Raw genomic sequence first — 67,826 nt, 5'->3', positions numbered from 1 at the left:
CTACAATGACATGCTGCCAAATAAGGGCAGGGTCCTCTCTCTCCCACTAAACACACACACACACACACACACACACACACACACACACACACACACACACACACACACACACACACACAGGGAGAGAGGACTAAGTTTCTAGGTCAGCCTGGGAGCTGCTGAATTTGAATCCACCAATCAGAGAGGCTGTTTACGTTTTCCCGCCAAAACAGGTGCATCTTTTTACACACGCAGCACAGAGACATAGACCTGCTTCTTTCAGTTTATTTCACATAGTGAGGATTCCCCTCAAACAAATGACCATAATTTCCTAACCATAGGGGCTAGAGCGGTCATTCTTACACCGTTTTGTTCAGAAGAGATGGGGGAATCTTCAAGTGTTGACAATTTATCATTAAAATATGAATTTTTAGAGATATATGACATGGATGACTTGTTGACTTAGAAGCCACGAATTCCCCAATATGCAAATTTGAATACCTGGAGCCCACATACATGATTGGCTGGCTGGGAAGCTGTGCAGGCCCTGATTTGTGGATTTGAATTCCTCAGCCCTCAGATATGATTGGCTGGCTTAGAAGCCATGAAGGCCCCAATATGCAAATTTGAATGCCTCAGGACACATATATGATTGGCTGGGAAGCCGTGCAGGCCCTGATTTGAAAATTTGAATTTCTCAGTCCTCACAGAGGATTGGCTGCCTGGGGACCTGGCAGAAATATATAGAAATACTATGATTAAGCATAAATACTACATTTAGTAGAAATACTATGTTTTAGCACAAATACTATAAAAAGCAGAAATACTATAATTTAGCAGAAATACTATATTAAGCACAAATCCTATAAAAAGCAGAAATAGGATGATTAAGCATAAACACTACATTTAGTAGAAATACTATGTTTGAGCAAAAATCCTATAAAAAGCAGAAATACTATATTAGGCACAAATCCCATAAAAAGCATAAATAGTATGATTAAGCATAAATACTACATTTAGTAGAAATACTATGTTTTAGCACAAATAGTATAAAAAGCAGAAATATTGTAATTTAGCAGAAATTCTATATTAGGCACAAATCCTATAAAATAGCAGAAATAGTATTATTTAGCACAATAGTAATAAGTTAAACAGAAAAATTGGAAAAGCAAAATGGACAGCTGAAAAAATGCTGAACATGCTGAGGGTCCCTCAAATATACTTGTTAAATGAAAAAATCAGCAAAAAAATGCACAGGGAGAGAGAAGTAAGTTTCTAGGTCAGCCTGGGAGCTGCTGAATTTGAATCCACCAATCAGAGAGCCTGTGTACTTTTTCCCGCCAAAACATGTGCCTCTTTTTACACACGCAGCACAGAGAGGCACAGGATTATTGCAGCCTATTTCTCATAGTGAGGACTCCCCTCAAACAAATGACCATAATTTCCAAACCGTAGGGGCTAGAGCGGTCATTCTTACACCGTTTTGTTCAGAAGAGATGGGGGAATCTTCCAGTGTTTACAATTTATCATTAAAATATGAATTATTAAAGATATTTGACTTCTAATGCACCATAACTGAGTAGAGCGAAGCAAAAACTGCCTTGACTTGCCCTCAAACAACGCTTTGTGACTTGAAATCTATTTGGAGTATCGATATCATTCTTTCACCGTAAGAGACAGCAGGCTTTGGTGAACAGTCATGGAAATTTTCAGGTCTCTGTGGAAATCCAACAAAAAGTTATGACGAGAGAAAAAAGTGGTTCATTTCCACAGTTTGAAATCTGAAGAAATCTTAGCGAAGGACGAATTTCCTACCCTCAAACAAGTCCAACTCATTTCAGAACGGTAATAGGTGAGAAAGAAATTCTTGAATTGTGAGCGTCAGGGGTGTCTGAAGATATTCGGGGACAAGCCTCATGTCTTAACTTTGCTTCGTTAAGGAGATATGACGATTCGAATATGCCTCTCATTACAGAAATCCAGCGGTGATTTTGAACAAGCTCTCCATTCACTTTATATGGAGAGTTTTCTGACCTTGTGTTAGTCTGAGGAGATTTGCAAAAATTCTATAAATCCCACAACAATGATGGTGACATTTTCTGAAAGCCAGCAAAAATACCTACGTTTTGATGTATAATTTGTGGAAGTTGAGTGAAAATTGAGCAAGTAGCAGGAAGTTGTTCGGACATGAAGTGAAAATTGCAAAACCTTCAGTGGCACACTGGAAGCCAAGAGCATAGCAACCATAACAACACATGTATTTTGTGAAAAATCACAATTTTGCAACTCAAAACTTTAAGAGGCATAAAAGTAAAACAGTAAAAGATTTGAAAAAGCTGAATCATACCTGAATAGCCCAATAATTTGTGAACATTTTAAAGTTTGAATGGTTGTTCTAGGTGAAAATATGAGGAAGTAGTTAAGTTTCAAAAACAAGCAAATTTTAGCAGAATTGCAGAAGTTTCCCATTCATTTCAATGGGACAAATTAAAGGAAAAAAGTGGAATATTTTAAAAAGTATAATAGTTAAAAATAGCAAAAATCGTAGCGTAAATTAGCAGAAATAGCAGAATAGTTTAAAATTTGAACGGTGAAAATCGGCTGAAAATTGTGGAAGTAGTTAAGTGCCAAAAAGTGTACGGAAGCAACTAGAATAATAATAATAATAACTAGAAAAATTTGCATTTCCTGCGAAAATGCAGTGTGGATGCTTAAAGCTGAAGCTGCATGCAAAAAGTAGCTGAAAAAGCTGAAAAGTTGCAGAAATTGTAAAAACTTTGCAGAAGCAAAAGAAGTTTGCTAAAATGGAATAACTTAGCAGAACTGCAATATCTTAGAGGAAACATAATACTTGGCAGAAATACAATAGCATAGCAGAATTTAGCAGAAATATTGTAACTTACCAGAAACATGATAACTTCTCAAAAATACAAGAATTTAGGAGAAATAGTATAAGATAACAGAAAGAATATATTTAGCCAAAAATACTTAAACATTACAGAAACACTATGATTTAGAAAAATAGTACAACAGAGCAGAAATATTGTGATTTACCAGAGACACTGTGATGAACTATGAATATTGTAATTTTAAATTAAGACTATGTTTTAGCACAAATATTATAATTTGGCAGAAATACTATAATTTAGCAGAAATACTATATTAAGCACAAATCCTATAAAAAGCAGAAATGGTATGATTAAGCATAAATACTACATTTAGTAGAAATACTTTGTTTTAGCACAAATCCCATAAAAAGCAGAAATACTGTACTATGATTTAGTAGAAAGACTATAATTAATCAGAAATACTAAATTTAGCAGAAATACTATATTAAGCACAAATCCTATGAAAAGCAGAAATAGTATGATTAAACATAAATACTACATTTAGCAGAAATACTATATTAAGCACAAATCTTATAAAAAGCAGAAATACTATATTAAGCACAAATCCTATAAAAGCAGAAATAGTATATTAAGCACAAATCTTATAAAATAGCAGAAATAGTGTGATTTAGCACAATAGTAATAAGTTAAACAGAAAAATTGGAAAAGCAAAATGGACAGCTGAAAAAATGCTGAACATGCTGAGGTTCCCTCAAATATACTTGTTAAATGACAAAAATCAGCAAAAAAATTTATGACAGCCACACAATTACAAATATGTACACATGAGGAAACACACATGCACAGAGAGACACACACACAAGATCCAATTCAGTCAACCAGTCTAAATATATTGAATTTGAATCTTACAATGGGATCATCCCATTAAAAGGCTTTCTCTCTCTCTCTCTCTCTCTCTGTCACACACACACACACACACACACACACACACACACACACACACACACACACATACACACACACAGGGAGAGAGAAGTAAGTTTCTAGGTCAGCCTGGGAGCTGGTGAATTTGAATCCACCAATCAGAGAGGCTGTGCACTTTTCCCTACCAAAACAGGTGCATCTGTTTACACACGCAGCAGCACAGAGAGACACAGGATTTTTGCAGTCTATTTCTCATAGTGACGACTCCCCTCAAACAAATGACCGTAATTTCCTAACCGTAGGGGCTAGAACGGTCATTCTTACACCGTTTTGTTCAGAAGAGATGGGGGAATCTTCAAGTGTTGACAATTTAATATTAAAATATGAATTTTTAGAGATATATGACATGGATGACTTGTTGACTTAGAAGCCACGAATTCCCCAATATGCAAATTTGAATGCCTGAGACCACATATGTGATTGGCTGGCTGGGAAGCCGTGCAGGCCCTGATTTGTGGATTTGAATTCCTCAGCCCTCAGATATGATTGGCTGGCTTAGAAGCCACGAAGGCCCCAATATGCAAATTTGAATGCCTCAGGACACTTATTTGATTGGCTGGGAAACTGTGCAGGCCCTGATTTGAAAATTTGAATGTCTCAGTCCTCACAGAGGATTGGCTGCCTGGGGACCTGGCAGAAGTATATAGAAATACTATTATTAAGCATAAATACTACATTTAGTAGAAATACTATGTTTTAGCACAAATACTATAAAAAGAAGAAAAACTATAATTTAGCAGAAATACTATATTAAGCACAAATCCTATAAAAAGCAGAAATACTATAATTTAGAACAAATAGTATAAAAAGCAGAAATACTATAATTTAGCAGAAATACTATGTTAGGCACAAATCCTATAAAAAGCAGAAATACTATAATTTAGCAGAAATACTATATTAGGCATAAATCCTATGAAAAGCAGAAATAGTATGATTTAGCAGAAATACTGTATTTAGCACAAGTACCGAAAAGTACCAGAAATACTATGATTTAGCAGAATAGTAATAACTTATTGAAACACAAATGCACAGAGGGACACACAAACACAGGCTCTAATCCAGTCAACCAGTCTAACTATGTTCAATTTAAATCCTACAATGACATGCTGCCAAATAAGGGCAGGGTCCTCTCTCTCCCACTAAACACACACACACACACACACACACACACACACACACACACACACACACACACAGGGAGAGAGGACTAAGTTTCTAGGTCAGCCTGGGAGCTGCTGAATTTGAATCCACCAATCAGAGAGGCTGTTTACGTTTTCCCGCCAAAACAGGTGCATCTTTTTACACACGCAGCACAGAGACATAGACCTGCTTCTTTCAGTTTATTTCACATAGTGAGGATTCCCCTCAAACAAATGACCATAATTTTCTAACCATAGGGGCTAGAGCGGTCATTCTTACACCGTTTTGTTCAGAAGAGATGGGGGAATCTTCAAGTGTTGACAATTTATCATTAAAATATGAATTTTTAGAGATATATGACATGGATGACTTGTTGACTTAGAAGCCACGAATTCCCCAATATGCAAATTTGAATACCTGGAGCCCACATACATGATTGGCTGGCTGGGAAGCTGTGCAGGCCCTGATTTGTGGATTTGAATTCCTCAGCCCTCAGATATGATTGGCTGGCTTAGAAGCCATGAAGGCCCCAATATGCAAATTTGAATGCCTCAGGACACATATATGATTGGCTGGGAAACCGTGCAGGCCCTGATTTGAAAATTTGAATGTCTAAGTCCTCACAGAGGATTGGCTGCCTGGGGACCTGGCAGAAATATATAGAAATATATAGAAATACTATGATTAAGCATAAATACTACATTTAGTAGAAATACTATGTTTTAGCACAAATACTATAAAAAGCAGAAATACTATAATTTAGCAGAAATACTATATTAAGCACAAATCCTATAAAAAGCAGAAATAGGATGATTAAGCATAAACACTACATTTAGTAGAAATATTATGTTTGAGCAAAAATCCTATAAAAAGCAGAAATACTATATTAGGCACAAATCCCATAAAAAGCAGAAATAGTATGATTAAGCATAAATACTACATTTAGTAGAAATACTATGTTTTAGCACAAATAGTATAAAAAGCAGAAATACTGTAATTTAGCAGAAATACTATATTAGGCACAAATCTTATAAAATAGCAGAAATAGTATGATTTAGCACAATAGTAATCAGTTAAACAGAAAAATTGGAAAAGCAAAATGGACAGCTGAAAAAATGCTGAACATGCTGAGGGTCCCTCAAATATACTTGTTAAATGAAAAAATCAGCAAAAAAAATGCACAGGGAGAGAGAAGTAAGTTTCTAGGTCAGCCTGGGAGCTGCTGAATTTGAATCCACCAATCAGAGAGCCTGTGTACTTTTTCCCGCCAAAACATGTGTCTCTTTTTACACACGCAGCACAGAGAGGCACAGGATTATTGCAGCCTATTTCTCATAGTGAGGACTCCCCTCAAACAAATGACCATAATTCCCAAACCGTAGGGGCTAGAGCGGTCATTCTTACACCGTTTTGTTCAGAAGAGATGGGGGAATCTTCCAGTGTTTACAATTTATCATTAAAATATGAATTATTAAAGATATTTGACTTCTAATGCACCATAACTGAGTAGAGCGAAGCAAAAACTGCCTTGACTTGCCCTCAAACAACGCTTTGTAACTCGAAATCTATTTGGAGTATCGATATCATTCTTTCACCGTAAGAGACAGCAGGCTTTGGTGAACAGTCATGGAAATTTTCAGGTCTCTGTGGAAATCCAAAAAAAAATTATGACGAGAGAAAAAAGTGGTTCATTTCCAGAGTTTTAAATCTGAAGAAATCTGAGCGAAGGACGAATTTCCTACCCTCAAACAAGTCCAACTCATTTCAGAACGGTAATAGGTGAGAAAGAAATTCTTGAATTGTGAGCGTCAGGGGTGTCTGAAGATATTCGGGGACAAGCCTCATGTCTTAAAGTCGCTTCGTTAAGGAGATATGACGATTCGAATATGCCTCTCATTACAAAAATCCAGCGATGATTTTGAACAAGCTCTCCATTGACTTTATATGGAGAGTTTTGAGACCTTGTGTTGGTCTGAGGAGATTTGCAAAAATTCTATAAATCCCACAACAATGATAGTGACATTTTCTGAAAGCCAGCAAAAATACCTACGTTTTGATGTATAATTTGTGGAAGTTGAGTGAAAATTGAGCAAGTAGCAAGAAGTTGTTCGGACATGAAGTGAAAATTGCAAAACCTTCAGTGGCACACTGGAAGCCAAGAGCATAGCAACCATAACAACGCATGTATTTTGTGAAAAATCACAATTTTGCAACTCAAAACTTTAAGAGGCATAAAAGTAAAACAGTAAAACATTTGAAAAAGCTGAATCATACCTGAATAGCCCAATAATTTGTGAACATTTTAAAGTTTGAATGGTTGTTCTAGGTGAAAATATGAGGAAGTAGTTAAGTTTCAAAAACAAGCAAATTTTAGCAGAATTGCAGAAGTTTCCCATTCATTTCAATGGGACAAATTAAAGGAAAAAAGCTTAATATTTTAAAAAGTATAATAGTTAAAAATAGCAAAAATCGTAGCGTAAATTAGCAGAAATAGCAGAATAGTTTAAAATTTGAACGGTGAAAATCGGCTGAAAATTGTGGAAGTAGTTAAGTGCCAAAAAGTGTACGGAAGCAACTAGAATAATAATAATAATAAAGAATAAAGAGAAACAGGAACTCAATAGTGTGGATGCTTAAAGCATCCACACAATAATAATAATAAAGAATAAAGAGAAACAGGAACTCAATAGTGTGGATGCTTAAAGCATCCACACAATAAAGAATAAAGAGAAACAGGAACTCAATAGTGTGGATGCTTAAAGCATCCACACAATAATAAAGAATAAAGAGAAACAGGAACTCAATAGTGTGGATGCTTAAAGCATCCACACAATAATAAAGAATAAAGAGAAACAGTAACTCAATAGTGTGGATGCTTAAAGCATCCACACAATAATAAAGAATAAAGAGAAACAGGAACTCAATAGTGTGGATGCTTAAAGCATCCACACAACTAGAAAAATTTGCATTTCCTGCGAAAATGCAGTGTGGATGCTTAAAGCTGAAGCTGTATGCAAAAAGTAGCTGAAAAAGCTGAAAAGTTGCAGAAATTGTAAAAACTTTGCAGAAGCAAAATAAGTTTGCTAAAATGGAATAACTTAGCAGAACTGCAATATCTTAGAGGAAACATAATACTTGGCAGAAATACAATAGCATAGCAGAATTTAGCAGAAATATTGTAACTTACCAGAAACATGATAACTTCTCAAAAATACAAGAATTTAGGAGAAATAGTATAAGATAACAGAAAGAATATATTTAGCCAAAAATACTTAAACATTACAGAAACACTATGATTTAGAAAAATAGTACAACAGAGCAGAAATATTGTGATTTACCAGAGACACTGTGATGAACTATGAATATTGTAATTTTAAATTAAGACTATGTTTTAGCAAAAATATTATAATTAATCAGAAATACTAAATTTAGCAGAAATACTATATTAAGCACAAATCCTATGAAAAGCAGAAATAGTATGATTAAGCATAAATACTACATTTAGCAGAAATACTATATTAAGCACAATTCTTATAAAAAGCAGAAATACTATATTAAGCACAAATCCTATAAAAAGCAGAAATACCATGATTAAGCATAAATACTACATTTAGTAGAAATACTATATTAAGCACAAATCTTATAAAAAGCAGAAATACTATATTAAGCACAAATCCTATAAAAGCAGAAATACTATATTAAGCACAAATCCTATAAAAAGCAGAAATAGTATATTAAGCACAAATCCTATAAAAAGCAGAAATAGTATGATTTAGCACAATAGTAATGAGTTAAACAGAAAAATAGCTCATCTGATAGAGTGGGCACAATAATGGTGTCAAATATTTTGTTCTCCTTGTTCTCCAGTATTCTGACATATGTCTCAAAATAGAGCATTCTCTGTACAATTTCACCCCTCACATAACAAGATGAAGATGTGATCCTTGCATTGTTGAGCTGATGCCATTCCTGGTCAGCTGTCTGTTCTCCTTTTGCTGTCTCAATCTTATGTACCATGTCCTCTGTGACCAGTAAGCTTTCAAGGTTGAAGAGTTCCTCCTCACTGTAGACATGCACACTCTGTGTGGGATCCAGCCTGTACTGAGTGGCAGTGGCAGGTAAAGAGGAGGATCTTGGTAAATGTTTACAGATTTTGTGGGTAATCTGGGCTCCTGGTTAGAGAACACGCTCACCAATGCTGTCTTAAGACTGGTCTTCTTGTCACTGAAGGCCATGGTTGCGGTAAGAGGTCAATTTGTTACATCAATGTCTTTGCATGATTTTCCAGTGTTTAGCAAGGAGATGTAAAGTGGGTCACCAGCCAAGTTCTTGTACAGCGTACTCCTTTAAAGGACCATAATAATGTGAGGATAAAACAAGGCACTGTGAAAGTCATCTATGCAATAACAATAACAATAATAATAATAACAACAACAACTTGACATTGTACCTGCATCATTATTCAAAAATGTCTTTGAGTTCATTGATCCATGGAACTGGCCCTGGTTCCAAACCCTGAAAAAAAAAATAGCAATAACAAATATAAAAGAAAAAAATACTTATACATATTACTTATAACAGGTTATAAAAGAACATTAAAGGGTCAGTCCTGAATATGAATCTCAGCACTTACTGCTGTTTGGATTTGTCCCACTGTTGGTCTGTCTCGGTGCTGGTGTGAAGATACAACCTGCAGCTTCAGTTCTGAAAAATGTACTGTTTGAAAGGGCAAAACAGTGTGCTTACACACTGCATTGCCAGCTACACACCAGCACCGATCAGAAAAAAAGGACAACAGGGTCCCGAAGCTCAGTCTGCACTAAACCATATAGAAAGCCAGTCTTACACATACTGACAAAGGCTAGAGACTTTTTCAGGGTTAGATGATGGCGCTCAAGATGGAGCAGGAGTTACAGTCAAAGTCATTTATAATTCTGTGAACAACCATTATTTACCAGGGCTCACAGAATATGATCACTCTCCTTTCTTAGTGTCCTACAGAGTACAGTACCTAAAAGGATACCTTTATCACAGTAACATTCTAATACAAGTATAAATAATTTTAATAAATAGCATTTGAGTACAAATAACTGATATTAAATTTACCTGAGTATTAAAAGTTATTTCTGGGAATAAATTTAAGTGTCAAAATTAAACCTTTTTCTTATGTGCCATTTTGTTAAGAAAAAAAGCACATTGCTGCAGGTTTAATTAAAACAATATGGTAAGCTTTAGGCTTCAGGAAAAAAATGGTATTGGTTGTGAGACAAACAGTGGTAATAAGGGGACTTGTCATAATCGCTGAGTTCTCTACTGTTCTTTCTTACCCTAAGAGGCTTGATGTCTCTCCCTAAACAGGAACAGGTGAGAACTGAACACCCAGCCGATGCCTAACTTACAGTGTGATGCAAAAGTTTGGGCAAAATTGTTAATAGTCATTATTTTCCTGTATAAATGATTGATTGTTATGATAAAAAATGTCAGTTAAATATATCATATAGGAGACACACACAGTGATATTTGAAAAGTGAAATGACCAGAAAGTGTGTGATAATTGTTTAAACAAAATCAGGCAGGTGCATAAAATTGGGCACTGTTGTCATTTTATTGATTCCAAAACCTTTAGAACTAATTGTTGGAACTCAAATTGGCTCGGTAATCTCAGTGACCCCTGACCTACATACACAGGTGAATCCAATAATGAGAAAGAGTATTTAAGGGGGTCTACTGTAAGTTTCCCTCCTATTTTCATTTTCTCTGGAGAGTAGCAACATAGCGGCTCAAAACAACTCTCAAATGACCTGAAGACAAAGATTGTTCACCATCATGAATTAGGGGGAGGACACACAAAGCTATCTCAGAGATTTAAGCTGTCGGTTTCCACAGTTAGGAACATATTGAGAAAATGGAAGACCACAGGCTCAGTTCAAGTTAAGGCTGGAAGTGGCAGACCAAGAAAAATCTCGGATAGACAGAAGCGACGAATGGTCAGAACATTCAGAGTTGATCCACAGACCAGCACCAAAGACCTACAACATCATCTTGCAGCAGATGGAGTCACTGTGCATCGTTCAACCATTCGGCGCACTTTACACGAGCAGATGCTGTATGCGAGAGTGATGCAGAGGAAGCCTTTCTCCACCCACAGCACAAACAGAGCCGCTTGAGGTTTGCTAAAGCACATTTGGACAAACCAGCTTCATTCTGGAATAAGGTGCTGTGGACTGATGAAACTAAAACTGAGTTATTTGGGCATAACAAGGGGCGTAGTGCATCGAGGAAAAAGAATACAGTATTCCAAGAAAAACACCTGCTACCTGCAGTAAAATATGGTGGTGGCTCCATCATGCTGTGGGGCTGTGTGGCCAGTGCAGGGACACATGGATTCCACTCAGTATCACCAGATTCTGGAGACCAATGTCCAGGAATCAGTGACAAAGCTGAAGCTGCGCTGAGGCTGGATCTTTCAACAAGACAACGACCCGAAACACTGCTCAAAATCCACTAAGGCTTTCATGCAGAGGAACAAGTACAACGTTCTGGAATGGCCATCTCAGTCCCCAGACCTGAATATTATTGAAAATCTGTGGTGTGACTGTCCATGCTTGGAAGCCATCAAACCTGAATGAACTAGAGATGTTTTGTAAAGAGGAGTGGTCCAAAATACCTTCAACCACAATCCAGACTCTCATTGGAACCTACAGGAAGTGTTTAGAGGCTGTAATTTCTGCAAAGGGTGAATCTACTAAATATTGATTTCATGTCTTCTTTTGTGGTGCCCAAATTTATGCACCGGCCTGATTTTGTCTAAAAAAAAAATATTGCACACTTTCTGTAAATCCAATACACTGCATTTCACTTCTCAAATATCACTGTGTGTGTCTCCTATATGATATATTTAACTGACATTTTTCATTGTAACAACCAACAATTTATACAGGAAAATAATGACTATTAACAAGGTTGCCCAAACTTTTGCATCACACTGTAACTCTCAGCCTGGCCATTTCACTTTTCCTGCTGTGCTGGCCTGCCCTGATGATGACAACACTGGTCACCCAGTCATTGTTTGACACTGGTTAAAAAGGGAAGTTATCAATGCACAACTTACAAACATTCCAAAAAGCAAAGCAAAAAACCTTTAGTATTTTGTCAAATGCCATACTTATTTTTGTCGTTTTTAACCAAATCTAGCTCTACTCAGAGTAGAGGAAAAATTCTCCATGTTTCACCATTGGATTCAGCAAAGATGATTCTACTAAGCATTACTTACGGTATTAATATAGATAAATGAAACATTTGCTTCATTTATGAAAGCTGATTCATCAGTGTTAAAACTACAATAAAAGGTGTTACAATCAAGAATTGCTGACATTTCAAATACTCATCAGTCTAAGCTAAGAAACCCTGTGTGACTTGGCCTCAAAAGCACACAGTCCAGTACTTAACCACATAATAATGATTAAAAGTAAGTAATAGTTTTTGTCCTCTAAATATGAAAGCTTGCCTGTTTAATATGCATCTTTGAAACTATTTTTCCCCAAATGTTGGATACTTGTCACAAATATTCCTCTCTGTAGCTCTGACATATCACAGGTCACCTGATGCCTTCGGTTTCTCTCTTGCCTTTCAGTAATCACCTACTTAGAATTCACAAAAGACCAACAATTACACCATTGACAGAAATGTCACAAAAGTCACAAAAAGGTTCTGGTGCAGAGTTCTACTTCTACTTCAGCTTCTTGGAGGCAGGAAGTGTGACAAAAGTGAAGCTTTACAGACAGAGTAGAGCAAAGTAACTGGGACAAATTTAATCTCTAAATGACTATTTACCTGTTCTTGAGAGGGCTCGAACATCATAGTTACTCGATGTTTACACTCTTACAGTCAGTCTTGATCAATTCAGCAAAAACATCTGAAAAACAAAATGTTGCACAATTTTTAAAAATAAAACAAGTAGAATTTTAAGCAAATTCTAACATGTCTGATTCTATACTGTTCAATATTATTTCATTTTCATTGTGACATCACTAGTTACATCTGATATTTCCGAGAAAACACTAAAACAATCAGCTGTTTGTGAGCTGCACACTATGATTGTGATAAAACATTTAAACTTTGTAGCTCATACAGTTATACCTCTGCTTTACGGTCTTCTGGCTTTAAGTTTATTAGGCTCTTCTTGCATAACCATCAGAGAAATAATTGGATAGTAGTCATCTGAATGTTACAGTTACTGAGGCAAAGTGTGTGGCATTAGGAGAAAGAGACAAAAAAGAAAAAACAAAACCTAAGCTGGGAAAGCTATACCTGAAACATCATTAGAAAACCTGAGACGTGGAAACTCAGAGGGGATGTCCAGCAGAGAAAACACAGGGGCTGATAGATAGCAGAGAACGTAGAAGTAACGCAGACAATCTAACGAAAACAGAGGTGAACACACACACTATGGCTGTGTCCCAATTAAGAGACCGCACACTTTGAGTGTGATTACGTCACCGCCACGGGACAACGGCTGTCCCAATTCCAAGTGTACTTCAAATGCATACTCCAAATGCGCCGTCGATTTCCCCAAATATCAAGCGTGGTCCGGTGCACGCTTTGTGGTCCCATATATCCCACAATTCATAGCGCGGCAGTGGGTGTAGATAATTTTGCCGCAAAATATGGCAAAAGGCAGCGGCCGAAGAGTGAACTGTCAATGAATATAACGTCACTGATTTTTGTGCGAATGTTTAACGAAGAACATTAAAACATTACTGTTGGCCACATGTCGGCAAAGTTATGTGACATTAGTGATGTTTGTACTTTCAGCGATTACTTGGTTTTAAAGCCTTTACTTCTAAATTATATATATATATATATATATATATATATATATATATATATATATATATATATATATACACACATACATATATATATATATATATATATATATATATATATATATACACACACATACATATATATATATATATACACATACATACATACATACATATATATAAAAAACACCCAGCACGCCCCTGCGGGCAGTTTATCCTTCAAGCTCGGGTCCTCTACCAGAGGCCTGGGAGCTTGAGGGTCCTGCGCAGTATCTTAGCTGTTCCCAGGACTGCGCTCTTCTGGACAGAGATCTCCGATGTTGTTCCCGGGATCTGCTGGAGCCACTCGCCTAGCTTGGGAGTCACCGCACCTAGTGCTCCGATTACCACGGGGACCACCGTTACCTTCACCCTCCACATCCTCTCGAGCTCTTCTCTGAGCCCTTGGTATTTCTCCAGCTTCTCGTGTTCCTTCTTCCTGATATTGCTGTCATTCGGAACCGCTACATCGATCACTACGGCCGTCTTCTTCTGTTTGTCTACCACCACTATGTCCGGTTGGTTAGCCACCACCATTTTGTCCGTCTGTATCTGGAAGTCCCACAGGATCTTAGCTCGGTCATTCTCCACCACCCTTGGGGGCATCTCCCATTTTGACCTCGGGACTTCTAGGTTATACTCGGCACAGATGTTCCTGTACACTATGCCGGCCACTTGGTTATGGCGTTCCATGTATGCCTTGCCTGCTAGCATCTTGCACCCTGCTGTTATGTGCTGGATAGTCTCTGGGGCATCTTTACACAGCCTGCACCTGGGGTCTTGCCTGGTGTGATAGACCCCAGCCTCTATGGATCTTGTACTCAGAGCTTGTTCTTGTGCTGCCATGATTAGTGCCTCTGTGCTGTCTTTCAGTCCAGCTTTGTCCAGCCACTGGTAGGATTTCTGGATATCAGCCACCTCCTCTATCTGCCGGTGGTACATACCGTGCAGGGGCCTGTCCTTCCATGATGGTTCCTCGTCTCCCTCCTCTTTCTTGGGTTTCTGCTGCCTGAGGTATTCACTGAGCACTCGGTCAGTTGGGGCCATCTTCCCAATGTATTCTTGGATGTTCCTTGTCTCATCCTGGACTGTGGTGCTGACACTCACCAGTCCCCGGCCCCCTTCCTTCCGCTTAGCGTACAGCCTCAGGGTGCTGGACTTGGGGTGAAACCCTCCATGCATGGTCAGGAGCTTTCTTGTCTTTATGTCAGTGGCTTCTATCTCCTCCTTTGGCCAGCTTATTACCCCAGCAGGGTACCTGATCACGGGCAGGGCGTATGTGTTGATGGCCCGGATCTTGTTCTTACCATTCAGCTGACTCCTCAGGACTTGCCTGACCCTCTGCAGGTACTTGGTGGTTGCAGCCTTTCTAGCGGCCTCTTCATGGTTCCCATTTGCCTGCGGGATCCCCAGGTACTTGTAACTGTCCTCTATGTCTGCAATGTTGCCTTCTGGTAGTTCAATCCCCTCAGTTCTGACTACCTTCCCTCTCTTTGTTACCATCCGACTACACTTCTCCAGTCCGAACGACATTCCAATGTCATTGCTGTATAGCCTGGTAGTGTGGATCAGTGAATCGATGTCTCGTTCACTCTTGGCATACAGCTTGATGTCATCCATGTACAGGAGGTGGCTGACAACTGCTCCGTTCCGTAGTCGGTATCCGTAGCCAGTCTTGTTAATGATCTCACTGAGGGGGTTCAGGCCTATGCAGAACAGCAGTGGGGACAGAGCATCTCCTTGGTAGATCCCGCACTTGATGGTAACTTGTGCTATGGGCTTGGAGTTGGCCTCTAGTGTTGTACGCCACATCCCCATTGAGTTCCTGATGAAGGCTTTTAGGGTCCCATTGATCTTGTACAATTCTAGGCATTCCAGTATCCAGCTGTGGGGCATTGAGTCATAGGCCTTCTTGTAATCAATCCAGGCAGTGCACAGGTTGGTCAGTCTGGTCTTGCAGTCTCGGCTGATTGTTCTGTCTACCAGTAGCTGGTGTTTTGCACCTCTGGTATTCTTGCCAATTCCTTTCTGTGTCCCGCTCATGTATTGACCCATGTGCCTGTTCATCTTAGCCGATATGATGCCTGACAGGAGCTTCCATGTAGTACTGAGGCAGGTTATTGGTCGGTAGTTGGAGGGGACCGGTCCCTTCTTGGGGTCCTTGGGGATCAGGACCGTCCGGCCTTCAGTTAGCCATTCCGGGTGTCTTTCGTTAACTAGCAGCTGGTTCATTTGTGCTGCCAGACGCTCGTGGAGTGCAGTCAGCTTCTTCAGCCAGTAGGCGTGAACCATGTCGGGCCCTGGTGCTGTCCAACTCTTCATACTGGAGACCCTTTCTTGGATATCTGCCACTGTGATGGTTACTGGACCCTGTTCAGGGAGGTCGCTGTGGTCTGCCCTCAGATCCTCTAGCCACTGAGCATTGCCGTTATGGGTTGCATCCTTCTCCCATATGCTCTTCCAGTATTGCTCCGTCTCCAGCCTTGGTGGTGCTGTTCTCTTATTGTTCCCTTGCCACTGAGAGTACACCTTTGCTGGTTCTGTGGAGAACAGCTGGTTTATTCTCCTGCCTTCTATCTCTCTGGTGTACCTCCTCAAGCGGCTGGCCAAGGCTGTGAGTCTTTGCTTGGCAGTTTCCAAGGCCTCAGGTATGGACAACTTGCTGTATTTCTTAGGCACCTTATTTGTCGCACCTTTCTGCAACTCCGTTAGTTGGCTAACCTCCCTCCGTGCTACTTTGATCTTGCCCTCTATGTATATATATATATACATACATATATATATATATATATATATATATATATATATACACACACACATATACATACACACACACACACATGTATATACGCCTGTCCCCACACCTCGCGTGGGAGCCGGTGGGGCTCGGCAGGGACCGGTGCCTGTTCCTGCGCCCCGGAAGAAGGCGGCGGAGCCGGCAGCGGTGGAGGCGGCGCCCGAGGAGCCGCTCCAGCCGGGAGAGACTGAGGCGGCACCCGAGGAGTCGCTCCAACCGGGAGAGATAGCAGCGGAGGCGGCACCCGAGGAGTCGCTCCAGCCGGGAGAGACAGCAGCGGAGGCGGCACCCGAGGAGTCGCTCCAGCCGGGAGAGACAGCGGCGGAGGCGGCGCCCGAGGAGCCGCTCCAGCCGAGAGAGACAGCGGCGGAGGCGGTGCCCGAGTACCCGCTCCAGCCGGGAGAGGCAGCGGCGGAGGTGCAGCGTGGGGAGCTGCTCCCACCGGGAGGGGCGGAGAAGCCGCGGGATAAGTCGGTGGTGCCCGTGCTAGGGGAGTCCGCGGCACCGAAGCCCGAGGTTGGCGGGGTGAGCAGAGCGGCCTCACCTCCACCAGAGGCCGGTGCCTGCCGGACATCTGCCCAGCCGCCTGCGAGCCGGGGCGCACGACCGTGCCGACCGCGCCGCGTTCACCTGCCACGCGGCCGACCTTCCGCCTGCGGTGGGGGGAGTACGTTCGGCCGGATGGTTCCCCGGCCTCAGTCAGGCGATGGGGGTATGTGGCGAGGCGTAGCCTGCGGTGCCGTGCAGAGGAGGCGGACACACCTGTACGGCATCCGCAATCACGCCCCGCCGAATTAAATATTGTACTGGGTCCTGTGGTTGGGTTGTTGGTGTTATGTTGAGCTGGCAGCAGGAGAGCTGCAGCTCTGAGTGCGAATGTACAGCAACCATGTAGGGATTAATAAAAAAAATATCAAAATGCCACTGGGTCTGCCGTGGTCGTTTACAATGATACATTTAAAGTCATACTAACTTTGACATATTTCTTCATATATTTGTTGAATTAAATGGTTATATGAATTAAACAGTCTGTCTGTACATAATTCTGACAGATTTTAAGGAGGCTGTAAGCTCACCAAGCCAAAACCCCAACCATACTATAGCTTTTACATCATTACATTTCTGAGTTTCATAACTGTGGTGGTGCAACTACATAATACATTATTTTAAACATACCCTAAACAACAGCTTTACAATGAACACAACTGTAAAGATTTCTGACCTTAAGTGTTTTACCCTACAGCAAGCTATCACGATTAGGCACTTATATTTAACATAGCTAATACATTTACCTTTTCCTGTCATGTGTTGACCAAGTTTAGCTTACCTTTTTGAAGTAAAACCTTGAAGCTTGACCCTTTGAATTTTGAAATGTTAGGATGCTCAGTCACCGTGTGCAGCCTTGAAACCTGCGCCTTCGGACGAAATCTGGAGGGAATTAGCACTCCTGCGTCTATGAACGTATTCGAACCGCATTGATTTCCCGCACTCTGTCCCGGGGACTAGCAGTAACGTGGATCTGTTAGGCGTGCTTCCATGACACCAGGAAAAGAGATCGCCACTTTCAAAATAAAAGCTCATCTAAAAAAATACATGCAGGGCTTTAGCAGTCGAACTTTAAAAAAACTACATAATACATTAACTACATAAAAAATAAAAAAGACCAGTAATTTTATACGTTTTAAATTGTAAGTTTGAGACTTATAAAATAGTACTGATAATTTCATAATTCAAATTAGACAAGAATCGGGTCTGATCACCAACAAAAACCGCCCTAAAGTAAAGGGACAAAATCAACACAAGGCAGTACAATTGGGAAAAACAACAATCATAGTTAGCCAATCAGGCCGATGGCAACAGATTGCATCACAATTTGTAACATCAAAGACCAGCGGTCCCTTTCCCGGTCTTTCTGAAGAAACTTACAGACACAGTCACAGCTCTTCTACTTTGTGCTCTTGTGATATTAAGAACTTCATAAAACGTAAGTATTGATATTGAAGCCGTTTTTTAGTGCCTTTATACTATGTATAACACATTATAATGTAGTGAAAGATAAAAAATCTAGCCATTTAAGTTCCTGTGAATATAAAGACCGTCAAAGTACCCCTAAAATTTGGTCTGACTTTTCTATCGGCCTATGAATGTTTTATATATGTGTATCTCCATTTTTCTCTCGAAGAAAAAAAATTACTTTTGATAAATTCACATTTAGTATTGATAGCAATGTATTTGTAGGTGTCATAGTTTGATGAACTTATTGTTTCAGGGATATTTAATTGAAAAAACTATCTGAATGTATTCATGAAAATGGCATCTATTTTTTTATGAAATATTAAGATCTTACAGAATCAGACAAATCTTCCAGATCTATAACAGTTTTATAAACTTTAAGACGTTACGTTTGGGCTGTTAGTAGGAAAGAATTGCTTAAGGCTGGCACTCTGCCCTGGCAACCGTCTCCCAACTTTGCTGTTTCTGGTCATAAAATTGCCATTTTCTGCCCAGTTAAGGAGGGCGGGACTGACCAAAAAGCAGGGACAGTAATTCTATAATTTTATTGGCTCAAATGATTAAAAAGGGGAGCCAATATGAACTAAAGCCACAGAGACCAAGCAGGCGCACTATGTTTTTGTTTGTGTGTGTGCACCTGGCCTGTGTGTGTTGGGGGAGGGGGAAGGGCAGGCAGGCAATCTTTAAGATGTCTGTAATGTTGCTGTTTTTCACTTCAGGAGCATGAATCCTTTTTCAGATAATCTTCCTATGATGATTCATTGTTTTCTATTGTCCACTGTAACCTATTTTCAAGTATTATTTTAATTAATAATTATTTTAATTATTATCTGAAAACAATTAACCTGAAAGGCCCTGGGGACCTTTTGTGGCTTTTGCATTTTTCGATTCCAAGCCATTTGCACTGTGTTTAATTGAATATAGCCAAATTCTCCAAAAAAAAGTTTGGTATAATTTTATTTCAAAATTCAAGTCTGACTTCCTTAAATTAGCTTCAGTGGCTAAGCTAACAATACACATCCTCTTAGAGCCCTAGTGGACGTTTTCGTCCCATTGACTTCCATTATAAACGCTATTTTTCACTGCAGAATTATTACCGTTAATGTCCTGGTGATTACTCATGTCTCCGTCTCGTTTTGGTCTATTGGCCTTAGAGTTGTAATTTTTTTATTTGTCCACCGGGTGGCGCCCTTGCTCCACATTTGACCCCGGGCTGGAAAACAGCGGGCTGCTTGGACAGACCTGCCGGAAATGAAGCCTCATTTCCGGCGTGCAGCACCGGCTTCGCCCGCTGATCGTGCGGGACCATTTTTTGGTCCCTAGGACCATGAGAGGGTGCTTTTTTTTTTTTAGTCAACAGGAAATGACGTATTTGTTGTCACGTGGTATCGGACGTGTGGGCTGGAAAAAGCAGTCCCCGGTGATCGTGCCCCGGTGATCGTCGCGACTTACCCCGGCAACATGCACTTATTTCGGCCTAGAGGAGGAGCATTTGCCGCCTGGAGACCATTTTCTGGTCCTGAAAAAAAAAAAAAAAGGCGATCGAAATGACTGTTTGTGCCAATCTTTAGTCCATCTAAAGGCCTAATTATGATAACAATCAAATATTACTTCAAATGTTTTTTTGGGAAAATATTTAGTTTTTTAGTTTTTTTTTTTGTTTTTTTGTAATTTAAAGTGTTAAAACAACGAAAATATAATTAAAACTTTATATGAATATTTCAGGGAGAAGTAGTTTTAAAAGACTGACCAATTTAAAGTGAAAAAAAAATTAATATTTAATATTTTTATTGCACTTTTTGGGCGTGGTCGATAGTGTGCATTTTATGAAATGCGCTCCTGGAAAAAAAATAAAAGGCGATCGAAATGACTCTTGGTGCCAATCTTTAGTCCATCCAAAGGCCTAATTATAATAACAAACGAATATTACTTCAAATGTTTTTTTTTGAAAATATTAAGTTTTTTTGTTTTTTGGGCCTAAAAAAACAGGGCGCTCATGTAATAAACCTGGGATTTAAAGGGTTAAAACAACGAAAATGTAATTAAAACTTTATATGAATATTTCAGGGAGAAGTAGTTTTAAAAGACTGACCAATTTAAAGTGGAAAAAAAATATGAATATATAATCTTTTTATTGCACTTTTTGGGGGGTGGACGTTTAGGTCCATTAGGGCCTTTAGAGGGTGCATTTTTTAAGGGCCTACCAAGGGTTTTAAGTGGGGAAAAGAAAATTGTGATTTTTTTTCTGCGTTCCATCCAGAGTGAATTGGATAGACTTACATGTGCTGTAATATTTGTATGTATTTTATGAAGGCTCATAAGCGTTTAATTAATTTTCAGACCAACATTTTGTAAAGATAATTTGTGTTTTTACAAAAATATTGAAATGTTTTCAGGTATGTAAATATCAAGCAGGAACCTCAGAAACACACGTAGGGTTGAGGAAGTTCATGATGTGTTTGTTTTATATCAAAATGTGAACAGATGACATGAAAGCAACAGGTGTTACTGTATTCTGTCAGAACTGGATCCAGCAGAAATGTATGAACCTGTTAATGTGTTTATTTTGCTTTTTTTTTTTTCAGAATGGCCTTAAGGAAACTGACTGACAACCGGCCTGAGACGCCGTATTTCCGGCCCCCACCCATTCATATCCGGGTGTTGAAATGTTGTGACCAGCTAAAGGTGATTCAATTCAATTTTATTTATATAGCATCAAATCACAACAGTCGCTTTAAGGCGCTTTATATTGTACAGTAGATCGTACAATAATAAATACAGAGAAAAACCCAACAATCATATGATGTAGACTTTCACATGTATGAACGTGACTATGGAGTAAGATCATAGAAATACATTTCTTTATTTATGTATTTATCAGGTGATCAGCTGGGTTACTGAGGATGGAGAGGTCAAAGCACTGTCAACAAAAAAAAATAAAGTGGCAGCAATCACAGACGGTGAAACAGTGCTAAAGATCACCTTGTTTGAAGAGTTCTCCTCCAAAGTAAAACAGGACATGTCCTACATGATGAGGGGACATGAGCTGAGGGGCCAAGCTCCCCCTTATCTCATCAATATCACTGCGAGGACACAGTTCTTTAAAGCTCCTGCCCTGGCAGTCTCGGAGGCCCTCATCATAAAGGCGGAGGAGCTGCTTAATCCACCTTCCCCAGCAACACCACTAAAGATGAGCCCAACATCTGGAGGGCTCATGACAGTGGAAGGGGAGGTTGTGGAGGTAAATATTTGTGGTTCCATCAGAATTGATATTGCTTCAGGTTTTCAAAGAAACCATTACTTTTTTGTCTTTAAAAGTAAAAATAATAATTTTATTGTTCTTGTCAAACAAACACAAAATTGTGAGAACAAGATCAACCACTATTATTTTGTAAATGGTTGTAGATTTATCATTAACAACAATAATAAAATAATAGATGTAGTAAGTCAAGAAAGTAGCACCTAGATGTACACACACAGATTTATGCAATCACTATAACTGACATTATATTTTAATTGAATTTTCAGTGTTCGGCAGTGAGGACAGTTTGCTCAGGCAAACAACTGGTGCCAATACGCACTCTCCAGCTAAAACAGGTAATGGTGCAACTAAAGTGTAATATTGAAAATGGTGAAAATAGGCATATTTGAGATTTCCATTAGTTAATGAATAAATGTTTCATTCTGTCATTTTTGTGATTTCAGGATGGACATACCATGACTGTCTCCTTGTGGAGGGAGGCGTCAATTGTTGACGTTCGTGTGGGAGATCAGGTAAAGATCTCCCATGTGAAAGTGCACCGCTCCGCCTATGGAGTACAGCTCCAGTCAACTTCCCATACAAAGACTGAGGTATGAAGAAGCCATATGTTTGTACCAACATGTAATAGCAATGTCATTTGCCAAAATGTTTAGAATTATAGGTGGTCCAAAAGATTGACTCTGTTCATCTGGACGTAGCATTTTCAAGTGGGAGAAATGTTTCATCACTCATCCAAGTGACTTCTTCAGTCTCAGCGGACTGCAGGTTTCTGTGGTCTTTGATCAGTGCCCGTGACAATTTGTATATTACTGACCAATTAACTGACCTCCCAGCCTATTGCTTCTTCAGTGGGCTAGTTTCAGTCATTATGCAATGTACTGTTTAAAAGATTGGGTAAAACAGACTGAAGAAGTCACCTGGATGAGTGACAAAACATTTCTCCCACTTGAAAATGCTACGTCCAGATGAACAGAATCATCCTTTTGGGATTTACTTACATGGATCATTGAGCATGCATCAAGACGTGATTACCATATTAAATATATGCTTTTTGTGTATTGACAGACAAAGGAAGATGAAAGTACTCAAGTAACTGTAGTTGGTGTGGACACTGCAGAGCAGTGCAGTGCACTGCAGTCCACCCAGCTGCAAGTTCTCCTTCTAACTGGAGAAACCCTCTTCATTGAAGAGGAAATGTGGAAGCCCTACGAGGAGGAGTTTGAGAAGCACAGGATCACTTTTACTGTAAAAATCAAAGGAAAACAAATAGTACACATAAAAAAACCAGAATAAATATATATAGATATAGATATATATAGATATATATATAGATATAGATATAGATATAGATATGTATATATATATATATATAGATCTATATATATAAATATAGTTCATTTGTTTTGTTTGTATTTTTTAAAATGTTCAAGTTGCTATGTTCATTCATTTAAACAATATTTAAAAGTTATAGTTTCAACTGCATTCTTATGCTAAGTGTTTTTTAATCTGATAAAATCTAATAAATAGCTGAAAATGCATAAAGCAGTCTCATGTTTATTAAATGAAACAGAAGACATGGTTTATAAAACACTCTCTAATGTACAGTTACATTGCATGCTCTGTACAGAGCTTAACAGACTTTTTAAGCACTTAAAACCTTCGATAAAGAACACTCCTGTAGGCCAACAACTGCCTATCTGTATGTTCAACATCATATAATACTGTTTTTATGTGTGTTTTTTAGAAGGCTGAAAGATTATATATGTTTTTCTTAAACAGTTTGAAAACATTAATAACAGTCAGTTTCAGTTTCCCTAAGTGTTGTGGTGTATTAGCTTCTGTGCTGGCTGAAGCCTATCAGGGCAAGTCCATTTAGCTCAGAATTCATATGATTACTACCAGTGTTTATTAGAGTAAAAGAAATAAATGTGAGAAGAACATGTGAGTAGTTTCTTTTAAAAAGCCTCATGGCAATGGGGATAAAGACCCTCCTGAACCTCTGAGTCCTGCAGTGCAGTAAGATGACCCTCTCACTGCAGTTCATCTTGTCCTGTGAGGATGCTTAGGTGGCTGTATTTATTGTTCTCCATTTTAGATTACAACTTCTTCCTCATCTGCTCTGCACGATGTCTGACTGACTCAACATCTTTGCAGACTGTCCTGCATTGTTTTGTTTTGTTTTTAGGTCTGGTGAACTCTTTACCACCTCCTTGGTGTTGGTGTTCAGGAGAAGACTGTTGTCATTGCTTCAGTCAGTTAAACAAATCTATACTAGAAAAATTTGCATTTCCTGCGAAAATGCAGTGTGCATGCTGTAAAGCTGAAGCTGTCTGCTGAAAATAGTTGAAAATAGCTGAAGAAGCTGAAGCAATCAAAGTCAGTGTTTAAAAAGTTGTTGAAATTTTAATAACTTTGCAGAACAACATCAAGTTAGCAAAAATGTAATAACTTATCAGAAATGCAATAACTTAGAAGAAACATAACAATTCAGCAGAAATGTTGTAGTTTACCAGAAGCTACAACTTAGCAGAAATGTAATAATTTAGTCAAAAATTAATAACTTGGCAGAAATATTACAACTTACCAGAACTGCTATAATTTTGCAGAAATGTAATTATTAGGAAAAAAATTTATACAGATAACAGTTGAAAACGATGAAGTAACCTCAAAGTTACTTGTTTAACTGTGAAAAATGACCAGAAACATTAGAAAAGAAAGAAAACCAATTCAATTCAATTTATATAGCGCCAAATCACAACAAAAGTCACCTTAAGGCGCTTCATAGATACAGAGAAAAACCCAACAATCATATGACATATGACCCCTATGAGCAAGCACTTTGGCGACAGTGGGAAGGAAAAACTCCCTTTTAACAGGAAGAAACCTCCAGCAGAACCAGGCTCAGGGAGGGGCGGCCATCTGCTGCGACCGGTTGGGGTGAGAGAAGGAAGACAGGAATACCAGCCAACAGATAAACTGATGTGAAACAAAACCAAGGTAAAATTGCAGAATTTACACAGTTGGTGAAATGTAAAAATGGCAACATAAAAACCCCAAACAAACAAACAAAAAAAAACCAAACAACATTTAGTTAATAAATGCACAAGATGATTCGATGATAAATATGGTACCAATCTACAAAATACTGTCGAAATGAAGTCCACATTGTGATATATTTCAGGTGTGGAGAGTCACACAGCTAAACAATCAATGTGCATATTTAAAGAATCAAATAAAGAACATTGTTGTGGAATAAATTACAGTGAATAATAATCACTGCCCTGCGTTAGAGAGTGACTTATGATGAGGTATTAATTGGCTTAACTTTACCTCTAACAGCTTTTCAGATAGTGCTGTGACCAGGGTGAAATCCATCATAAAGTAACTGTAAACAGTAGAACCATTAGCATGAATGTTATGGTTCTACCCTGATCAAAACTCAAGTCAGCTGTGTGACCTTATATAAAATGATAAAGAGGAACACATATAAATGACCTTTATGAACTTTTCAAAATGACTTTATATGTCTGACCCATTATCTATATATATTAGAGCAGATGTGGAAAACCACTGTTAGACCTACTCTATACTAACACAAACACAGTCAAAAATTCATTGCTAGTGTGACATGTGGTCCTTTTTGCCTTTGACCAATGATATGCTGGTTACTTGGACCAGTTTAGTATTTGCTGTCACAGAGGAATGTTAACCATAAATCCAAAAGACAAAACTGAAAAAATATGTTAATTGCAAACATGTTTTTGCTTAGTAAAAGGATTGAAATTACATGGAAACTGTCACCTTAAAGCCTCATTGTAAATATCATCACAAACAGATGTTTTCCACACGGTTAACAAAGCTCCACCACATCCAATCACTGCATATAAATCTAAAAGAAAACAACAACAAATAAAATGTAATTAACACAAGTGAAGTCTAAGGAGCTTGGAAAGAAAAGCGTCTGGACTTCTTTGAGTTCCTTGAAGACGTTTCACCTCTCATCCGAGAAGCTTCTTCAGTTCTAAGGGTCAATGGTGGAGAGTCCCAGATTTAAACCCAGTGGGAGTTTCCCCCCAAAGAGGGACAAAGAACCCCCTGATGATCCTCTACCTAATCACATGAGCCAAGGTGTGAAAGTGGGTGTGGGTCCCAATCAGCCAGGGTTTCGGGTGAGCTCATTGTGAAACCTGGCCCCACCCTATCATGTGATTTCCCGAGGTCAGGAAATCACCCACGCCCACTCCCAGGGTGTGAGTGGACGTTACGGTGTCTGGGGAGGGAACTCAAAACTGGATTATAGATGGCAGACAGTTGGTGTCATAAACCACCGCCTCTGTTTAAAGATGGTCGCTCACAGTGGACGTAAATGGCTTCTTTCACTCCTCCATCTGTCCAAAATGTGAACATTGGCATCCTCAAAGACTGACCTTTGTCCTTTAGATGCAGATGAACTGCTGAGTCTTGTCCCGTGGAGGTGGCTCTTCTATGTTGTGCCATGTGCTTGTGAAGTGGCTGTTTGGTCTCTCCGATGTAGAAGTCTGGGCATTCCTCGCTGCACTGTACAGCGTACACCACATTGTTAAGTTTGTGTTTAGGAGTTTTGTCTTTCGGGTGAACCAGTTTCTGTCTGAGTGTGTTACTGGGTCTGAAGTACACTGGGATGTCGTATTTGGAGAAAACTCTCCTGAGTTTTTCTGATACACCGGCTACATAGGGGATGACAATGTTGTTGTGTCTGTCTTTCTTATCCTCCCTCGCTGGTGTCTGATGTTCTTTTCTGTGAAGCTGGAATGCAGGCACACTGGACGAGCTTATTCTAAAAAATACAGAAAAAGGAACATTTTATTTGTGTTAAGGCCTAAAAACTACAAATAAGTTATACAATGAACAATATTGAAATACCTTATAGGTGCTGCAGGCCATATAACCAGAATCCAGAGCAATCTCACACTCACATGATGGTGAGGAAAGACATGAGCTCTGCAATGAGGTTTGAAGGCCTCAGTTGGGACACGGAAGAACTCAGAAGACAGCAATACCTGCACAGAGAGACAGAGTAGAAAAAGCATAGATTTGTAATCCATAATGTGAATTAAAACTCAAAAAGTGTCAACAAGTATAATCATTTGAGTGTGGAATTATTTATGCAATAAACAGGATTTAAATTAATTAATTGAATTAAAAAACACTGACATTTTTTTTTTAAATCAAAGATAAAGAATCATACCGCTCTCTGCTCTGAGGATCACTGAGCATCTCTGACAGGAAATACAGTTTCCTCAGTATGAGTCATCATTGATGGTCTCAGAGGTGTGTAGTGTGGCAGCATGATGATGGTCTCCAGATCAGGCAGGAGGTCAGGTGATGGGTGTGTCATCTTCTCCATTGAAGACACACTGGTATGGCAGTTCATAACACAGCAGTCTCCTTGTGGCATGTAGTTATCTGTGCAGTCCAGCACTGATGGATCAAGTTTGGCTCAGCAGTTCATGAAGATGGTGTTAAGATGTTGTTGTTTCAGCTGAGGATGGTGAAGTTTGAAGGTTTTGCCACAAAGGAGACTGTGCCGTGTCTGAAAAAATATATCTACAAAACAAGTGCTTTTAACACCACCCACCCAGCTCAGCCCCCAAGTGTCTATGTAATGCTGGTATGGGGTGTCGGTTACTAAGTCTAATTAGTACATAGGGGATGACAATGTTGTTGCATCTGTCTTTCTTATCCTCCCTCGCTGGTATCTGATGTTCTTTTCTGTGCATCTTTGCTGACTTTATAAACGCCCAATTAGGATATCCACACGTTTTGAGTGCTTCCTTTACATGTGTGTGTTCCTTCTTTTTCCCTTCAGGCTTAGAGGGAACATGTTCTGCCGGGGGGGGGGGATGTGTCCTAATTACTCCAAGTTTGTGTTCCAGAGGGTGATGGAAGTCAAAGAGGAGGTACTGGTCCGTGTGTGTGGGCTTCCGGTAAACTTCGATGTTGAGTTTGCCGTTCTCTTCAATGTGCACAGCGCAGTCCAGGAAAAGCAAACAGTCGTCCTTTGTGTCTTCCCTGGTGAACTTGATGTTTTTATCCACGGCGTTAATGTGCGCAGTGAAGGATTCCACTTCTTGCCTTTTGATTTTGACCCAGGTGTCGTCTACATATCTCTACCAGTGGCTGGGTACTCTTCCTTTGAAAGAGCCAAGAGCCTTCCTTTCCACTTCCTCCATGTAAAGGTTGGCTACAATAGGTGACACAGGGGAACCCATGGCACAGCCATGTTTTTGTCTGTAGAAACCCTCGTTGTATTTGAAATATGTAGTGGTGAGGCAGAGGTCTAACAGTGTGCACATCTGATCGGGTGTGAAGTTGGTCCTGTCTTCCAAGGAGCGGTCTTCTTGCAGTCGTTTTCTGACCGTCTCCACTGCCTCTGTAGTGGGTATGCAAGTGAAGAGAGAGACTACATCAAAGGACATCATGAGAACCTTCACAGACATGACACAAGGGAAGACTTTTGATTTAATAACTAAGCTTAAAACAAGTGTTACCTTTGAATATTTGTGGGAAAAATCTGATGCTACCCCAAGAATACAAAGCCACACTGGAAATGATGACAGGCTTGCAGCCCTCTGTCTTCCTGGAGTGAGGTGCCCGATCAGTAGAAGTGAATTGACAGAAGTCAGTGTCTGTAAGAGTGGCCAAACACTGATACTCTGTCCACTTGCGTAGAGTCTAAGAAGCTGGAATGCAGGCACACTGGACGAGCTTGTTCTAAAAAATACAGAAAAAGGAACATTTTTTTTGTCTGTAGAAACCCTAAAAACTACAAATAAGTTATACAATGAACAATGTTGAAATACCTTATAGGTGCTGTGGGCCACATAACCAGAATCCAGAGCAATCTCACACTCACATGATGGTGAGGAAAGACATGAGCTCTGCAATGAGGTTTGAAGGCCTCAGTTGGGACACGGAAGAACTCAGAAGACAGCAATACCTGCACAGAGAGACAGAGTAGAAAAAGCATAGATTTGTAATCCATAATGTGAATTAAAACTCAAAAAGTGTCAACAAGTATAATCATTTGAGTGTGGAATTATTTATGCAATAAACAGGATTTTAATTAATTAATTGAATTAAAAACACTGACATTTTTTTTTATCAAAGATAAAGAATGATACCTCTCTCTGCTCTGAGGATCACTGAGCATCTCTGACAGGAAATACAGTTTCCTCAGTATGAGTCATCATTGATGGTCTCAGAGGTGTGTAGTGTGGTAGCATGATGATGGTCTCCAGATCAGGCAGGAGGTCAGGTGATGGGTGTGTCATCTTCTCCATTGAAGACACACTGGTATGGCAATTCATAACACAGCAGTCTCCTTGTGGCATGTAGTTATCTGTGCAGTCCAGCACTGATGGATCAGGTTTGGCTCAGCAGTTCATGAAGATGGTGTCTGAAAAAATATATCTAACAAAACACGTGCTTATAACACCACCCACCCAGCTCAGCCCCCAAGTGTCTATGTAATGCTGGTATGGGGTGTCGGTTACTAAGTCTAATTAGTGCATCAGAAAGCGGGGGCTACACCTAAAGCCCACACTTTTTGATGTCTTTGTTTATTAGCAGCTTTTTCCAGCTGCTCAGAGAATTCTGACTTGGCCTTTATCCACCCAAACCCAAACCCACCCGGATAAAGGCCAAGTCAAACTCACACACCATACCAGCATTACATAGACACTTGGGGGCTGATCTGGGTGGGTGGTGTTAAACTGTAGTCGGGAACTTTCAGAAAACTATCCATTTACTTCTAAATCAGTTTTTATACATATTCTGTAAGCTGTACTAATGTTTTTCTCTACATAATGTATCATTATAGACATCTCTGGTAGCCTAAAGATAGTTTATAACTTTTGACATTTTTTACCTGTAAAACATGATAAGCAAAAACTCATTCATCACAAAAACTTTTGATTCTACAAAAGCTACTATAATCAAGAAAATATAATTGTCTGTATTTATTCATGTGACCCATAATAAATACCTGCATTTATGTGGGATTTATTTATTTACTATTTCATATTTTCAAGCCCTTGGAGGGGAAGATCTCGTTTGTTGAGCTACATACGTCACAGTAAAAAGATTTAGTCATTTAAAACATGAGAATAAAAGAAATGATGTTGGTTTAATAAATGTTGCAGCACATTTCAGATCAGAGGTGCATGATAGCAGATGTTCTCTGCTCTGCATGAAGTTCAGCAATGATTTGGTGACATGATTAATAACATTGCAATAAGAAAGGGTCTTCTTACAGACAGAGTAGGGAAGACAATTTTTTCAATGAAAAATATTTTTCATGCTCTACAATCAGTAAACTCTGTAACAAACATGATCTGTAATTGTTTCAAAACTCACCAGACGACTTCATGATTGGCTCGAGGACAGGACACAAAACACAGGGTTGTGGTAACTGTAATATGATCTCAGAACACCTGAATATAGACATTTCGGTGGCTGAGAAATAAAAATGAGGTCAAGCAGGGTGTTCTTGTCTGTAGTGCCAGAAGTGATCAGCTGTGAATACCCTCTCGACTGAAACTGCTCCAGAATCTGTTTTCTTCCACTCTGCAACTGGTTCTCATTAAAATCTCCACACACAATTATTGGGTGACAGTCCATTATTTCAAGTGAATCTAAAAGACTTACCAGGTTTTGCATGAATGGTGTCAAACTGTAGTCAGGGGGTCTGTACACAACAGCAATGAGTGCAGGGAATGGAGCCTGAACCTTCAACACTAAAAACTCAAGATCAGTGACATTATGCAGATACTGTTTTACCTGAACCTGAAAATGATTCCTCAAATACACAACAACTCCCCCACCACTTCTGCTGGCCATGTGAGGAAAGTTTGTGTAGGACACATGTCTGTTGCGTTTGAACATGGTGTAGCCGTCCAAATGAAGACTGTCTGCAACAAAGGAGCCTTGAAGGTGAGACTCAGTGAGACACAAAACATCTGCTAAACACATTTCATGATGACTCTTGATGTCACTGATGTGAGATGGCAAACCCTCTGTATTGTGATGGATCAGTGTAAGAGTGTCAAGTCTGCTGGCTGTTTCTCTGACCTGAAGAAGAGGCATCATTTCCTCAACACTGGCTTGTCTCATGGTTTGGAGCGCTGCAGTTACCTCGGGATTGGCGTAAATCTTTTTCTCATCCAAGTCCTGCAAATAGAGTCCACTGAGAGACGTCACCCTGCTGAGAGCAACGTAAGCCATACCTGGTTCAAAAATGTTCTTCATTGAAACTACAGCTGTCTGTGTTGTAAGACCCTGAGTTTTGTGAATTGTGCAAGCGAATGCTAGCTTTACAGGAAACTGTCTGCGTACTGCTCCTTTAAACTTCAGACTCTCCTCTGCTCTCTCAATGTAAACCAGATCATCAGATGCTGCATTAGCACTGCGGTTGTGTCTCATAGGCTGCCGGTTGTCCATCCTGAGCCCCAGTTTAATTATGTGTCCATCATTTTCAGATCTCACCACCTTTACCAGTATACCAAAAGCACCGTTGACCAAACTGTTTAGTGTGTCCAAGTTTCTGGTCAGCATGACTCGAGCTCCTTCAGCAACATTCAGAGTGTCAGGTAAATCATTTCTCCCACCTGTAAATGGTTTGTCTCTTCGTTCCATTCTGCCTGTACATTTATCCTTCTGGAAATCGTCTGCATTGATGATTATGATGTTTGAATGAAGCTTCTTCAGGGTATCTGTGTTGTGGGATTCCACATTCTTGTTGGTGGCATAAATGTGTAAGACCTCAGTTGGACATTCTTCTGGTGCAGTCACAGCCTGTGACAACAAATCTCTGTCACACTGAGAAAGCTCATCTGTCTTTTCTTTGACTCTAATCCTGTTCAGCATCTCTGCAAAGGCCACATCATCTTTCTGACGCATGATCTCGGTTAGAGTGATCATCTGAAAATGCTCCTGCCATAGGTCAATCTGTTCTGGATCGTAAACACAGAGAGGTTTAGACTGTCGCACTGGTGGCAGCTGGTAAAAATCTCCAACAGCTAAAACTGACATTCCACCAAAAGGTCTCTGAGTGCCTTTGATTTGTTTCAGTCTTGCATCCACATAAGCAAAAAGGGGTTTTGAAACCATTGAAATCTCATCAATAACAATAATTTCAGCATTCATCAGCTCAGATCTGACTTCATCCAGTTGGTTACCAAGTCCTTGAATGGGTGGTTTCAGACTCCTGGGTAGTTTCAGTAGAGAATGTAATGTAGAGCCATTGATAGAAAAAGCTGCTGTACCGGTAAATGAAGTCAGTAAAACAGTTGGATTTGATATGTCAGCTTCTTCTGCATTAGCAGGCAGTCTGCTCAGGATCTTTGATGCTTCAGAATGAATACACTTAATCAGATGTGACTTTCCAGTTCCTGCACCACCATTGATATAGAAGAAAAATGGATCTGGGTTCAAACCACAAACTCGCTGAATACACCAGTCTCTTATGGCATAGAACACGCAGGCCTGCTTCTGGTTCAGATTCTGATACATTACACGTACCACGGCTGGATCTACTGCAGGTTGTTCTCTGATGGCTCTGATCTCTGTTACAGCATCAGACTGACGACTGTAGTCGGGGACATTCTCCTGTTCGTTCTCATCATCAGAATGTCTCTCAGGAAGATTCTCATCACATTGCAGCCTCACAACTTCAGATTCAGGAGCCAGGTTACACCATTCATCAATCACAACATCCCTATTTTTTCAAACTCTTCCAGTGCACTCTCAATATCCTCAGAGTTCTTCTCATACTTGTCTTTATTTCTTTTCACAACCCTTTTCACAGACTCACTGTGGTCTGAACATGGAAGTCGTACAAAACCTGAGTTGTAGAAGGACTGATAGGTTTGGAACCCTTGTGGTTTCAGTTCCTGCTCTGATCTGTGTGGAAGGTAAAGTCTCAACAGTCGACCATAATATTGCTCAGGATCTTTTTCCTGTGAACAGTGGTAATATCTGATTATAGCTGGTTTATCATTCTTTCGCCTTTGTACAAATCCAAGCTGGTTTAGAAGAGGAAGCACATCTTTTCCTTCATTTGGACCACTCACCAACCTGCACAAGGCAGCAAAATCAGCCAGTGACATTTCCTCATATTCTGGGGTCTCAGGTCTGCATTTGTATTTATCACTCAAACTTGTCATCCAAATATTACAACTGTCGTGTGTTGTGCTTTCCAGGAAGCTCATGGGCCGACTCATTTTTACTGGGTTATCATCTGTTGGTACAAATACAACACTGCGGGAACATTTTTTCATTTTTAGGCCACAGACTCGAGTCACACACTCCTGTGCGCTGATTTCTCTCTTTTTTGAGTAAGCCTGCATCACAGCTCTCATTTCATCACACTCATTGACGGTGTTCTTATCAGAGTTGTCAATAACTGTCTTCAGGTATTCAGAGAGGCCAGATTCTTTCTTTGTTATATATTTACAGAGGTATTCTATACATGAATAGGCATTCAAAATGAATGAGACATCTAAATTAGAGTTCCAGGCTTCAAGCAGGTCTGGGTTGTAATTGTTGATCCAACACTCATTTGGGTCACGTTTCAGAATCAGAGCTGTTTTCTTGTTTATGTCTTGGAGGCATTGTTCATACTCATTCATTGTCAAGTTGCATCGTGACAGAATCTGCTCTATGGTGAGGGAAGCAGCTTCAGGTTCCTTCAGCAGGTTCAACAAAGGTCTGAGTTTGGCTTTTGCAGCTTCAGTGTCTGAATCCTCATCCTGTCTCACAATCATTGTTCTTGTGGATGGTGGTTTTGGAAACCCAAATCTACAACCAGAGTTCACACTCTTAAAGCATGTCTTTGTGTGGTTTTTGCTGTGCTTTTGTAGCTCAGTGACTTTTTTGTGCAGTTCAGGTTGTTTTTCTGGATCAGGGAGTTGAGCTGAGATGTATCTGTCAACAAAGTCACAGACAGTTTGGTCGTCATCCACATCTGCTTCTACCTTTTCTCGAATCCACAGCAACATGTGTATATGTGGACTACCTCTGTGCTGGAACTCAACTCTGTAAAAGTAATCAATGATCTCACCAAGGGGCTGTGCAGGAGAAAAAAGCAAATCTCTGAACAAAGCCTCAACACGTTTATCAAACATTCACATGGTGGTTACTGGATTTGATCTTAGAATTTCACACTTTTCTGACCAGTCCAGGGCTTCAAAATCAACCTCTTCACCTTGCTGTCTCTTTATTGCTTGAATCACTTCAGGCCATCTCATCTCAGCAGCAGAGAAAGTGACAAAGAACTGAGGTGTTCCTATTTGGCGAACCATGCTGAATAGATCTCTGGTAGTTTTCTGCCAGTAAGCTGGAGTTCCTCTGAGTGGCTGCATAAATCTGATTGCATCTTTATTTCTTACCAGCTTCTCTACTTCTGTCTTACTTTGTAACATTCCTGATGTGATTTTGCGTCCATCTTTGGTCATAGTTTTACCTTTCCTTAGCTGTATCGTCATACTGGAATTAGCCAAGTGTATTTCAGTGACAAACTGTGAGAAAAACAGGTAATTTGTGTCTTTAGCAAATCTTGCATCAATGTTGAAAAGCCTTGACTTGAAGTATGCACTTGGTGTGAGTTTAAGAAGTCTCTTTTCATCCAGTGTATTCTGACCAGTAGGAAACTGCACAGGAAATGCCATGGCTTCCAAATGAGGAGTTCTGAAGAAGCTAACAGGATTGTTTCTTTCTGCAGGAGCCACACAATATGTGTTATCAGTGAAACAGAGAATCTCTTCTGAAATGTCTACAGGCTGCAGACAACTTTCTAGAGCAAAACCTCCATTGTTCAAATCACTTTCTGGTTCATCTGGATTTTGTTCCTCTGGTTGTTCATCACAGGATTGCATATTAATATCTTGGTCACTTTGAGACTCACTTTCACACAAAAGGGCATCTTTTTCATAGTTGTCAATTTCCATTAAATCTGCTTCATTATAATCATCACTTGCCATGCTGGCTTCATCACTGCTGTCATCATCAGGTAACGTTGGATCACAAAGCAATGCATCATCTCTGATAACAATATCTGTGTACTGTGGATGAATTTGTTTCAGTTTACGCAGAGCTTGAATGAGTTTAGACCAGGTGACAGTCTGGAACAGCTGATGGCCTTTGTAGCACAGTCGTCTTTTCAGCTTTATCCTCATGATCTGTGATTGGCTTCTGATCCTCGGTAAACTGTCGACTGTTTGTTGGACCTCAGATGGTACACACACCACATTACCACGTATGAGTCTCTGTCTCCCCTTTGGAAGAGGAATAATCTTAGCAAATGGTATGCATTTGGCAATCAGATGTCTCTCCAGAATGTTGAGATCACAAAGTTCAGCTGGAATATCCTGCAGTTCTAAACCATTAACAGCAGCAAGCCTGGGCATGCATCCACTTTTGAGGGAACTGTGACATGTGTGACAGATATACTCTTTTTTTCTCTCAACAGGAAAGCTGCAGTGATCATGACATGCTTCATCACACACATGAACATATTTACCAGTTAGACACTGATGAGCTACAGTCTGGTGTTTTGAGTAATTTTCTCTTTTGCAGATTTTTACCTGATTAGGAAAAGAAGCTTTTAGACAAACAGTACAAACATAAGATGGTGCTGACTTAATGTTTGATCTGAAACGAGATATGGCCTCATTCATTAAAGTGTTCTCTGGATGACACTGTAAAGTCTCAGCTGGTCGATGCATCTGGCGATATTTCCGTTTTATATTCATTGCACATCTGATATTATGCATCTGTCTGAAAGAAAAACTGTTCCAATATTTTACTCTCATTCGTTCTCTCATATTGTCCTTGTGTTGTTGCTGAAATTGTTTTTCTTCTCCATACCGCTTTGTCATATAAGATCGTTTTTTCTGTTTAAAATCTTCGCTTTTTTTATATAGGTTATATACATATGACCTCATGTAAGCTTTATGTTTCTCTCTGAATCCAGCACAAGTTCTGTATATTCTTCTTATACGCTCTTTCTGCTTTTCTCTGAATATGGGAGACTCTCTATATGTTCTTGTTACACGTTCCTTCTGCTTTTCTCTGAATATGGGAGACTCTCTATATGTTCTTGTTATACGTTCCTTCTGCTTTTCTCTGAATAGGGGATTGTCTTTATATGTCCTTATGACACATTCTCTTTTTCTCTCTCTAATTTTAGCACTTTCCCTATACATCTTTCTTAAATGTTCTCTCTGTTTCTCCTTATAGGTAGCATTTAATTTATACAATTCATTTTTGTACATGCTCTTTTTCTGTCTGTGATCAGGATCATTACACTTCTTAGTTGAGTTTTTTTTCTTTGTCTTGAAGCTTTCATCAAACCTGTACATCTGCCTTTCTTTCTTCTTCTGATTTTCCTTTCTCTGTGGTACTTTTTCTTGGGCTAATAATCTTCTCCTTATTTTTCTCCTTTGCTGTTTATTATATTTCAGCAGTTTATCTGAGAGTTCCTCTGTTATATTAGTTAAACAGTAGGCAGTGTTTGAATCATTCTGAGGAACAGAATCTGATGTTACCTGCGTTTCTCTCACAGAGGATACAGATGTTTCTTTTTCTAAATACTCAGAAGGAAGATGGTTGTTTTCAGTAGCAGCTGTCTCATTTGAATAATCCACTCTGGATGATGTCACTTCAGTCGTTAAAGTGTCTCTCACAGTCTTCTGTGTCTGGTCAGTAGATCTTTGGGAGTTTATTTCATGAACGGCTTCATTTAAAGCTGGTGCTGTAACAGTTGTAGCTGTTTGTCTGTATTCGGTGGTTTGATTAGCATCTCTTTGGTCAGCAGCGTTTTCACTGTGAAACTCGATGGGCTGTAGCTCATAAGTGCAGCTTGGTGCGATGCTGAACATTCTGTACAAACGTTTGATCCTGTCAATCATGTCATTAAGACGTGTGAATTTCAACATAACTGCAGTTCCACCACTTACACTTAGCGACAATGGCATACCAGTAGACTTACGTGGGTGAGGATCAAAATATGCATATTCACCTGAAGTCAGCCTGCTAACAGCGATGACTGTTCCTCCCATGACTAGCAAAGCATAGCGAACGTCTGAAGCCAAACACTGTAATCCCTGTTCAAGGCTCGGAAAGTGATCTGTACCATCAAATGTGCCGTAATGAGCAAACTGAGACATGTCGACTTGATACTCGTGTGTGCGGCTGGTAACAACTGAGGGAAGTTCATCGCAGGCTAGAAACACACTGTTCACAAACCTCAGTCTGGCATCTGAATAGACGGCATGGCCTTTGTCCAACACACGGTTTAGATCTGCTCTGGTAATAAATTCATCCTCGTGTAAGAATGACAGGAAAACCAAACTGTTAGCCATGCATTGCTGATTCCGGTACTTTCCATACCTAGGAGCGGCCTGGCTTCGGGAAGCACAGACGCTACTCACTCGTGGACTTTCACTGTTTGTAACCTGTACATGAGACTGTCCTGGAGCTTGTCCATCATGCTGTGTTTGTACAGTTAGCTGGGGTTTAGTCTGGATTACCTGCATAACTTCAGGCTCTGGGACAGACACTGAGGGAACACTTCTTTTTACCACATCTGCATAAGACACTGTGGCTGTCTCTCCATCATGCTGTGTTTGTACAGTTAGCTGGGGTTTAGTCTGGATTACCTGCATAACTCCAGGCTCTGGGACAGACACTGAGGGAACACTTCTCTTTACCACATCTGCATAAGACACTGTGGCTGTCTGAACACTGCTCTGCACTTCTGTGCTGGGAAAAGCTGAAACACACACCTTTACCTGCTCACTGCTCTGAGAAACATTCACCTGTTCTTTCTGCTTTTGCCATCTAAGCTTCTGGGACTGCGACCTTTGACTTTTTCTTGGCATTTTGCTGAAGTACAATCTGGAGCTTATATGTGGTTATACACAAATATAAACAAAACTGAACCTTGAAACACAGAAAAACTTATAACTCCTTAAGTTACTGTTAAATCTGAGAAATGTACTATTATACTATAAAACGTTTTTATGAATATATGAATAGATGTTAAAAAGCTGATTTGTACTCCAAACTCAAAAAATAAAGGAAATTCAAAGTTCTCTGGAAACAATTTGGTCCGTTTTATTGTACCTCTTTTAGAAACGGGGTTTCTTCAGCTGGATGTTCTGCAGCAGTCAGGAAACAGGAAGTCTGGGTCCTCAGGCACTTCTCGATGACAATACTGACTGAATACTTACACTGAGTGACAAAATGGGTTTGTCCTTAAATAATAATACTATAAACTTGCAGTCAAATGTTATAGCCAATGAAACAGACTAACAGACTGGATCTGATTTATTATTTATCTGAATGTATGTATTACAAAATAACCAGATTATCTTATTACAAATAAACTTATAAAAAGGTGATATTTTATACAATTGATCAAAGTAAGCCAAACTAGCAGTCCAAACTAAAGTCTAATGCAAAATTAAAATGACAAATGTAGGGCTGTGTAAGTAGTTTCTACTATAAGTTCTACTGTACTGTAATTCTACTACTGTATATTCAACTTGTAATTTAAAGCAAAATGACTGAATGTGAGAGAGCTTAACGACAGGAAAGAAAGAGCAGTGAGAGCAGAGATCTCTCAGAATTCTGTAACAGATAGATCAAGTTCTGGTAACTTGGATTTCTGAAAATTGGATTCTGAAAGGATTCTCAAAACTTGGATTCTCAAATTAGATAGAGCAGTAGAGATAGAGGGATACAAGATAGAATGGCTTTCAAATTAGATAGAGCAGTAGGGATAGAGGGATACAAGATAGAATGGCTTTCAAATTAGATAGAGCAGTAGGGATAGAGGGATACAAGATAGAATGGCTTTCAAATTAGATAGAGCAGTAGGGATAGAGGGATACAAGATAGAATGGCTTTCAAATTAGATAGAGTTGGGAGAGTGATAGGATAGACAGAATTGCTTATAATGATAGAGAGAGAGAGAGGATCTTCTGCAGCAGGTCACCTGTGAGACACAAAAGGCATGGAATTAGTCATATTTCCAACATGCTTGGATTTACCATATTCTTCAGACTATATGGCACACCTAAAATCCTGTCATTATCTCAAAAACATACAATGTGCCTAGCGTATCGATTCTGGTTATGCTTACTGACCTCAAACGGGATTTCTGTGGTACACAGCGCTCAAAATTCTGTCAAATATTTTAGTAATACTTCGGTAAGCTACAAAGCTGCGCTGCTTGATGTATTGTCAGAGCATTATGGCTACCATAGTCAGGACCCTCGTAGAGTAATTCGTACGGTGCTTCAACATAACATTATGGTGTGTGTACAAGGACCTGGCACGTGCTAAGAGACATGCTTAAGAAGCAGATTTCAAACTGATCAACCCATGAAGAGTTTGATGGATTTGTGGATGAGGAATGAACTGAAAAAGTGAGTGTATTGTTCTGTATTTTATGTGTTACAACTGAACAGTGTTGAGAGTTGTTTGTGAATGACTTGAATAAAGTTTGACTTATCTGACTGTTTTGTTTGGCTTAATCTGCCTTAAAAACAGGCTTGTTTATTGACATTATGCCTTATAATTTCAAAAATACAGTACATGTAGGGCTTTAAATACTAAAGACTTCTACAGTAAATTATTGGACTGAACAGAATGACAATGTTTAACAAATGATGGTGGAACTGTTATAAGGACATTTTTACATTCTATTAAAACAATAAACTAAGTCTATAAACTCAAACTAAGACGTGCTGCTACAGTAACTTACTGTAAATATTATATGGTCCAACAAAACCAACACACTGAGGTTACAGCACAGTTTCAGGTCACTCTGTATGAATTTTGGCAAAATGAGAAATTTGGAGACAGCTAGTTTCTACACAGCAGTTTCTACATATTTCAGTCACATTTGGGGCATGTTTGATACACAGCAATAAGCACTACACTAAATCTATAATAAACGTATCATAGCTGATATAAAGGCCTAATTAGCAAAATTTAGTATGATGATCATTTCTTTGTAGATCATTTCATGATAAAAAAAAGAACAGAAGTGAGTGCTGTATCTGAGCTGTTGCATGTAAGATCTTTGCTGGACATTCCCACATTTCTTAAACAAACAAACATGACTTTCAGACAGTTCATCTTTTGTAAATTAGGGCAGGATTATTTTCAAAAAACAGCCTTGATAAAAATATCAGGCCACTATAAAATGTCTTATGTTTATGTTTTCATCCCACCTATATTTTGCAAGTCATTATGACAAATTACAAAAAGCAGTTTTTAGGCAGTGATTTAAGGGAAGAAGCTTTTGAAATCCACAATGCCCTACCACCAGTGGTCTCAAACTCTGCTCCTTAAGGCCTGGTGTCCAGAAACTTTTCTATGTGTCCCTGTTGCAACACACCTGAATAACATTAGTAGGTCATTAGCAAAACTCTACAGAACGTGACTGCATGCTGAGGTGGTAATTCAGCCATTTGATTCATGTTATAGCAGCTCATGAGTGAATGAACATGATGCAATGAAAGTACTTTTAGAAGTACATTTTTCCAAACACTTAAATTACTTAAATTTGAGTAGTCTTAGGGGATGTCACTTCAGCACACAGTGAAATTCTATCCTCTCACTAATGACCTACAAATGTTATTCAGGTGTTTTGTAACAGGGACGCATGGAAAAGCTTCAGGACACCGGCCCTTGAAGAGTGGAGTTTGAGACCCCTGTCCTATGTGAATATTTAATTGTCCCTAAACTGCTAGTCGTGAGCTGCTCTAATGTGAAACAAACACATATAGTTCTGTAAAGGTTTACAAAGAGATTTCTAAGGATCTGGAGACCCCAGAAAACAGAAACCCTCCCAAACGTTGTAGCTGAACAGGCAAAAACAAGTTGCCTAATAATATCTCAATGATAACCAACAGCTGTGCTGACTAACTGCACTAAACTGAATCATCTATAGTGAGAGAAAAACACCAGCATTAAAGTCAAACATGGTGCTGTTACTGTGATGTCCCAGAGTTCCTTTACTTACTACTTCAGGACCTACATCAACTCATCAGGTCCTGGGCTTAAGTTTAATCACACTTAGGATCTGAAGCACACAAGCAAGTCCAATTGAATGAATGAAACAAAACACATGGTGTAAACGAATCAGTCTGGACTTTAATGAAATTAAGATTCTTGGTATGACTTGAAAACCCTATATTGGGCCTTAATTAAGACTTTTTTCTTTTCTTTTTTTGCCTGTCCTGTTTGGATCTAATTAAGACAATTCTGAAATTATAGTGGACCAAAATCAACCAGTGATGTAAACCAGTCATTACCAGTTACTGTAAATGCTTGATGGTAATTGTTGCTATCAGGGCATCCACAGCTGGGTATTAGAGACCAACATGTTTTTACATTAGACCAGGTTGTTCTGGTTCAAAAATGAAATCATCACTTTAAAACTGCTTTTTGTATTTATCCAGGTCATCCTTGTTAGATGATTTGAAACGTGAAAAAAGCATAAACAAAATAAATCTGCAAGGAAGAAAGACCTTTCTCAGCACTGTACCGCAGACAAAACCTTTACTTACCAGACTTGAGACGATCAGATCAGTATCCTAGAGAAAGGAAACAACACATCAGATCACTGTTTAATGACTTACACTGTTGAACCTCTTCGCACACAATCCAATTTACTGTGACATGAAATAACTAGTAAAATCCTCAATTTCTCCAAGCCTTTATGAACTCACTGTAGTCTGAAGAGGACAAACTTCAGTTACAGAGTCTCACATGGTGATAACATGTGTAATAAAGGCATGCATACTACAGAAGTGCAAAGAAGAGGCACCAATATTTGTTGGTACAGATTATGGCTTTTTAGCTCCATCATTTTCTATCACAAGTCAGTGTTTAATAAAGTGTGAAAAAACCACAACTGTTAGAATCAACGGAAAACCTCATTAGGTTTTAGTTCTGATCTGAATATGTAAATCCTAAAATACATGTAAATTCTGACATGTTATAGTAACAACAGTGGCACACCATTTTGCAATTACAAAAATTATAATAAAGAGTCCTTCCATTGTACCTGTTGGCAGGAATCTTTTTGTATTTTTCAATATTTCCCTTTTATATAAAATTTTAAACACATTGTATCAAGCAAATTATTAAGAAACTGATTTAAACTTATTGTATATAAATTACACACAGGCTTTAACATACACAACATTGCCTACTCACAACTCTGGTTCTCTGAGTTTTTTTATTATTGCTTAAATGTTTAACCTACCACTTCTGTTCACTCAGGCAAAAATACTTCTATAGTGGTCTGACTTTAATGTAATACATAAGCAGAATATGAGTGAAGATATAAATCAACAACTGTGGTGCTCTGCTACGTAAATCCACAAACAAACGGAGAACACAAACAACTGTATAAAAACAGTTGTTTGTGTTCAAACATAAAAATCAGACACAAATGGCCTGTTAAACTTCAGGGACAGTCAGAGGTCATGTGTGGGGCCTTTGCTGCTACAAGGTATAAATTCTGACCATTTGATTTTGCCCATCAATAAATGGTAATGTCACAAAAACCAAACTACGTTAGGTAAGTTGCTAAACATGTTACACAGTGACAATGTCATATTACTGCAGTTACAATTGCTGCTTACTTACCAGCAAAGGCAAAACCGAAGTTCTGTTTCACTCTGTAACAAAAGAACAAAAATACAGAATCAGACAACTGAAATCAGCATCAGAGTCAATACTGCATCACAATCTGTAGTGGGAAAAAAAATCTGTTAAATTCTTTGTTTACAACAGCTTTACTATAAACACCCGATCTTCTCTTTCTGCACCTTATTAAAGATTTCTGTCTTTATTAAGGTGATGTGTCGTTTTATCAATCTGCAATAAGCCACAGAAATTCCTCATTAACGTAAAGCTCTAATACTTTGGTGCTATTACATAACACAGCAGATACCACAAGCAATGATTTGCTCGCATTGCACACTTGATCAAATGATAACATCACAGTTTCAAAGCATGCAACAATCACAAATAATACTTGATACTATAAATGCTTGATGGTAGTTCTTCGTATCAGGGCTTCCACAGCTGGGTATTAGAGACCAGCATGTTCTCACATTAGAACAGATAGCTCTGGTTTGGTTTTCTCTGCTTCATACGTGAAATCATCACTTTAAACTGCTTTTTTGTATTTATTCATATCATCCCTGTTAGATGATTTGAAACGTGACAAAAAAGCATGAACAAAATAAATCTGCAAGGAAAAAAAAAGACTTTTCCCAGCACTGTACCTCAGACAAAATGAACTCACTTTAGTCTAAAGAGGGCAAAATTTAATTGCAGAGTCTCAAATGGCCTTAACATGTGTAATAAAAACAATAATTACTAGAGAAATGCTTTGATAAGCCTTTAAAATTAAAATTAGACATAAATGGCCTATTAAACTTCAGGGACACTTTTAGGGACACTCAGAGATCTAGTCGGGGTGGGGGTGGGGGGGGGGGGGGGGGGTTTACTGCTTATAAATCCTAAATGTGTTTTTGCCCATGAGCAAATGGCAAGATATCACAGAAAGCCAAACTATTGTATATAAATTGCTAAACATGTTACACAATCCCAATTTCATATTGCTTCAGTTATAATCACTGTTTACTTGCCAGCAAAGGCAAAACCAAGCTTCTAGTTCACTCTGTGTAACAAAAGACAAAGAACAAAAATACAGGATCAGAAAACTCAAATCAGCATCAATACTGCATCACTCTCTGTTGTCAAAAAGATTCACTAAACTTCTTTGTTTACTACAGCTGGAATACAAACAACAACAACTCTCCTCTGTTTTCTTTGGTCTACATCTCATTTAAGATTGCAAAACACTCATACATGAAAAACTGCACGGTGTATAATTTTAAGGCTTTAATATTTGAGGTGGTCTGCATTCAAATTCTACTTCCTAAAATATTACCAACTGCACATAGTATCATTAAATATGCTGTTATTTTAAAATAAATATCTATATACCATATTAATAATAATAATATACTGACATATTTTATTAATGTGAAGGTGGGCTGTTGTTTATTTCATTAATTTTCCACAAAGTGAGAATTTAAACTGTGCTGCAGATTTAGGTTGGCACAAACAAGCCTTGTTAAACAGTTCTTAAAAATTAAAGTCTTCTGTTTAGGAGTTCTTATTATTCTTGGGCTATGTCCACATGTACACAGGTACTTTTGAAAATGGAGATTTTTCTATCCGTTTGCACCTTTCGTCCACACTTAAACGGCGTTTTCGGTCACTGAAAAACTAAAAACGCTTGCCAGGATATTTTTGAAAACTCAGTTTTTGCATTTATGTGTGGACAGGGACACGGAGAAAACGCAGCGCCTTTTTTGACGTCACACTGTGCGCCACGTTATTGTTTCAGTGAAATGCATTTCTACAATACGGTTACTGTTAATTGTTCTCTCTGCAGTGTTTAAATGCTTACATATACACACACAGTTACTGTCCCCCGACACATATGACTCTGTTCTGCTTTTATGCCCCATCTTTGTTTGCTATTTCCCACCGAGGCTTCTAGACTTCTGATTGGCCAACATTTCTACACTTTAGGAATATATCGCCACCTGTTGCTTTGGTAGGTTCCTAGCAGAGTTTTCCTTCATTTCTGCGTTTATGTGTGGACGGGATTGTTTTTTAAAACGAAAACGTAAAGTCTCAGTTTTCAAAAATACCCGTGTATGTGGGGACATAGCCTATGTTTAATCCTCAGTTTCTCCCCCCCTCCTTTCTCTTAATTAATCCACAAGACCTGCACACACGTGACTCTTTTTCTCCCGTGTTCGGTCAGAGGCGGTAAAATGGCTCCTTTGATCTTGCCGACAGCTGACACTGAATCTAAGATGGCGGTTCGTTAAAATCTTTACAGCATAAAGAATGAGGCCGTTTTAACCAACTGATTTGTGAAGAGAACTAACTGCACCTTATGTAACAGACTGACAAACACGAACACACCAAATGTAATTAATAAAACAACACATCAACCGTGGTTCACAGTCAAATTTTCATTTCACACTGGGCTCAAAGGAGCGCAAGGCATTAGCATCGGGTTGTTAGCTCATCAAACACTCCTTTTACATACAAAAATGACAAAGTTTCACTAAGAAAAAGCAACCACTGTGTTACTCTAATATGAGTTATACCTCGGTTGGCTTTATAAATCACTAAAATAACTCGTTAAATCGCACAAACAGACTATAAACATTTAGGAGAGAAGAGGAGAAGCAGAGCAGCAGCACTCACCCAGAGCGGACTCAGCGAAGTGTGCGGAAAGGCGGATGTCCGGCAGTCAGCTAAAAGATGAGGCGTTCACGGGTAGTAGGAAATTCCAGTATTACACACAATGGGCATTGTAAACATCAAAAATGTAGGTGATTTTAAATATTCTATACAATATTTATTTGCTACAGAAAAAACTCGCAGAACTTTAAATCTATAACTTGAATAAATATTATTAGAAGGCTCTACTCCTGAACACCAACACCAAAGAGCTGAGTTCACCAGACCTGAAAAAAAACAACAACAACCAGTCCAGGACAGTCAGTCTGCAAAGATGTTTTAAAGACAAATATATATATATAAACATTATCCATTAAGGATTCCCCTCAAAACAAATGACTATAATTTCCTAACCGTAAGGGCTAGAACGGTCACTGCACCGTTTTGTTCAGAAGAGATGGGGGAATCTTCAAGTGTTGACAATTTATCATTAAAATGTGAATTTTTAGAGATATATGACATGGATGACTTGTTGACTTAGAAGCCACAAATTCCCCAATATGCAAATAGTATGATTAAGCATAAATACTACATTTAGTAGAAATACTATGTTTTAGCACAAATAGTATAAAAAGCAGAAATACTGTAATTTAGCAGAAATACTATATTAGGCACAAATTCTATGAAAAGCAGAAATAGTATGATTTAGCAGAATAGTAATATATAGAAATAGTATGATTAAGCATAAATACTACATTTAGTAGAAATACTATGTTTTAGCACAAATCCTATAAAAAGCAGAAATACTATAATTTAGCAGAAATACTATATTAAAATTAAAAATGCAAAAGACAATAAATGTCCCTAAGGACCTCTGAAGGTTAAACACAAATCCTATAAAAAGCAGAAATACTATAATTTAGCAGAAATTCTATGTTAGGCACAAATAGTATAAAAAGCAGAAATACAATTATATAGCAGAAATGCTGTATTTAGAAAGAAAAATATAACATAGTAGAAATAGTATGATTTGGCAGAAATACTATATTTAGCACATATACTGTAACATGACAGAAATTCCTCCAATTAGTAGTAATACTTTAACATAACACAAATGTTATGATTTGGCACAAAAATCATGATTTGGCAAAAATACTATGATTTAGCAGAAATACTATGATTGAGCAGAAGTACTAAGATGTAGTAAAAGTACTTTGATTGAACAGAAATACAATTATGGAGGAGTAATACTTTAAAATGGGAGAAATATTGATACACACACACACATACACAGAGCCTAAAGGGAAGAGTATTTGTGCCATGGAGTGTTAACAAGAATGTGAGGTCCATATTATCAAAAGCTGGTAAAATCATAAAAGTTTGCAGAATTGTAATAAATGATGAATATGAATTACTGGTCTGTGACAGTGTATTAATTTGTAGGGAAAAAAAACATGTTGACCAAGGTGGAATCGAACCCACGATCTTTGGCTTGCAGAGCCGTGTCATTAACAACTGCGCCACTGGGAAAGAGAGCGGCCGCTTTGGAAAAACAGGCTGATGAGGAGTCAGAATTAGATCGCGGTGAGAGGCGAAAAACACCGGTTTTTGGAGTTACAAAACGTTGTGTAACTCAAAAACTAGGTGGACTAGAAGCATAATTCTTCTACTGGCTGAATCAGCGGACTTTGGTGTACTTTGACTGCGATTTTCATTGCTCTCTGTACATCTGTCGCTGAGATATGACGAGAGAGGAAACGGGAGACCTCAGATATGATTGGCTGGCTGGGAGGCCGTGCAGGCTGTGATCTGTATACTTGAATGTCTGAGTCCTCACAGAGGATTGGCTGCCTGGGGACCTGGCAGAAATATATAGAAATAGTATGATTAAGCATAAATTCTATAAAAAGCAGAAATAGTATATTAAGCACAAATCCTATAAAAAGCAGAAATAGTATATTAAGCACAAATCCTATAAAAAGCAGAACTAGTATATTAAGCAGAAATCTTATGAAATAGCAGAAATTGTATGATTTAGCACAATAGTAATAAGTTAAACAGAAAAATTGGAAAAGCAAAATGGACAGCTGAAAAAATGCTGAACATGCTGAGGGTCCCTCAAATATACTTGTTAAATGAAAAAAATCGGCAAAAAAAATATAACAGCCACACAATCACAAATATGGACACATAAGGAAACACACATGCACAGAGAGAGACACACACAAGATCCAATTCAGTCAACCAGTCTAAATATATTAAATATATTGATTTTGAATCTTACAATGAGATCATCCCATTAAAAGGCTTTCTCTCTCTCTCTTTCTCTCTTTCTCTCTCTCTGTCACACACACACACACACACACACACACACACACACACACACACACACACACACAGGGAGAGAGAAGTAAGTTTCTAGGTCAGCCTGGGAGCTGCTGAATTTGAATCCACCGATCAGAGAGCCTGTGCACTTTTTCCCTCCAAAACAGGTGCATCTATTTACACACGCAGCACAGAGAGGCACAGGATTATTGCAGCCTATTTCTCATAGTGACGACTCCCCTCAAACAAATGACCATAATTTCCTAACTGTAGGGGCTAGAACAGTCATTCTTACACCGTTTTGATCAGAAGAGATGGGGGAATCTTCAAGTGTTGACAATTTATCATGAAAATGTGAATTTTTAGAGATATACGACATGGATGACTTGTTGACTTAGAAACCACGAATTCCCCAATATGCAAATTTGAATGCCTGAGGCCACATATATGATTGGCTGGCTGGGAAGCCGTGCAGGCCCTGATTTGTGGATTTGAATTCCTCAGCCCTCAGATATGATTGGCTGGCTTAGAAGCCATGAAGGCCCCAATATGCAAATTTGAATGCCTCAGGACACATATATGATTGGCTGGGAAACCGTGCAGGCCCTGATTTGAAAATTTGAATGTCTAAGTCCTCACAGAGGATTGGCTGCCTGGGGACCTGGCAGAAATATATAGAAATACTATGATTAAGCATAAATACTACATTTAGTAAAAATACTATGTTTTAGCACAAATACTATAAAAAGCAGAAATACTATAATTTAGCAGAAATACTATATTAAGCACAAATCCTATAAAAAGCAGAAATACTATATTAAGCACAAATCCTATTAAAAGCAGAAATACTATATTAAGCACAAATCTTATGAAATAGCAGAAACAGTATGATTTAGCATAAATACTACTTTTAGTAGAAATACTATGTTTTAGCACAAATAGTATAAAAAGCAGAAATATTATAATTTAGCACAAATAGTATAAAAAGCAGAAATATTATAATTTAGCACAAATAGTATAAAAAGCAGAAATATTATAATTTAGCACAAATAGTATAAAAAGCATAAATACTACATTTAGTAGAAATGCTATGTTTTAGCACAAATACTATAAAAAGCAGAAATGCTATAATTTAGTAGAAATACTATATTAAGCACAAATCCTATAAAAAGCAGAAATACTATATTAGGCACAAATCCTATAAAAAGCAGAAATACTATATTAGGCACAAATCCTATAAAAAGCAGAAATACTATGTTAGGCACAAATCCTATAAAAAGCAGAAATACTATATTTAGCAGAAATACTATATTAGGCACAAATCCTATGAAAAGCAGAAATATTACTATTCTGCTAAATCATACTAACTTACAAAATTACAAATATGGAGGCATATTGGAACACAAATGCACAGAGGGACACACAAACACAGGCTCTAATCCAGTCAACCAGTCTAACTATATTCAATTTAAATCCTACAATGACATGCTGCCAAATAAGGGCAGGGTCCTCTCTCCCCCACTAAACACACACACACACACACACACACACACACACACACACACACACACACACACACACACACACAGACAGACACAGAGGGAGAGAGCTGCCGAATTTAAATCCACCAATCAGAGTGGCTGTTTACGTTTTCCCGCCAAAACAGGTGCATCTTTTTACACACGCAGGACAGAGAGGCACAGGATTATTGCAGTCTATTTCTCATAGAGACGACTCCCCTCAAACAAATGACCATAATTTCCTAACCGTAGGGGCTAGAGCGGTCATTCTTACACCGTTTTGTTCAGAAGAGATGGGGGAATCTTCCAGTGTTAACAATTTATCATTAAAATATGAATTATTAAAGATATTAGACTTCTAATGCACCATAACTGAGCAGAGCGAAGCAAAAACTGCCTTGACTTGCCCTCAAACAACGCTTTCTAACTCGAAATCTATTTGGAGTATCGATATCATTCTTTCACCGTAAGAGACAGCAGGCTTTGGTGAACAGTCATAGAAATTTTCAGGTCTCTGTGGAAATCCAACAAAAAGTTATGACGAGAGAAAAAAGTGGTTCATTTCCACAGTTTGAAATCTGAAGAAATCTGAGTGAAGGACAAATTTCCTACCCTCAAACAAGTCCAACTCATTTCAGAACGGTAATAGGTGAGAAAGAAATTCTTGAATTGTGAGCGTCAGGGGTGTCTGAAGATATACGGGGACAAGCCTCATGTCTTAACTTTGCTTCATTAAGGAGATATGACGATTCGAATATGCCTCTCATTACAGAAATGCAGCGATGATTTTGAACAAGCTCTCCATTCACTTTATATGGAGAGTTTTCTGACATTGTGTTGGTCTGAGGAGATTTGCAAAAATTCTATAAATCCCACAACAATGATAGTGACATTTTCTGAAAGCCAGCAAAAATACCTACGTTTTGATATATAATTTGTGGAAGTTGAGTGAAAATTGAGCAAGTAGCAAGAAGTTGTTCGGACATGAAGAGAAGACTGCAAAAGCTTCAGTGGCACACTGGAAGCCAAGAGCATAGCAACCATAACAACGCATGTATTTTGTGAAAAATCACAATTTTGCAACTCAAAACTTTAAGAGGCATAAAAGTAAAACAGTAAAACATTTGAAAAAGCTGAATCATACCTGAATAGCCCAATAATTTGTGAACATTTTAAAATTTGAATGGTTGTTCTAGGTGAAAGTATGAGGAAGTAGTTAAGTTTCAAAAACAAGCAAAATTTAGCAGAATTGCAGAAGTTTCCCATTCATTTCAATGGGACAAATTAAAGGAAAAAAGCTTAATATTTTAAAAAGTATAATAGTTAAAAATAGCAAAAGACATAGCAGGAATTAGCAAAAATAGCAGAATAGTTTAAAATTTGAACAGTGAAAATCGGCTGAAAATTGTGGAAGTAGTTTAACGGCGAAAAGTGTACGGAAGCAACTAGAACTAGAAAAATTTGCATTTCCTGCGAAAATGCAGTGTGGATGCCTTAACGGCTGAAGATATCTGCTGAAAAAAGCTGAAAAAGTTGAAACAAAAAAAAAAAAAAGATGCCCTGAGCAGGATTCGAACCTGGCCCTCCTGGTCAAAGGGCAGCTATTTAGCTCACTGAGCAAAACACTTTCTCACCAAGAAAAGGTGGAGAGATTGACAATTGTGCTGAAATGAGCAGAAGCTACTGAGAATTGTGCTGATAACAGGTGGAAAGGCGGAAAATTTTTCAGAAGAGGTGAATAAGCAGAATTTGGGCAAAAATAAAGGGGTGAAAATTCTGCTGAAAAGAGTTCAATCAGCAGAATTTCTGCTGAAAAGAGGTGAATGAGCAGAATTCTGCTGAAAAGAGTTTTTTTCTGAAAACAGCAGAAAAAACTGAAAATTTTGCTGAAAAGAGTTGAATGAGCAGAATTCTGCTGAAAAGAGGTTTTTGCTGAAAAAGAGTTGAAAAAGTTTGGATTTGTGCTGAAAAGGGGTTAAAAAAAACTGAAAATTTTGCTGAAAAGGGGTGAAAAAGATGAAATTTGTGTTGAAAAGAGTTTAAAAAAAGTTTAACTGTTAAGTGAAAGAAATGTTGCCATAAGCTGGATTTGAACCCAGGCCTCCCAGTCTGAGAACGGATGCTTATCTCACTGAGCTAAAACACAGCTCAGCCCATCATGCAAAATCAGTGACCACATTGATAATGTCTTCCATTCATTTCAATGGTCAAAAGTCATAACACACATCAGCAGAAATAGCAGAATTTTTTAAAGTTTAAACATAGTATTTCTGCTAAAACTTAGTATTTATACTAAATAATATTTTTTTCCTGCCAAATCATAGCATTTGTGCTGGAACACAGAAAGTTCTGCCAAATCATACAATTTGTACTAAAACATTATTTATGATTAAGCAGAAACACTGGGACTTGGTAGAAATACTATGATTTACATGAAATACTTTGACTTAGCAGAAGTACTACAATCTAGGAAAAAAGTACTACAGCATAGCAGAAATTCTATCATTGAGCAGAATTACTAGGATTTAGAAGAAATACTAAGATTTGGCACAAACACTGATGTGGCTCAAGAACCTTTATTGTGCAGTTATACTATGATTTGGAAGAAATACTATACTTTGGCACAAATACTATGATTTGGAAGAAATACTATGTTTTAGCACAAATACTATGATTTGGCTCAAATACTATAACTATCCTCGGTCAGAAGGAGAGGCTGACATCCAGGGATTAGATTACCACAGGTGGAGTTTATTGCGGTCAGATGGATGGTACAGGGAGGTATGGCATACAGTAGGAGGATGTGGAGAGGTGATATGGTGTGGTTTCTATGATTAAGAACAGGGTATGCATTACAACATGCATACAGATTAAAGATTAAGAAAACTGGCAACAAATTCCTCCACTACAAATCAGTCTGATGCCACTTTTTACAGGGTTCCCGTTTACTAAGGCACTACCCAAAAGGCGCCACAAGAGGGCACTCCAACACAAGAGATGACCTATTTACACTGATGCACTTAGTAAACAGCCCCTACTTAGCCACTACATAATACAGTGATATTACAGTATACAAATTCACACAAATACTATGATTTGGCAGAAATACTATGACTTAGTAGTAATACTATAACATAACAGATTTCCTAAAAAAAACTATGAAATTGCAGTAATTCTATGACTTGGCAGAGATACTACGTTTTAGCACAAATACTATAACAACGCAGAAATACTATGACTTAGTAGTAATACTATAACATAACAGTTCAATGTTCTTGCACAAATACCACAATATGGCAGAAATACTATGTTTTAGCACAAATACTGTGATTTGGTATAAATACTATGATTTGGCACACATACTATATTCCGCAGATACACTATAACATAACAGATATTCTACAACTTAGTAGTAATACTATAACATAACAGAATTATTATTTGGGCACAAATACCACGATTTGGCAAAAATACTATGATTGGGTACAAATACTATGATTTGGCAATAATACTGCATTTTAACACAACTACTGAGATTTGATTGAAATACTATGATTTAGAAGAAATACTATTACTCCATACAAATACGATACTTTGGGACAAATACTATGTTTTGGTTCCAATACTATGATGTGCAACAAATACTATGATTTGGCAGAAATACTATGACTTAGTAGTAATACTATAACATAACAGATTTCCTAAAAAAAAACTATGAAATTGCATTAATTCTATGACTTGGCAGAGATACTACGTTTTAGCACAAATACTATAACAACGCAGAAATACTATGACTTAGTAGTAATACTATAACATAACAGTTCAATGTTCTTGCACAAATACCACAATATGGCAGAAATACTATGTTTTAGCACAAATACTGTGATTTGCTATAAATACTACGATTTGGCACACATACTATATTCCGCAGATACACTATAACATAACAGATATTCTACGACTTAGTAGTAATACTATAACATAACAGAATTATTAATTGGGCACAAATACCACGATTTGGCAAAAATACTATGATTGGGTACAAATACTATGATTTGGCAATAATACTGCATTTTAACACAACTACTGAGATTTGATTGAAATACTATGATTTAGAAGAAATACTATTACTCAATACAAATACGATGCTTTGGGACAAATACTATGTTTTGGTTCCAATACTATGATGTTCAACAAATACTATGATTTGGCACAAGTACTATGATTTAGTACAAATACTATGATTTGGCAGAAATACTATGCCTTAGTAGTAATACTATAACATAAGAGATATACTATGGTTTTGCAGACATACTATGTTTTTGCACAAATACCATGATTTGGCACAAATGCTATGATTTAGCAGAAATACTATGATTGGGTACAAATACTATGATTTGGCAATAATACTGCGTTTTAACAACAACTACTGAGATTTGATTGAAATACATACTATGACTTAAAAGAAATACTATGACTCCATACAAATACGGTGCTTTGGCACAAATACTATGATTTGGCAGAAGTACTATCATTTAGTACAAATACTATGATTGGGCAGAAGTACCATGTTTCAGTACAAATACTATGATTTGGCAGGAATACTCTGGTTTAGCAGAAATACTCTGATTTAGCAGAAGTACTATCTTTTGGTAGAAATTCCTGCTAAAAGGTACTATTTCTGCGTTTTAGCAGAAATACTGTAATTTGGCATAAATACTATAATTTGGGATAAATACTATGATTTGGCACATATAATATATTCAGCACATACATTATAAAATAACAGAAATATTTGGCCCCAAAACCATGATTTTGCGCAAATACCATGATTTTTGCAAAAATACTATTATTTAGCAGAAATACTATGATTTGGCAAAAGTACTTAGATGTAGTAGAAGTACTTTGCTTTAGCAGAAATACTATGATTGAGGAGTAATACTTAAACATAGGAGAAATATTGATACACAGACACACATACACAGAGAGTAAAGGGAACAGGAGCTGTGGAGAGTCTGGGCTTGGTATATGTAGGTCAGTTAAATTAGCTGCACCTGCTGTAGTCAGCCCTTACACACACAGACACAGAGAGAGGTGTGAGTTTTCTTCAGTGTATTTCTGACATTCAGGATTCCCCTCGAACAAATGGCCATAATTTCCTAACCGTAGAGGCTAGAACGGTCATTCAGACATCGTTTTGTTCAGAAGAGATGGGGGAATCTTCAGGTCTTCATAATTCAGAGATAAAATATAAATTATTAAAGATATATGACTTGTAATACACTGTAACTGAGTAGAGGCGAAGCAAAAACTGCATTGACTTGCTCTCAAACAACCTTTGGTAACTCTAAATCTATATGGAGCATCAAAATCATTCTTTCACCGTAAGAAACAGCAGGCTTTGGTGAACAGTCATGGAAATTTTCAGGGCTCTGTGGAAATCCATCAAAAAGATATGATGAGAGAAAAAAGTGACTCATTTCCAGAATTTGAAATCTGATGAAATCTGAGCGAGGGACAAATTTCCTACCCTCAAACAAGTCTAACTCATCTCAGAACGGTAATGAATTGTGAGCATCAGGAGTGTCTGAAGATATACGGGGACAAGCCTCATGTCTTAACTTCGCTTCGTTAAGGAGATATGACAATTTGAAAATGCCTCTCATTACAGAAATCCAGCGGTGATTTTGAACAAACTCTCCATTGAGTTTATATGGAGAGTTTTCTGACATTGTGTTGGTCTGAGGAGATTTGCAAAATATCTATGAGTCCCACAACAATGATAGGGACATTTTCTGAAAGCCAGCAAAAATACCTACGTTTTGATGTATAATTTGTGCGGCTTGAGTGGAAATTGAGCGAGTAGCAAGAAGTTGTTTGGACATGAAGAGAAAATTCAAACAGTTTCACTGTCCCCTCTGAGTTAATTGCATAGCAACCATAGCAACGCATGTATTTTCTGAAAAATCACAATTTTGCAACTGAAGACTTAAAGAGAGATAAGATGAAAAAGGTAGAAGATCTGAAAAAGCTGAATCACACAGGAATAGCCCAATCATTTGAGAACGTTTTAAAGTTTGAATGGAGTTTCTAGGTGAAAGTATGAGGCAGTAGTTAAGTTTCAAAGACAAGAAAGTTTTAGCAGAATTGTGGAAGTTTCCCATTCATTTCAATGGGACAAATTAAAGGAAAAAAGTGTAATATTTTAAAAAGTATAATAGTAATAAACACCAAAAGTCATAGCCGGCATAAGCAGAAAGAGCAGAACAGTTTAGAGTTTGAACGGTGAAAATAGCACAAAAATTGGGGAAGTAGATCCACGGCGAAAAGTGTACGGAAACACCCGGAATAATAAAGAATAAAGAGAAACAGGAACTCAATAGTGTGGATGCTTAAAGCATCCACACAATAACTAGAAAAATTTGCATTTCCTGCGAAAATGCAGTGTGGATGCTTAAAGCTGAAGCTGTATGCAAAAAGTAGCTGAAAAAGCTGAAAAGTTGCAGAAATTGTAAAAACTTTGCAGAAGCAAAAGAAGTTTGCTAAAATGGAATAACTTAGCAGAACTGCAATATCTTAGAGGAAACATAATACTTGGCAGAAATACAATAGCATAGCAGAACTTTGCAGAAATATTGTAACTTACCAGAAACATGATAACTTCTCAAAAATACAAGAATTTAGGAGAAATAGTATAAGATAACAGAAAGAATATATTTAGCCAAAAATACTTAAACATTACAGAAACACTATGATTTAGAAAAATAGTACAACAGAGCAGAAATACTGTGATTTACCAGAGACACTGTGATGAACTATGAATATTGTAATTTTAAATTAAGACTATGTTTTAGCACAAATATTATAATTTGACAGAAATACTATCATTTGGCAGAAATACTATGTTTCAGCACAAATACTCTGGTTTAGCACAAATATTATAACATAGCAGAAATACAATTATATAGCAGAAATGCTATATTTAGAAAGAAAAATATAATATAGTAGAAATAGTATGATTTAGCAGAAATACTGTATTTAGCACAAGTACCAAAAAGTAGCAGAAATACTATGATTTAGCAGAAATACTATGATTGAGCAGAAGTACTGAGATATAGTAAAAGTACTTTGATTTTACAGAAATACAATTATGGAGGAGTAATACTTTAAAATGGGAGAAATATTGATACACACATACACAAAGCGTAAAGGGAAGAGTATTTGTGCCATGGAGTGTTAACAAGAATGTGAGGTCCATATTAGAAAAGCTGGTAAAATCATAAAAGTTTGCAGAATTGTAATAAATGATGAATATGAATTATTGGTCTGTGACAGTGTATTAATTTGTAGGGAAAAAAATGTTGACCAAGGTGGAATCGAACCGGCGACCTTTGGTTTGCAGACCCGTGTCATTACCAACTGCGCCACTGGGAAAGAGAGGAGCCATTTGGAAAAACAGGGTGATGAGCAGTCAGAATTAGATCGCGGTGAGAGGCGAAAAACGCCGTTTTTTGGAGTTACAAAACGTTGTGTAACTCAAACACTAGGTGGACTAGAAGCATAATTCTTGTACTGGGTGAATCAGCGGACTTTGGTGTACTTTGACTGCGATTTTCATTGCTCTATGTACATCCGTCGCTGAGATATGACGAGAGAGGAAACGGAAGACCTCAGACATGATTGGCTGCTTGGGAAGCCCTGCAGGCCCTGATATGTGATATGAGTCTGAGTCCTCACAGAGGATTGGCTCCCTGGCAGAAATATATAGAAATAGTATGATTAAGCATAAATACTACATTTAGCAGAAATAGTATGATTAAGCACAAATCCTATAAAAAGCAGAAATACTATATTAAGCACAAATCCTATAAAAAGCAGAAATAGTATATTAAGCACAAATCCTATTAAAAGCTGAAATACTATATTAAGCACAAATCCTATAAAAAGCAGAAATAGTATATTAAGCACAAATCTTATAAAATAGCAGAAATAGTATGATTTAGCACAATAGTAATACGTTAAACAGAAAAATTGGAAAAGCAAAATGGACAGCTGAAAAAACTGCTGAACATGCTGAGGGTCCCTCAAATATACTTGTTAAATGAAAAAAATCAGCAAAAAAAATACATAACAGCCACACAATCAGAAATATGTACACATAAGGAAACACACATGCACAGAGAGACACACACACAAGATCCAATTCAGTCAACCAGTCTAAATATATTGAATTTGAATCTTAGAATGAGATCATCCCATTAAAAGCTTTTCTCTCTCTCTCTCTCTCTCTCTCTCTGTCACACAAACACACACACACACACACACACACACACACACACACACACACACACACACACACACACACAGGGAGAGAGAAGTAAGTTTCTAGGTCAGCCTGGGAGCTGCTGAATTTGAATCCACCAATCAGAGTGGCTGTGTACTTTTTCCCGCCAAAACAGGTGCTTCTGTTTACACACGCAGCACAGAGACACAGGATTATTGCAGTCTATTTCTCATAGTGAGGACTCCCCTCAAACAAATGACCATAATTTCCTATCTGTAGGGGCTAGAGCGGTCATTCTTACACCGTTTTGTTCAGAAGTGATTGGGGAATCTTCCAGTGTTAACAATTTATCATTAAAATATGAATTTTTAGAGATATATGACATGGATGACTTATTGACTTAGAAGCCACGAATTCCCCAATATGCAAATTTGAATGGCTGAGGCCACATATATGATTGGCTGGCTGGGAAGCCGTGCAGGCCCTGATTTGTGGATTTGAATTCCTCAGCCCTGATATGATTGGCTGGCTTAGAAGCCATGAAGGCCCCAATATGCAAATTTGAATGCCTCAGGACACTTATATGATTGGCTGGGAAACCGTGCAGGCCCTGATTTGAAAATTTGAATGTCTCAGTCCTCACAGAGGATTGGCTGCCTGGGGACCTGGCAGAAATCTATAGAAATAGTATGATTAAGCATAAATACTACATTTAGTAGAAATACTATGTTTTAGCACAAATACTATAAAAAGAAGAAAAACTATAATTTAGCTGAAATACTATATTAAGCACAAATCCTATAAAAAGCAGAAATACTATATTAAGCACAAATCTTATGAAATAGCAGAAATAGTATGATTTAGCACAATAGTAATAACTTAAACAGAAAAACTGGCAAAGCAAAATGGACAGCTGAAAAAATGCTGAACATGCTGAGGGTCCCTCAAATATACTTGTTAAATGAAAAAAATTGGCAAAAAAATCTATAACAGCCACACAATCAGAAATATGCACACATAAGGAAACACACATGCACAGAGAGACACACACACAAGATCCAATTCAGTCAACCAGTCTAAATATATTGAATTGAATCTTACAATGAGATCATCCCATTAAAAGCCTTTCTCTCTCTCTCTCTCTCTCACACACACACACACACACACACACACACACACACACACACACACACACACACACACACACACACACACAGGGAGAGAGAAGTAAGTTTCTAGGTCAGCCTGGGAGCTGCTGAATTTGAATCCACCAATCAGAGAGCCTGTGCACTTTTTCCCTCCAAAACAGGTGCTTCTGTTTACACACGCAGCACAGAGAGAGACAGGATTATTGCAGTCTATTTCTCATAATGACGACTCACCTCAAACAAATGACCATAATTTCCTAACCGTAGGGGCTAGAACGGTCATTCTTACACGGTTTTGTTCAGAAGAGATGGGGGAATCTTCAAGTGTTGACAATTTATCATTAAAATATGAATTTTTAGAGATATATGACATGGATGACTTGTTGACTTACAAGCCACGAATTCCCCAATATGCAAATTTGAATGCCTGAGGCCACATATATGATTGGCTGGCTGGGAAGCCGTGCAGGCCCTGATTTGTGGATTTGAATTCCTCAGCCCTCAGATATGATTGGCTGGCTTAGAAGCCATGAAGGCCCCAATATGCAAATTTGAATGCCTCAGGACACTTATATGATTGGCTGGGAAACCGTGAAGGCCCTGATTTGAAAATTTGAATGTCTCAGTCCTCACAGAGGATTGGCTGCCTGGGGACCTGGCAGAAATATATAGAAATAGTATGATTAAGCATAAATACTACATTTAGTAGAAATACTATGTTAGGCACAAATCCTATAAAAAGCAGAAATACTATAATTTAGCAGAAATACTATATTAGGCACAAATCTTATGAAAAGCAGAAATAGTATGATTTAGCAGAAATACTGTATTTAGCACAAGTACCGAAAAGTACCAGAAATACTATGATTTAGCAGAATAGTAATAACTTATTGAAACACAAATGCACAGAGGGACACACAAACATAGGCTCTAATCCAGTCAACCAGTCTAACTATGTTCAATTTAAATCCTACAATGACATGCTGTCAAATATGGGTAGGGTTCTCTCTCTCCCACTAAACACACACACACACACACACACACACACACACACACACACACACACACACACACAGACACACACACACACACACACAGGGAGAGAGAAGCAAGTTTCTAGGTCAGCCTGGGAGCTGCTAAATTTGAATCCACCAATCAGAGTGGCTGTTTATGTTTTCCCGCCAAAGGTGCATCTTTTTACACACGCAGCACAGAGAGACACAGGATTATTGCAGTCTATTTCTCATAGTGACGACTCCCCTCAAACAAATGACCATAATTTCCTAACCGTAGGGGCTAGAACGGTCATTCTTACACCGTTTTGTTCAGAAGAGATGGGGGAATCTTGCAGTGTTAACAATTTATCATTAAAATATGAATTATTAAAGATATTTGACTTCTAATGCACCATAACTGAGTAGAGCGAAGCAAAAACTGCCTTGACTTGCCCTCAAACAACGCTTTGTAACTCGAAATCTATTTGGAGTATCAAGATCATTCTTGATTTTAGCAGAATTGCAGAAGTTTCCCATTCATTTCAATGGGACAAATTAAAGGAAAAAAGTGGAATATTTTAAAAAGTATAATAGTTAAAAATAGCAAAAGTCATAGCCGGCATTAGCAAAAATAGCTGAATAGTTTAAAGTTTGAACGGTGAAAATAGCACAAAAATTGTGGAAGTAGTTCCACGGCGAAAAGTGTACGGAAGTCCTAAGAATAATAAAGAATAAAGAGAAACAGGAACTCAATAGTGTGGATGCTTAAAGCATCCACACAATAATAATAACTAGAAAAATTTGCATTTCCTGCGAAAATGCTGTGTGGATGCCTTCACTCTGAAGATGTCTGCTGAAAAAAGCTGAAAAAGTTGAAAAAAAACCCCAAAAAACATTGCCCTGAGCAGGATTCGAAACTGGCCCTTCTGGTCTAAAGGCGGCAATTCACCTCACTGCACCAAACTCATTCACACAAAGAAGAGGTGGAGAGAGTGACAATTGTGGTGAAATTAGCAGAAGCTGCTTAGAATTGTGCTGATAAGAGGTGAAAAAGCTAAACATTTGGCAGAAAAGAGGTGAATCAGAAGAATTTCTGCTGAAAAGAGGCAAAGAAGCAAAAAGATGAGCTGAAAAGAGGTGTAGAAGCAGAAGTGCTTGCTGAAGATGGCTGTATGTGTAATGACACACTGGAGAGCAGTGACACACAAGAAAGCAGAGCGCATGCAAGCAGGGAACATGTGTAGCAACTGTCACAGGTAGGATTCAAACCTCTGCCACCGGGTCTCACGGCAGATGCCCTACCCTCTGAGCCAAATGAGTTCGGGTCACAAGCAAAGATATGATGAGAGGGACAATGTGCACTGTGGAGCAGAAGCTCAAATTAGCAGAAAAGAGGTGAAGAGGAAGAACTTTGTTGTGAAATGAGGTAAAGAAACTGAAATTTGTGCTTAAAACAAGTGAAAAAGCTGAACTCTGAAATCCTGCTAAAACAGCAGAAGAGGCTGATATTTTTCAGCTACTCATTGAGCCAAACTGGTTCTCACGTAACTGAAAAAAGGTGGAAAAGCTTACAATTCTAATGAAAACAGCAGAAGAGGCTGAGATTTGTGCTGATAAGAGGTGAAAATGCTGAACCAATCAGAGGTACTGCTTCTGTCTGCTTCATCAGGCTGTGTACTTGTATGTATTTCTGCCATAGACTGTTAACAAGAATCTGAGGTCCATATTAGAAAAGCTGCTAAAATCATAAAACTTTGCAGAATTGTAATAAATTATCAATATGAATTACCGGTCTGTGATAGTGTATAAATTTGTACTCAAAAACTAGGTGGGATAGAAGCATAATTCTTGCACTGGGTGAATCAGCGGACTTTGGTGTACTTTGACTGCGATTTACATAGCTCTTTGTATCTCCGTCGCGGAGACATGACGAGAGAAGAAATGGCATAATCTTCGGAGTTTGAAAAATGAGAGGAGGACAGATTTCCACCCCTCAAACATGTTTTTGCAGAAACACTGTAATTTCGCTTAAATAGTATGAAATAGCAGTAATACTATGATTTGGCAGAAATACTACTTTTTAGCACAAATACTATTGTACAGAATGGTGTACGTCAGTTTAATGCTGGGTGGTGCTGCAATAGTAACTATCCTCGGTCAGAAGGAGAGGCTGATATCCAGGGATTAGATTACCACAGGTGGAGTTTATTGGCGGTCAGATGGATGGTACAGGGAGGCATGGCATACAGTAGGAGGATGTGGAGAGGTGATATGGTGTGGTTTCTATGATTAAGAAAACTGGCAACAAATTCCTCCACTACAAATCAGTCTGATACCACTTCTTACAGGGTTCACGTTTATTAAGGCACTACCCAAAAGGCGCCACAAGAGGGCACTCCAACACAAGAGATGACCTATTTACACTGTAAACACCCCCTACTTAGCCACTACATACTACAGTGATATTACAGTATACAAATTCACACAAATACTATGATTTGGCAGAAATACTATGACTTAGTAGTAATACTATAACATAACAGTTCAATGTTCTTGCACAAATACCACAATATGGCAGAAATACTATGTTTTAGCAAAAATACTGTGATTTGGTGTAAATACTACGATTTGGCACACATACTATATTCCGCAGATACACTATAACATAACAGATATTCTACGACTTAGTAGTAATACTATAACATAACAGAATTATTAATTGGGCACAAATACCACGATTTGGCAAAAATACTATGATTGGGTACAAATACTATGATTTGGCAATAATACTGCATTTTAACACAACTACTGAGATTTGATTGAAATACTATGATTTAGAAGAAATACTATTACTCCATACAAATACGATGCTTTGGGACAAATACTATGTTTTGGTTCCAATACTATGATGTTCAACAAATACTATGATTTGGCACAAGTACTATGATTTAGTACAAATACTATGATTTGGCAGAAATACTATGCCTTAGTAGTAATACTATGACATAAAAGATATACTATGGTTTTGCAGACATACTATGATTTTGCACAAATACCATGATTTGGCACAAATGCTATGATTTAGCAGAAATACTATGATTGGGTACAAATACTATGATTTGGCAATAATACTGCATTTTAACACAACTACTGAGATTTGATTGAAATACTATGATTTAGAAGAAATACTATCACTCCATACAAATACGATGCTTTGGGACAAATACTATGTTTTGGTTCCAATACTATGATGTTCAACAAATACTATGATTTGGCACAAGTACTATGATTTAGTACAAATACTATGATTTGGCAGAAATACTATGCCTTAGTAGTAATACTATGACATAAAAGATATACTATGGTTTTGCAGACATACTATGATTTTGCACAAATGCCATGATTTGGCACAAATGCTATGATTTAGCAGAAATACTATGATTGGGTACAAATACTATGATTTGGCAATAATACTGCGTTTTAACAACAACTACTGAGATTTGATTGAAATACTATGATTTAGAAGAAATACTATGACTCCATACAAATACGATGCTTTGGCACAAATACTGTGATTTGGCAGAAATACTATGACTTAGTAGTAATAGTATAACATAACAGATTTCCTAAAAAAAACTATGAAATTGCAGTAATTCTATGACTTGGCAGAGATACTACGTTTTAGTACAAATACTATAACAATGCAGAAATACTATGACTTAGTAGTAATACTATAACATAACAGTTCAATGTTCTTGCACAAATACCACAATATGGCAGAAATACTATGTTTTACCACAAATACTGTGATTTGGTATAAATACTGCGATTTGGCACACATACTATGATTTGGCAGAAATACTATGCCTTAGTAGTAATACTATAACATAAGAGATATACTATGGTTTTGCAGACATACTATGTTTTTGCACAAATACCATGATTTGGCACAAATGCTATGATTTAGCAGAAATACTATGATTGGGTATAAATACTATGATTGGGCAGAAGTACCATGTTTCAGTACAAATACTATGATTTGGCAGGAATACTCTGGTTTAGCAGAAATACTCTGATTTAGCAGAAGTACTATCTTTTGGTAGAAATTCCTGCTAAAAGGTACTATTTCTGCGTTTTAGCAGAAATACTGTAATTTGGCATAAATACTATAATTTGGGATAAATACTATGATTTGGCACATATAATATATTCAGCACATATATTATAAAATAACAGAAATATTTGGCCCCAAAACCATGATTTTGCACAAATACCATGATTTTGCAAAAATACTATGAATTGGCAGAAATACTATGATTTAGCAGAAATACTATGATTTGGCAAAAGTACTTAGATGTAGTAGAAGTACTTTGCTTTAGCAGAAATACTATGATTGAGGAGTAATACCTAAACATAGGAGAAATATTGATACACAGACACACATACACAGACAGTAAAGGGAACAGGAGCTGTGGAGAGTCTGGGCTTGGTATATGTAGGTCAGTTAAATTAGCTGCACCTGCTGTAGTCAGCCCTTACACACACAGACACAGAGAGAGGTGTGAGTTTTCTTCAGTGTATTTCTGACATTCAGGATTCCCCTCGAACAAATGGCCATAATTTCCTAACCGTAGAGGCTAGAACGGTCATTCAGGCATCGTTTTATTCAGAAGAGATGGGGGAATCTTCAGGTCTTCATAATTCAGAGATAAAACATAAATTCTTAAAGATATATGACTTGTAATACACTGTAACTGAGTAGAGGCGAAGCAAAAACTGCCTTGACTTGCGCTCAAACAACCTTTGGTAACTCTAAATCTATATGGAGCATCAAAATCATTCTTTCACCGTAAGAAACAGCAGGCTTTGGTGAACAGTCATGGAAATTTTCAGGGCTCTGTGGAAATCCATCAAAAAGATATGACGAGAGAAAAAAGTGGTTCATTTCCAGAGATTGAAATCTGATGAAATCTGAGCGAGGGACAAATTTCCTACCCTCAAACAAGTCCAACTCATTTCAGAACGGTAATAGGTGAGAAAGAAATTCTTGAATTGTGAGCGTCAGGAGTGTCTGAACATATACGGGGACAAGCCTCATGTCTTAACTTCGCTTCGTTAAGGAGATATGACAATTTGAAAATGCCTCTCATTAGAGAAATCCAGCGGTGATTTTGAACAAACTCTCCATTGAGTTTATATGGAGAGTTTTCTGACTTTGTGTTACTCTGAGGAGATTTGCAAAATATCTATGAGTCCCACAACAATGATAGTGACATTTTCTGAAAGCCAGCAAAAATACCTACGTTTTGGTGTATAATTTGTGGGGCTTGAGTGGAAATTGAGCGAGTAGCAAGAAGTTGTTTGGACATGAAGAGAAAATTCAAACAGTTTCACTGTCCCCTCTGAGTTAATTGCATAGCAACCATAGCAACGCATGTATTTTCTGAAAAATCACAATTTTGCAACTGAAAACTCAAAGAGGGATAAGATTAAAACGGTAGAAGATCTGAAAAAGCTGAATCACACAGGAATAGCCAAATCATTTGAGAACATTTTAAAGTTTGAATGAAGTTTCTAGGTGAAAGTATGAGGCAGTAGTTAAGTTTCAAAGACAAGAAAGTTTTAGCAGAATTGTGGAAGTTTCCCATTCATTTCAATGGGACAAATTAAAGGAAAAAAGTGTAATATTTTAAAAAGTATAATAGTAATAAACACCAAAAGTCATAGCCGGCATTAGCAGAAAGAGCAGAACAGTTTAGAATTTGAACGGTAAAAATAGCACAAAAATTGGGGAAGTAGATCCACGGCAAAAAGTGTACGGAAACACCCGGAATAATAATAAAGAAGAAAGAGAAACAGGATCTCAATAGTGTGGATGCCTATTAAGGCATCCACACAATAAAGAATAAAGAGAAACAGGAACTCTATAGTGTGGATGCTTAAGCATCTACACAACTAGAAAAATTTGCATTTCCTGCGAAAATGCTGTGTGGATGCCTTAACGCTGAAGATGTCTGCTGAAAAAAGCTGAAAAAGTTGAAAAAAAAAACAAAAAACATTGCACTGAGCAGGATTTGAACCTGGCCCTTCTGGTCTAAAGGCAGCGATTCACCTCACTGCACCAAACTCATTCTCACACAAAGAAGAGGTGGAGAGAGTGACAATTGTGGTGAAATTAGCAGAAGCTGCTTAGAATTGTGCTGATAAGAGGTGAAAAAGCTAAACATTTGGCAGAAAAGAGGTGAATCAGAAGAATTTCTGCTGAAAAGGGGTAAAGAAGCAAAAAGATGAGCTGAAAAGAGGTGTAGAAGCAGAAGTGCTTGCTGAAGATGGCTGTATGTGTAATGACACACTGGAGAGCAGTGACACACAAGAAAGCAGAGCGCATGCAAGCAGGGAACATGTGTAGCAACTGTCACAGGTAGGATTCGAACCTCTGCCACCAGGTCTCACGGAAGCTGCCCTACCCTCTGAACCAAATGAGTTCTGGTCACAAGGAAATATATGATGAGAGGGAAAATGTGCACTGTGGAGCAGAAGCTCAAATTAGCAGAAAAGAGGTGAAGAGGAAGAACTTTGTTGTGAAGTGAGGTAAAGAAACTGAAATTTGTGCTTAAAACAAGTGAAAAAGTTGAACTCTGCTAAAACAGCAGAAGAGGCTGATATTTTTCAGCTACTCATTGAGCCAAACTGGTTCTCACGTAACTGAAAAAAGGTGGAAAAGCTTAAAATTCTAATGAAAACAGCAGAAGAGGCTGAGTGCACTGTGGAGCAGAAGCTCAAATTAGCAGAAAAGAGGTGAAAACAGCAGAAGAGGCTGAGATTTGTGCTGATAAGAGGTGAAAATGCTGAACCAATCAGAGGTACTGCTTCTGTCTGCTTCATCAGGCTGTGTACTTGTATGTATTTCTGCCATGGAGTGTTAACAAGAATCTGAGGTCCATATTAGAAAAGCTGCTAAAATCATAAAACTTTGCAGTATTGTAATAAATTAGCAATATAAATTATAGGTCTGTGATAGTGTATAAATTTGTAGTGAAAAAAAATGTTGAACAAGGTGGGATTGAACCCACGACCTTTGGTCTGAAGAGCCGTGTCATTACCAATCGCGCCACCTGGAAAGGGGGCGAGGGCGCTTTGAAAAAAAGGGTGATGAGTAGTCAGAATTAGATCACCGTGAGAGGCGAAAAACGCCGTTTTTTGGAGTTACAAAACGTCATGTAACCCAGAAACTAGGTGGGATAGAAGCATAATTCTTGCCCTGGGTGAATCAGCGGACTTTGGTGAACTTTGACTGCGATTTACATAGCTCTATGTACCTCCGTCGCGGGGTTATGATGAGAGAAGAAACGGCTTCATTTTCGGAGTTTGAAAAATGAGAGGAGGACAGATTTCCACCCCTCAAACATGTTTTTGCAGAAACACTGTAATTTCGCTTAAATAGTATGAAATAGCAGTAATACTATGATTTGGCAGAAATACTACTTTTTAGCACAAATACTATTGTACAGAATGGTGTACGTCAGTTTAATGCTGGGTGGTGCTGCAATAGTAACTATCCTCGGTCAGAAGGAGAGGCTGACATCCATTAGATTACCACAGGTGGAGTTTATTGGCGGTCAGATGGATGGTACAGGGAGGCATGGCATACAGTAGGAGGATGTGGAGAGGTGATATGGTGTGGTTTCTATGATTAAGAACAGGGTATGCATTACAACATGCATACAGATTAAAGATTAAGAAAACTGGCAACAAATTCCTCCACTACAAATCAGTCTGATACCACTTCTTACAGGGTTCACGTTTACTAAGGCACTACCCAAAAGGCGCCACAAGAGGGCACTCCAACACAAGAGATGACCTATTTACACTGTAAACAGCCCCTACTTAGCCACTACATAATACAGTGATATTACAGTATACAAATTCACACAAATACTATGATTTGGCAGAAATACTATGACTTAGTAGTAATACTATAACATAACAGATTTCCTAAAAAAACGATGAAATTGCAGTAATTCTATGACTTGGCAGAGATACTACGTTTTAGCACAAATACTATAACAACGCAGAAATACTATGACTTAGTAGTAATACTATAACATAACAGTTCAATGTTCTTGCACAAATACCACAATATGGCAGAAATACTATGTTTTAGCACAAATACTGTGATTTGGTATAAATACTACGATTTGGCACACATACTATATTCCGCAGATACACTATAACATAACAGATATTCTACGACTTAGTAGTAATACTATAACATAACAGAATTATTAATTGGGCACAAATACCACGATTTGGCAAAAATACT

The 67,826-nt window shown here is 38.1% G+C and overlaps 2 long non-coding RNA genes and 1 pseudogene across 2 annotated transcripts; all 3 read right to left on the bottom strand.

Moving 5' to 3' along the window:
- Positions 1-8,722: 8,722 nt before the first annotated feature.
- Positions 8,723-18,437, bottom strand: LOC146650317 (uncharacterized). The gene is made up of 4 exons (XR_014908042.1): positions 17,944-18,437; positions 12,786-12,867; positions 9,403-9,467; positions 8,723-9,296 (listed from the first exon to the last, which is right to left on the bottom strand). It is a non-coding gene; the product is annotated as an uncharacterized LOC146650317 (long non-coding RNA).
- A 6,108-nt stretch (positions 18,438-24,545) lies between these two features.
- LOC146650316 (uncharacterized) lies at positions 24,546-28,370 on the bottom strand (annotated as a pseudogene).
- A 57-nt stretch (positions 28,371-28,427) lies between these two features.
- LOC146650315 (uncharacterized) lies at positions 28,428-30,126 on the bottom strand. Its single transcript, XR_014908043.1, has 3 exons — positions 29,055-30,126; positions 28,734-28,870; positions 28,428-28,644 (listed from the first exon to the last, which is right to left on the bottom strand). It is a non-coding gene; the product is annotated as an uncharacterized LOC146650315 (long non-coding RNA).
- Positions 30,127-67,826: the final 37,700 nt, after the last annotated feature.

Source organism: Rhamphochromis longiceps, linkage group LG16, assembly GCF_057381845.1.
Source record: "Rhamphochromis longiceps isolate RC_006_pf linkage group LG16, R_longiceps_female_GT1.1, whole genome shotgun sequence".
NCBI lineage: Eukaryota > Metazoa > Chordata > Actinopteri > Cichliformes > Cichlidae > Rhamphochromis > Rhamphochromis longiceps.
Note: the sequence above shows the minus strand (reverse complement) of the source record. Positions and strands in the feature narration are given on the sequence as shown.